This window comes from Manacus candei, unplaced genomic scaffold (assembly GCF_025592945.1).
Source record: "Manacus candei isolate 608988 ecotype Guabito, Panama unplaced genomic scaffold, ASM2559294v1 h1tg000015l, whole genome shotgun sequence".
In the NCBI taxonomy this organism is placed as follows: domain Eukaryota; kingdom Metazoa; phylum Chordata; class Aves; order Passeriformes; family Pipridae; genus Manacus; species Manacus candei.
The window spans coordinates 14,383,736-14,455,824 of NW_026138063.1; the positions used below are offsets into that span (position 1 = coordinate 14,383,736).

The 72,089-nt window shown below is 35.8% G+C and overlaps 1 long non-coding RNA gene across 1 annotated transcript; it reads right to left on the reverse strand.

The window, feature by feature from the left end:
• Positions 1-27,730: 27,730 nt before the first annotated feature.
• On the reverse strand, positions 27,731-59,508 carry LOC127468344 (uncharacterized). Its single transcript, XR_007903530.1, has 4 exons — positions 59,454-59,508; positions 30,136-30,233; positions 29,274-29,427; positions 27,731-27,792 (listed from the first exon to the last, which is right to left on the reverse strand). It is a non-coding gene; the product is annotated as an uncharacterized LOC127468344 (long non-coding RNA).
• Positions 59,509-72,089: the final 12,581 nt, after the last annotated feature.

Genomic DNA, 72,089 nt, shown 5'->3' on the forward strand with positions numbered 1-72,089 from the left:
AATTCTTCGAATAGGTAATTAACTACATAACACATTCAACAATCACAAGTCAAAACTTTCTTAAAGAGTTTTTTTAACTGTTGAGAATTTTGTGTTTGAGCGTGAGCAGAATTGACTAGAAACAGACTGCAGACATCTGTAATGGCACAGTCTTGCTACATGGTGAAAAGCACATCATTTCCTGGCTTCTCTGCTAGCACATGCCCCAGCCAAGGCAACATGTCACCACTGAAAAGCTGCCTGGATCATATGTTTCATTTGGCTGGCAGGCCACATTTCAGAAAATGCAATGTACTGCAGTACTTTACCTATGTATTACTGTTGCCTTTATGCACTCTGTGATCACACATATTACATATGAGAACTGGGAAGAACTGAATGTCATTCATCTACATACTGAATAATGCATTCAGAAGCTGAAATTTCCCCCCTCTTTCTATCAATGCAGAATTCAGTTACCAGCTGCCATCGTACTTCAAAATTAAATTGATGCACTGATCTCCCATTGGTGTTAATATAATTTAGATTACTAGATTTGGGTTTCAGTTTAAAGGGATTTCTAGACAAGAGCTTCATAACGAGTTTAGGAGTGGTTCCTTTGAAACCAACTAGAGGCCTGAGAAAATGCATTTTACCCAGGAAAAAAATTGAAAGGCAGTTTCTTTAAGGAAAGTTTGGATGTTAGACTACAAATACCTAAGTCACTGTATTTCTGTAAGGAAGGATGCTCATACCATGGGAGGCTTTGGTCTGCAGACTCAATAGATAAGGAAATCAATTACTTCTTTGCCATGTTATTCTCCAATGCTCATGATGATGATATCTTTTGGCAATGTGCAAGACATAAATGTCACAAAAGATATTGATTCACATTATTTTAATCTCTACTAAAGAAGACAGTATAAGAAAAAATGCAATATTATGACAAGCATCTTAAAACTTTTAGACTTTTAGCAGAAATATAAATTTTCTGACTGTATACTTTCATAGTTTCCTAACACTCACTTGGCAGCAGCAACAAATCTACCAAAAAGAAAATCACAAGTGCTCACTGGAAGAATAAAAGATTTTTTTACCATGGCATATCTCTCAGAGATAAATATTTTCATCTAGTTTGAAGAAGAACTGCCTTTTATTTATAATAATTTTATTAATCAACTGAGATTGTTACCATGGGTGCGCTGAAACAAAAATTAACCTTTTTATAGTAAAAAACCTTTGTTTTAAATTTATTTATTAAAGTTATTAAAATAATAATTATGGGCTGGGATCAATGAAAACAATGGGAAATTTTAAGCTAAGATCTGGCAATTCTGTGTAGCACTGTGCCATGCTCACTATAAGCATTTGTAAATTGGGCTTGTTTCTTAATTGGTGCAGTGTGCGTGGTGTGGTGAGGAACACACTGAGAGAAAACAATCTGTTTTGAATATACCTGAACAAAACTGTTAGTTTTGTTTGTTATTCAAATGCAATAGTGAAAAACTCCACATTTGAAGTTGACAAAATATCTCGTTCTATCAAACTAAAATATTTTTCCAAATTCTCTGACCCCTTGAACATCAAATTTAGTTAAATGTTATTTTAAAATGTCATAGCAAAATGAAAACTTGAAACATATGGTTTCAAAATGTCAAAACAAAATCTATTTTATTTTCTGTTACTGAACATTATTTTTACTTTGTTTAGTATAAGCCCCAAAAAGCATTCAAATGATTTTGAATACGGAGCCTGAAATGGATTATTGTGAGAAATTTTAGCTTCACTAACTGTTTAAATAAATCTACCAGTTTGTTTTTCTGCATTGCATGTTCTCGCAGTCAGGAAAATCTCCATGATGTTTATTTTCTGTACCACTCTCTCCATGTCACAAAACATATGTTGTAGGAAACTGATTGAATCTCAGACTGACAGCTGAGATGCTCTTCCAGTTCTCCGTCACGGAGGAAGATATCTAGCATCTAAGCAGAGAAATTCTTCAGTAATACATTTGGACACTTGCCTTTAGAACTTAACTCTGGGGTTCAGTTTGCCTGAAATCAGTATTCCGATTTCCTAATAGGCTTCTCTTTTAACTTTTATGGAGGTAGATAATTCTAATCAATATTAATCTCAATTCTTCTGGGAAGCTGTATCTTATGCCACTCAATTTATAAATTAATTCCTTCCACTCATTTTATTTTCAAACCTTCTGGCAAACCTAGAGCTACAGAGAGCATACTCCATTAATATACATATGTAAACGATTAGATTCTTTACTTTACATCATACAGCACCACTCAATGGTGATCCTTTCTGAACCATTTCTTTCTCACAAGAATTACACAAAGGGCTGAGGCAGAGCAGGGTATCTTACAGGTGACCTATTAACAGACTTCTCCACAGGTTCACATTACTTTACATTTCATATGAACACTTAATTTTTGTAATCCAAGAGCTGTTGATTGCTCTGAATTGCAGGTGCTATAGTATCATGATTGCAGTAATTAAAACAATTAGGGTTGAAAGAGGTATCATTAAGTTATTAATATGCACAGTCTTTGTTACATGCAGAACACAGAGCTTTTTGACAAGCTGATAGAAGCAAGGGGATAACACTGCAAAGGATTAAAATGACCAATAAGATCAGAAGTCAGAAAGACACCTTTTAAGAGAACTGTAAAATTGTTACCACTTAAACCAGCAGAGACACTTGGCGATTTTCTCCCCACCTTTTTTTTTTTTTTTTTTTTTTTTGGAGTGTATTACATTAGGATCACTCACTTAGGTGTCTGTATAGGTCACAAAAAATATATTGCAAATGAAACAAAAAATTCTCTTTAATAAGCCCAGATTTTCATCATGACATTTCTTATCCTGGGAAGGTAATTAAAACAATTCAAACACAAGTGGTTATCCGAAAAATCTTAGGTTGAAGCAAAGTGCTTTAATGTGGTTAAGTTATTGCCTGCTATGGGCTGACAAGAGATATGGCTTCCAATAATCAAGGTACAAAAGATAAAGCATTTCCTGTTTCACACAGATTGGTAGGTATTGGTATCAATACCTTCCACATGGTGGAAGATCATTGCAGAACATCTCAACAATGACCAGCATACAGTCTAATTAGTGCTTAGTTTGTTCAGTGATCTTTTCAGTACAATGTAAATTAAATTCTCTCCTCTAGAAGCTGTATTAGCTTTCTAAACTTTAGGTTATAAGATCATAATCCTGCTTTATTTCATTTTTTTTTTATTCCATTTTGTTATCCTGGTTGCATTCTCCTGGAGTGATTCAAGTAATTTTTTTGCCACAGATTGGAAATTACCATCAGTAACCAGTGTGTTGATACCTTCTTGTTTCTCTGCATGCGCTCTACATCTGGAAATGCATTTTCCATGCTTGTTCTGGGAATGAAAAAAATTGGAAGCAGGCCTAAGAATTCTGCCAAGTTTCTTGAAAAGAGTTAAGCAAATATATATGGGTGACAATGAAAGTTGTTCAGAAAACCTTAGTTTGCACAGCTGTCTACCTGGAATACAGATCTAGTATTTAACGTTGGCTTTTATTTTTTTTTTAACCTTGGCCTGTTCTGAACATTCAGTGTATTCAGCCACCTCACTGCATCAACAATGAACTGAAAACTACTGCATTATAGAGTGCTTATAGAAGCAAATATGTCAATTTATCATTATTTTCATTTTGGTACCAAAAAGGAAAAATATAGATTTTGAATATAGACAAAACAAATAAGGTAGGTAGTGATATGACTGTTTTATGTTGCACCCTGTAGGCCACAATTCATGGATGTTTTCTTTCTTCATAGATAGCTCTACAGTACACAGAGTTTTCCTTCCAGGCTTCAGACTGACATATAAAACCTGCTTGTCTCTGGATAAAACTCAGATTTTAGAATGCATTAGATGAAGTAATGTTTTCCAAATATTAAGATAATAATTATGAATTATTTTTAAAGAGATCAATTTGATCTATAATTTTGTGCATGTCGATACAATGGATTTTTATTAAAATAATTAAGACGATAATAGATGAGGATTAGTAGAACTGAGAAAAAAAATAAAAGACAGTAATTTTGAAAACTGGTAAACAGTTTGGTTTGCAAACCAATTGCACTCCTGCTGAAATAAGAGTTTTGTCATTGTCTTCACTGAAAAGAGGATTGTACTGTGAGATTCCTGTGAATTGTAGAGAAAGAAAAACTATTTTGAAGATACAACTAACTTTTGTTCATGAATTAAAGATACTTCATTATGAAACACACATGGATATGTGTGCATATTTATACATATATCTTATATACATATGTATGTACATATCTATTTAATATATATCTATATAATATAGACATGTGTGCATATATTTATCTAATATATTGGTAAGATTGATTTATGCGACAATATGAAGACAAAATCACAAATATTTGAACGGACAGAGGCAGAAAGAAAACAATTAGGATATATGGTGTCTTGAAACTAATTGTATTCTGGACTGGTTTTTGGTAGAGCTACTGACACTGATTATTTCTGACTCAAAAGCTGTGACCTCCACTGTGTCCTTTTTCTGCTGATCATACTGCATTACAACTGCTACAATAGTCGTATGGAATCTTATAATTTATAAATAGCAAAGTTTTCTAAAGGAGTACAATTTTTATGTTTATGTTGCATATTTCTGGGTATCATTTGTTTACTTGCTAATTTTAGGCTATAAGTACTTGCCTTTTTACAGCAATGTCCATGCTAGCTTCAAAAACTGACTGTTCATGCAAATAAAGCAAAGGGGTTTTGGCCTTTGATGTCAAATGGTACAACTTCTCTTATGATTAGCACAGGCTTTTAGCCATCTTGCCTGTCAAAAATGCAAATACCTTTCCTTACACTACCACATAAAAACTCCTCTGTACATTAAAATGCAGTCCAAACCCAAGCCAAACAAAAATTATCATAGTTCAGCGGAAGAATCAACGTGGTCTGGAAAAGAAATTCCATGTTAGAATTTCAACCATTCTTTTTCAGTGAAAATTTTTGTAATTCAGTAGTAGTTAAAAAAGAATTCCTCCTTCCACATACTTAGAAAGACATGAAAATGCTGCAATAAAATGACATATTTCCGTTTGAGAAGCATCTGTTACTTGAATGTGTTTTGGAGTGGACGAATTCTGATGCATCTGTGGGACTAAAGGGACCGTAGACACCTTTCATGTGTATCAAACATCATAAACCTATATAGTAAGAGTAAAGGAAGAATCAATAACTCAAAAACCTCCAATTCCAGTAAACAAAGTCTTGCAGCACCCCCAAAAATCTTCCCTCAGTCAAACACGTGGCTAGGGAACATTTGACATGCCAGCTGATAGAATCAAACTACTCTGAGATGACAGGAAAGTCAGTATTTTACAGCTACTGCCTATGCTATATCACATACTCAGCCAACTGTATTTTGTGAAACCGGAATGTATTCATAAAAAAAAACATGTTTGCAAACTATAGCAATTTCTGAGAACCTCAAGAACATGCTGCCAAGACAGCATGTATTATGAAATATGACCAAGATAATGAAAGATTCAAAGCAGAAAATGACATCCTTTCAACTACTGGAAACCCTTTTCTGCATTAGAAGATGAATCAATTTTCAATTTATGTTGATTTTTTTTTATACAGTTTCTGAGCATGTAATGTTGAATAATGCTAGAATAAAAAAAATGTGTCTGAAAAGAATTTAGTGGTCTACCTTTACCTTGAGGTGTAATTTTCTACTGAATTGAGGTTCTTAGGATAAACTTTAATCTCTCAACTCTTTATGTGTCATTGACAAGGAGAAGCAAGGAAAGAGCAATAAATCCCTGTTTGTAGACGTAGGATAAAATGAAACTACTCAAGCATTTACCTTACACTACCAAATAGGAACTTCAGTTCCTCGGGACCCATTTTCTGGACCTCTCCCCCTTACTTATCATGCATTTGTCTAATAATTCACTTTTAGGCCATCTTAGAAAATCACTTCTTACATGAAAGATATTAAAAACTTTGTCCAGATTGAGCTTTTTTCCCCCTTTATCTGATATAGTATTAAAAAGAATGAATAAGTAAGTTTCAGAGATATTGGATTGGTATTTAAAAAGACAAATCTGCACTGTAACTTCTAAATCCATGTTTGCCTACTGCAGGGGGCAGTCAGAGATATGCATCCCCCTGTTAAGCTGTGAATAGTATATGTATACTTATGGTTTCCATTATCAAAATACCTCACAGTCTTTACAGTTCTTGCCTATCCAGCAGAACAGCACAAGTTACCCTCAGTTTGCAGGCAAGGAAATGGGGCCTGAGATTACATGTAATTTACTCAAGGTCAGAGAGGAAATCTGCATTAAGATTTCAATTCAAGTGTTTTGATCTCTAAAATCCAGCTAATTCAACCATTATACTATCCTTTATCTATGCAGGCTATAAAGTTGAGAACATCCCTGTGGCACTTTCTGAATTAGAGTGAGAACCCTCAATCTCCTCCATGCACATATACTGCTGGAAAATAAATTACTTTAAGGCAAATTATTTGATGAGAATAAAATGTTCAAATGCACTGTAACTTGAATGTTATTCTTTACATACAAGCCAAAAAACCCCCAAACAAACCAAACTAAAAAGAAAAAAAAATATATATACACTCCAAATACTCAACAGACTCTTGGGTACAAAACTATCCAATATCCAGTTCTGCAGATCTGGGACAGGGACTGACTGGATTCTGTAAGAATTACAGCATAGCTGACAACTAAAGTAAACACCACAAGGCAATAAGTTGTGATGTCCTTGTGATCTATCCAATTTTATTAAGCCTGTGAGTTTCCTTCTTATTAATCTGAGACGAATCAGGACCTTGAGCAAGATGTAGTAGTTTTTTTATAGTCTTCAATTCTTTCTTGGTTCCCTCAGGTTTCCTTGCAGTTCTTGCAAAAAGGATAATTTTCCCTTCTCAGTACTTTACTGGCCAGCCAACCCCTGGACAGTCTCCATATGAATCTGCCCAAATTCTACAGAGATGTTTTGCTTTCCTGAATTTTGTGGCCAGATTCTTATTTTTACTGATATTTTCCATCTCTAGGTATCATGGAAAAGAAGTAAGGTTGGAGAAGGGACTCACTTTGCCTTTGTGGAAAACCCTAAATATGCCTATCAAGCCTCTGGCTTGAACCTCAGAACTCTGTTGTCAGAATGGTAATCTTGCTTTTCCCTCCCTTGGGGGAACTTTAGGCAGATCCTTCCAGCCCGGTACTGCTGCCAGAGCCGGGAGCAGGACGTTGTTGCAGACTGTCCTCCAGTGGAGAGGACCAGAACTGACAGCCCTGAGTTCTGCATGGTAACTTTTCTGACCAATTTACAAACCCCAACCTTTCACAGCAGAAAATTGTGCATTGTATTCTGTATCTCGTTCTATCCCTCTGCAGACTGCCAAATTGCAAGGGGCTGCAGCAGAAGGATCACTGACAGAGTTGCAGGGAGCAATTAATTAAATGGTTCCCATTAGGGCAGCTTTCAGGAGGCTGAAACTTTTCAGCTGGATTTTCATTGCACAGAAACATAGAAAATGTCAATGAATTGACATCTATATTATCTATTAGTGTAGAATGAATAAATTTAATGGAGAAAATATACATTTTAAAATGTATATTTTAAGTATTCTTTTGGTAACTGTAAATAAAAAAATTAAAAATCTATACTACATTTCAGTCTAATTCCAAGCTCCTTCTCAGTCTATTTGACTGTCTCAGAAGCAGAAGTAATCATAGAGGTTTTACCACTGTAATTGGTGTTGCCTTATAGAAGCACCTGAGACCTACTCTTTCAATTTAGACATCCTTTTTGCACATTGATAATAATTTCCAATAATCTCATTCCATTATAAAGAGGTTATCTATCACTCAATTTTTACTCTACCACATGACAGAAAAACATGAGGCTTTGCCAAACTAATTAATGCTTTTCTTATCTGGAGTCCCAACAAATTAACAGTGCATGTAAGGGCCTCAGTCTGGCTTCTAACAAACACAGAAGGCACAAAGTCATTGTTACGGGGAACAAGAAGAAGAAAAGGAGACTATGAGACAGGTGCTCTATAAAGTATGTCAAATGTCTGGATAAAGCAGAAAGCATTCTAATATGTTAAGATCAAGAACACTGCCCTCAACTAATCATCCAACTCCAAAAATGAAAAGGTCATCAATTAGAAACACTGCATGTATTTTATCATCTTTCATGATAAAGAAGTGGGAGAGAACTACTTCAGGAATTGTGTTAAAACCATCACTCAACCTATTACAAAAAACTATTGATGCAGTTACGTGTCATTAGTAGCAATTAGTGAGAGGTTAAATGCTGCATGGTACAGTGATATTGTGCATTAATTGGAAACCACTCATGAGAAAAGAAAACTCTTACAAAATTAGGTTTTTAATATCAGTATTTCAGAATAACTAGTCAGTCCTTGAGTGGTTAGACTCCTTGAAAAGAAGAGGTATATTTTTGGTGATTTTTTTTCTTTTTTTAACTAATATTATTTTATATTTTGTATGTACAAACTTGCAGAATAGAGTGGAAGTAGAATTGTAAGAATAAGGCTCCCCAGTGATCTAGAAGAGAGAAAGGCAATTCATTCTGAGACAAGTGGATGGGTGACCAGAGTAAGCCTCTGAAATACTGGCCTGGGTTCTGACTCATGACAGTCTTCACCTACTTGCCCTCAAGCAGACATCTTTCACCTCAATTCTCTACCTATAAAGGAGGATAGGTAGTAAAACCAATTTGAAAAGAATTACTATAAGATGCTGAGGACTGTGCACACACCTAAGTAGATACTGCAAGCAGAAAATGCCTATAAACCTACTTCAGAGGATCATTCATTCTAATCAACTCTGCTGTGAGAGCTGTAGCCCTCAGGAAAGAGGAGAGGTACAGAGCTTAGTTGGCTAATGAAGGAATGCCCTGCAGCCTGGCTGCCAGGGCACTGCAGTGCAGAGCAGGCTGACTGACACGGTTCAGTCGATCGCTGCATAAGGACACAAGAACAGTTCTTCTGGGACAGATAAAGGTACCTCTCATCCAGCATTTTGGTCCAAATGTTGGCCAAAGAGTGGATATTTGCAAAGTAAATAGACAGCAATATTTTTTGCAGAATACCCTTCCACAAATGTGAACTGAAGTTTCCTAAACTGAGCAATGAATCTGAATGATGAACAAATTGCACCTGTTTCACACATAACAAATCTTTGCCTGAGACAGGCTGTTGTCACTGTACTTCACTAAAAAAAAGAGTGCAGGAGTGCTAGTCTAAGATGAACCTGAAGTGGGCCTAACCTCAGCCTAGGATGTTACCCTAACACCTGGAAAACTTAACATGACAGAAACTTTTGTTATGGTCTCACAGAGGTAACTCAGCTCTCATGTAAATGGACTTAGGCATTTATCTCCATCATCACATCCTGGCTGGTAAAATAGGAATAATACTAATACTGTACCCAACTGATATGAGGTGCCCTAATGTGAGAAAGTATAGAAAAATTAGGGAAATTGGCTTTTTATATTTTGGCAGTATAAAAAAGGTAAAAATTTCTTTAAGAAGGTTATAACATTCCAGTGATGAATGGTGTCAAGGACCTGTCTGCTTCACCTACATTCCATCTGTAGATCTGACTCCTCTCATAGCTTGGAAAAGCTCATGTCAGAAGACCTCAAAAAGAGAAACAAACAAAGCAAAAAAAACCCCAACTGTCATCAGCTGAGAGGGTTTTCTACTTTAGAATCCTTCTTTAAAATTTCTCCACTAATGTGCCTGTCTGTGTTCCAAGAACAGCTATGTACATTTTATAGCAATCTTAAAGACCCCAAAGTTAGAGAGGTGCTCCATACACCTCCAAAATGTATTATGTGGCATATAGAGAGCACATGAGGAACACACATTTTATTGGATGGCTAGTAATGCACTAAAGGTTCTGTCATTCATGAGTGATTTGGTCATCAAAACTGAAAGGTCACAAGGTATTTGCTGGTTGCACATATAACCTCTACCAGTTGTATATAAATGTAGATGGGTTTCTAATTTTTCATAGTTTCTGCGCACAAATTCTGAATTTGAAGTTATTCACTTATTTATTACAACTTATTTTTCAAGTTTCAAAATTTGTATTATTTTCTTCAGACTTGACAGTATCAAGCACTCTACACCAACTTCTGAAACCCTCTGCCATCCATTTCATGCAAAACCTAAGAAAGGTAGATAAACATGGAAGATGGAAATGAAATGGGAACAGATGGGCTCATCTGCAATTATACCTCTGAAAAGACTGAGAGCCTCACAGAGATTTATAAACCTTCTGGAGTCCAGGCATTTGGTGATCACATAAAATGACCCAGAAAATGTTTTAAATGAGTAATTGAAAATAACAATTTTATGTGGAATACAGGAAACTTCTCAAATCAACACTGAACCAACAAGGAGAAAACAATTAGGGACCCAAATTGTACATAATTTAAATAAGCAAAAGTGAGATTTCAGAGAAGTTGTTCCTGGTCCAAGACTTCAGCCAAGCTACAAAGCAATTTTTAAATAAATGTGATGAGATGACCTGACTAACAAGAATGATTCAAAAGTGGCTGATTGGGTCTGTCATTAGGATGTGTCAGTTATCTCAGTTTTCCTCTGTAAGAAGGGACATAACTTTTCTTGGTCTGATAACGGTTGCTCCATCAAATCTTCCCTTTTCGGACTAAACAAAACTGAGCAAGTATTCTGCCACCCTCCTCCCCTGCTTCTCCCATTAACAGTCTTGTTTTTGCTTCTGTATGTGTTAAAGGAGCAGTTATGCATGAGGTAGTGAGTTCATCCCTACAAAGACAGAACTGCTTATCTATTATATGTTCAACTGCTCAGTGGAATTAACAATTCAGAGAATATCTTCAGTTTATCTCTGCACTTCCAGCCAAGTTTAAAGCCTGCTCAGTTGTAATGGCTTTCTTTTTAAAATGTCCCTTTTTCTCAGGAGAGCATCAAACAGCCTACACAGCAATGACTACAGCTTAAAGTGTTGGCCATGCAATAAAGACAGAAAAGTATTAAATAATATAATTTGTATAAACTGAATTTCAAATAGCAAGCTCTAGCAATATGAAATTTCGTACAGCAACGGCTGATGTCCCCAAGGCAGTCATGGCTAACAGATTGATTCACAAAAGTCTGAGTCAATTTGCTAGGAATCCAAAAAGAAAATTAAAGCCCGTGCCTTTGAACACCACCAGCCAAAGCAGCTGAACTGAAAAAAATCAGGAAATTTCATCAGCTGGCTTCTAAACTGAATGAGATGCAGGAGATGCTCAAAATGGAATTGTTCCAAGGACAGAGGTCAGAAAACATCCAAGCAAGAAGATTGAAACATTTTCAAGCAGCAGAAAAAATATCTTGAGAAGCAAATTTTCTAGGAAATATGAATAGAAAACATTGCCATGCCAGCTGTCAATAAGTGGTAACAGAAAGACCACTTGTTTACCCAGTAATAATATTTGCCCAACACATTCCCATGCTTTTCCCAGCATTAATCAAAGTTCTGACCTCAAAGTAATTGAAAAACCTTGAGAGACTTTGTAAGGAAAAGGAAAGGACCCAAACCTCATCTAGAGCAAGGACAATGAGAAAGAGAACTACCCTGGTGTGAAACAATGACTTATATCTAATTTCTCCAAAACTGCTTTTTCGTTCAGCCATGGAAAGAACTTTTCAGGCTAAACAAACCTAATTGACTTAGTCTGCAAGGAATAGCATTTAAAATAGAGAAAAGGTTACAGGTTTTCACAAGTCAACTTCTAAAACTTGTTCTGAGAGACAGAATTAATACATGTGCAATGTTCCTGCTCTGTTCTTTTTCATTAAGCTATGGGTAGAGAGGACTGGATTTTCTAAAAACAACTTGAAAGAAATCCAAGATTAGTAGTGTGCAGCGCTTTTGAAAGTCTCTGCTCCATAGCTTTCTGGGATAAGAATTTCACAGAAATTCATAAAACAATACAAAAAGTAGAAGTGGGAGTCAAGGAAAACACCATAAAATAATCATTATTTGTTTCCCCTCAAATGTTTTAATTTCCTAAATATAATTCTAGCCTAACTGCTGCAAGCTTATTGTTCAAGGTACATCCTGGGTTCCATTTCAAAGTGTTCTCAAATGATCACTAATGCTTCCAATTCAACAAAACAAGCACAATGTCAAATGCCATACAGTAGTATTTTCCTGAATACAAACCAGAGCAACATGAATCCATTATGACATGATGAAAACAAACACCTCCATTTCTCTGTGAAGCCAATAAAATCAGCTGATTTCTGTATTTTCACTGGCATTTAAACATGGAGGATACCAGTGAAGACAGAAAAGTCTTTTTCCAGCAAACTGATTTGTTGTGAAAGTTTTCAGATTTCCCCTACAACTGTATGTCTATTTTAGCCTTATTGTCTGTTCAGTCCTTTGGAAGATGGACCAATGAAGTTCATCTAACTTAAGTCTAAATACCTGTTTCATAAAATATTTGATTATCTAGGGAGGGACAGGAGAATGAGGAGGTGAGACAGCATGGAGAAATTAAAAGAAATGCAATTATCATAATCTATTTTCATGGTAATTTGGTTAATTTCTTAGAGAGAGATCGAGATCTGAAATGGTATAAAAAAATGGAGAGAGAAAGTCTGGAAGCTGAAGCTCCATCTAGAAAATGATACCTGCTTTTAACTGGAAGAGATAAAAAATTTTAGAACATTTTATCAAAAGGAATAAAATTTCAGACCTTCAAATTTTTAATTCTTAATTTCTAACATCTAGGTAGATGTTGTAACATTGATACCAGAAGTGTTCAACCTGTGATATACTGAAAGACATTAATTCAATGTCTTTTTTTGAAGACTGTAAACTCTAAAGCTTAAAAGTGATGAATTTGTTAGAAGAAATTATTTTGGGATTAGTTCAGGGAGCAAATTTGTAGTGCAGAATTACAGAAAATGTACTTCATCTGGGATCAGCTGTAGGTGTTAAAAATTATTTTTTCATCTATGCAATATTTTAAGCAAATATTTTGGTAGCTAAATTGGTACTTACAACTATTATTTTTTTTCTCTGTTGTATCAACAGTGGCAAGGTTCCTAGTTTCATTTTATTTCCACTATTTCTGCCATCCTCTCACTCAGTACAGATCTCCTTTCTTGCCCAGTCACTCGTGCTTTCCAAGATCAAAACTGCCAAGTAGTTCACTAAATCCTTGCAAAATACTCTGTGATCTAAACATTTTTATTTCTATAATGTTGAAATCATGCAGGGAACCTTCCACAAAGCATTTATTTGCAGCAAGGAAAATGCTATAAAGTTGCACAGCTATTCAAGTTCTGAGGTCGTTCAAAGCAGAGTGGAATTAAAATGACACTCTGCCACAAAACCCTTCAGTAAGTGAGGTATGGAAAAAGGGAGAGGAAATTGAAAAGATGGAAATGCATGGGGTATTTAGGGCTGAGGTTATCACCTCAATTACACAGAGGAGTAAAACAAAATGAACATAGATAGGTAAGGTCAAAATGTAGCTTGATATTTCTGTGCAGCTTAAAGGACAAAGAAAAAGGATTTATTTCAAAATCTTTCCTTACAATTCTCTATACAGTATTCTCTCCCAAATAACCAGACAATATAGGTTTAGCTACTGGAGGTGTGGGGATATACATACGTGCACTTCAAGGTGCTACAACTTGCCTGCCACCAGCAGTGTCCCTACACAGGCTCCAGGGCAAATTTTTATCACCATTTCTAACTTCCACATTAATTTGCTCTTTAAAATATATATATATTTATATATATCCTGCATATTAAATTTATAAAGCTCATTTTGAATGCATTTTTACATGAGCCTTTTCCCTACCCAAAAGGTAAAACCTCCTAGGAAGCTGAGGAAGATTGGAAAGGGGTGAGAAGAGATTGGAAAGATTCTGATTCTACTCCATGTACTCTGGGGATAAAAGAAGATCTCTGTACCAGGTCACTTGAACAATCAGTGTTCTCTCATGGGTACCACTGACATTATTCTGTATTATACCATGAACTAGAGGTCCAGTAAAGTGGAGTAACAGAAGATTTCCTTCTTTCTCAGCCAGTTTGCCCTCTCTTTCATAAGTAAATACAACCTTGATTCTGTCTCTTCTTTTCCCTTTGCAGAAAAACATGTGTCCTTGTAATCAGAGAAGGAAAGGAGAAGGTTATCTTTTGAGGCTGTCATACAACAGGCCAGCCTGTCTAACTTACAAGGTCAGAAGATTCAATAAAGTGAGGTTTTTCTTCTCTTTTCCAATGAAATGGAGTGATAAGTGCTTACTTGATTAAACCAGTGGATAAGAACATCTATTGTAATTCTTTCCTCTCTTCTGTTCAGTTCCTTCCTTTGGTTCCAAGAGATAAGAATGGAGAACTTTTAGCCTGGCATTGATCCAAGCTTTGAAAGGACTTGCTGATTATGGATAACGTTCTTATTCAAATGAGCAGTCCTCCTGAAGCAAATACTAATGTTGCCTGACTGTAATGAATAGGATTTAATCCTATATTTTAGATGAATTTCCATATCACATGGAAGTATATTTATATATCCCAGTCTCTAATCTGACTGGATTTTACACTGACTTTTGCTAAAGAGGAATCTACAGCACATGAAGACATCAAGTTAGATCACAGCTAATTATCCTGCCCTTCCATAAAGAGAATATAAACAGTCACAACAAAGGACAAGAAAATGAATGAGTTTCAAATGTCACATTAAATATATTTGTATTTATAGACTAATTAAAAATTTATATACTAAATACAAATATATCTATGTTCTCCATCTAAACTGTCTCCTTTCCAATAAAAAGTCCCAGCACACTTAGCAATTTCATATACATAAGCCATTTCATAATCTCTATTTCCTTACTTTAGAGCTTTTAAATTCCAATATATCCCTTCTGAGATGGGAGAGACATCAGAAAAGCATGAGCCACCCACAGTGTTGATTAACAATGTATTTATACAGAGATATAATGATTATTTATTTTTTTTATTTTCTATTCTTTCCCTAACAATTCTTAAAAGGTGATTTCTTCTGGACACTCACCAAACACCAAGCTGATACTTTTCAGCAGCACTATCTACAACTATCCTGAGATCTTGCTTTTGACAATTAATAAGCCTGAAGATTAAAATTTTATATGTGGAGCTCAAGCTGTTTTCTTTCTCTTCATCACTTTACATTTATCGACACTGAATTTCACCATTTTACTGCACAGTCACTGGTCTTAGAAAATCGTTCCATAATTACTCTTGATTTTTCTAGCTTAAATCTCTAACAACAGTAAATAATACCACAGCACTGCTCATTACAAGATTGCTGATGTATTTGTTGAAATTGAGTAATACTTGCTTTTTTTCCTGCTATAGAAATTAGAATCTAGAATCGGCAATGAATGTAGTCTCTTACAGACGAATCTGAAATTAAAAGAGGAGATAGGAAACTTAATATAAATCATCACATTATCTTTAGCTATAGATAAAACCAGGTTGATTTGGTAAAACCAAAATTAAATATTTTAAGACATTTAAAGCTTTTAAATTTTTTTTAAAGGAAAACAATTAAAACAATGAACCAAAAAAAGTCAATTTTAAAGAGTACATCACAAACTTGTTGCTTAAAATGTATTGAAAATCGTTCTGGGATGATTTTAGACTGTTTTCGTATTTTTATTTTCTTCAAAATATGTAATTCAGACAAAGGCAATGCAAATTCACTAAGTATCCTGGAATAGCTGGGTCTTTCTTTTGTTATTGGGTTAAAAAATTTTGGTCAATTCAAAATGATTCCTAGTTCCTTACAACAGTTTTAGTGCTGTGAATGCATCCTGCAGCTGCAATGTTACTGGATGTTCATTTGCCACATTTGATTTAAACTAAGTAAATGATAACTTCCCTGGCTTTTCAACTTTTAAAAGACCTTATCTTCATATCTAATTCTGATATTTATACTTTCTGTGATCCAAATAGACAATTATTTTAAAACTAAAAATTTTCAAGGAAGTGTAAAAACAGTCAAAACCAAAGGCTAAGCAATATGAAAACACCCTGAAGAATGGAAAATTGTAACCCAGGCTTCAGACTTCTTGAAAAGTGCTGAGCTATGTCACTCACCTATGGAGTTCACTACAGGTGCTAAGTCAACCTTGTCAACCTGAAACTGTCCTTCAGATAATAACTGAGGATACCTTATACGTAAAAAAATAAAATTAAATTTAAAAATCTATCATCGAGGTGAATTGATTTTACAAAGATTGACATTACACTAAAATTTTTGCAGTATGTTGTATTTTGAGGTCACAATATTTTAATCTTAAATGATAGATAGACTCTAACTTTGTAGTGAACTATAATTTGCTTAGTGACACTTCAGACAGAATTTAGTTAGGAAACTGCCTCTATGTGTTATAGTTTAAAAAAACCCCAGAATGTAGCAAAAACCTAGTTTGAATTATAAAAATCCAAGTCTTAATATAGTCTTTACACAGTTTTGAAAAACAAGGAAATTATATTTCAAGGGGCAGCTGAGAATTTTTCCCATGAATACACTATTATTCATATGCAAAAACCTCCAGCTTTTGTGAAGCTTTAATATGTGAGATGAGTAAAATGCTAGATTATTCAAAATTTAAGAGTTCATTGGATCAGCTTTCTCAAAATGATGGTGCTTTCGATGAATAAGATTCAACTGCTGAGAATTTATTGACAAAATCATTGCTTATTCCTAACCACCTAAGAAAATAATTTCTTCATCTACCAATACATAATTCAATCACAAACCTCACTGAAATTTTTTATTCAAAGCAGGAGCTGATGAAAATTATTCTCATCATACCTAGATATGATCAGAAATCTTTTATTCAATATATTTGATATGAGTTTGAACCTTTTTCTCGGTTCAACAGTTAAAAAAAATTCCCATAGAAGTGAGATCCCATAATAAGCCGAATTAACTCTTTTGAGTCGTTCTTAAAGCTATCTTTCATAGTTCTTAAAATTCAGCAAAGAATTCAGAGATGTCAGCCTGAAAACCACCTGAGTTCTTGAGTGAATACCTGTGATTGTGTTTAGTCAACTGTTCCCCCAGAGAAGGCACTGATGGGGCCTCTCTCCTCTAATTGATCTGCTGAAATCAACTCAAGTCACTGAGGCAACTTCCCCTCTGTTAAACACACCTGGAATTAGGCATTAGATTCCAGAACTGTAGATACACAGACATACATGAAAAAGCCTCCAGAGGAATGATAACTGAGCACTGCTGAGCACTCTAAATTAGTGCTGTTTCTTTTACTTACACATTATACTGCAGTCTGTATCAGTGGTTGCAAAAAATATTTCTTGCCTCAGAATTCTCAGCACTCTTGAAATAACTTTCTTTGTTACCTAAACAGGTCATCCAAACTCACACGAAGCAAACAGAATTCTCAGGCAGGCTAGAACATGTCTGAGGCATATACATGTGTGGTTACACAAATATGTGTGCAAAAGTGTTTTCATTTAAATACAGAATGATCTACTAAGAAGTTCCATTTTTAAATCCTGTTGGAAGTCAGTGTCTAAACTTTCCATGACTTCTTTCCAGTAACTTCCTAATCTCTCCCATTTACTGGTAAAGGCAGCATTCAATCATACTGATATTGCACAAGTACTGCACTGTGAGTCAGAGAGATGTATTACCAGTGCATGCATATGAAAATATTAATGTGAAGAGTATTATTAAAGTTCACAGAAAATAGTTTATATCTTTTAGTAATAATGCATATTAAACACTCTTATAATGCACCATATATATAAAATCAATTTTCTCTCTTATAAAGGTATAAGGAAAGTAGAATGAATCAATTTGAGCTGTAGAAACAGCAGAAGCCCATCACTTTCCAGGTGGATCAAGAACAGAACCCACTTGTTTGTTGCTGGCAGGAGTGCTGTGACAGCAAAGCAGGATGGAAGGTAAAAGAGACTTGTGAGCTATGGTTACTATACATTTTACTTCCTTCTAAAATATCTCTCAGTGTTTTTCCACGAAACATGAACCACTTGGAATCAGAATTGCACACATCTGTGTTTGATTTCAAGAGGTCCAAAGCCTCCTCAAGGCGGTGGCCACACCTCCAGCCAGAATGCTGGATATCCACATCCTGCTGTGCATGACAGCAGAGGCATACAGTGTGCACAAACAGCCCAATCCATCCTGAGATGCACACATGGGGCTGTGGAAAACCCACCCTGTTTCCTATAAGTTGAAGGAGTGATGCAGCACAGGGATGTTCCCTGGCAGAATAAAGCTGCCCCAGCACGGGCTCCATAGCACTGCCTAACACTTCTGAGTAAAAACCTGGGGTAACAAACCCTGATCAGGACTATGAAAATCCACAGAGAAGACACTATCAGCATGGAACATTACAAAATTGAAGATACTTATTTAAAGGGTGAGAATTTACCTTTTTCTGCATTTTCTAGAGTACATTCAACAAGACAATTGTGCATATCCTAAAAACAGACAAGCAAGGCAGGGAAAGTACAGAACTTTCTATTTCAGACTCCAGCAACAACTAGAACTAGAAATCCCTGTTAAGTAATGTATTACAGGTCCTAGAATACTAAGAATGAAAATTAGTGTAACTCACTAATTATAGTTAGTTCAATAAACAAACTGTGTAATTCCTTGGTGGGAATATTTTTGCTTCTTACACTCTACACAAGCATCAAACCTTTGAAAGAAGTGTCAGCATTTTAAGTTATGCTACACTACAAGAGTATCGTTAATTGGTTTCTGTTTGGTTTTGTTTTTCTAGTATGGGCAAAAAGGTTAAAGTAGATGGAAAAACATTTTTTCCTCCTAATTTTCCTTCTTACTGTCTTCTTTGATTGCAGCAGCAGCAACTGCATTGACGTACAATGATACACTTGACATCATCATGTTAATAACTGGCTACTCTGCTCATTTTCCCCAAGGCTTGCTGGGTAATTCTCCTGAGGTCAAGTTATTTTTATAGAGCCTCTCAGCAGGAGGGAGAATGTGCCATCTTAGAAATTCACAGTCTGCTGGCGCATTGCAGCTGCTTTCCCAGTGACTGGGAGACAATCAGCACTGCAGGATCTTCTGCAAAAAATCAGGGAAAGACATGTTTTAGCTCTCTGGAGAAGCCCAATCAAAAGGTATTCACTGCATGGATCTGAACCAGCACCCATCTTTTCTGCAGCCAAGAGAGTTCAGTAAAATGTCCAAATCTAACCTGAATCTGGCAACTGTTCAGAAAAGACAAGTACTGACCAAGACACTGACATCAGATGTGGTTCTTTAATTTGAAAATAAACCAAGTAAAAAATTCACTGAATACCTCAACAACAGGATGAAGGAAAAAAATCTTCACAGTCATGAGTACCTGAAATGTTTATTTAGCTAAGTCCAAAAGACACTCAGTCATATTGGTTATCTATTCTATTTTAGTACAATAACTATTGGATTTTTTTTTTCTAAACTGCTGTACAACTAGGCTAAGTTCACATCTAAAGTTGAGAAGCACCAAATGCAGAAGCTAATGTATTAGCAGTGTTTCTCTCTTGTGACCTGTGGTCATGGGAGCTTTAATAGACCAGAAGATAACTGTGAAATAATACAGAACCCTCACACACACACACACACACACACACACAAAGAGAACAGAACAGCTGTATGTGTTCCCATATACATCAACAAATGACCAATTAAAATAAAAGATTATCCAAGGTTGATTATCCAAAACTTAGCATAATTTTCGGTTATAAATTAAAAACACTGCAGTAACACTGACTCTGTTGTGTGGTTGGCTTTTTTTCCTGTAAAGATTTACAACTGTTTGATAAACAAAAATTTTGAAAAATACTGATTTACAGAACTCCTAAATTTCAGTAGATGCTGATATTTGCTTTATAAGTCCTGGTAGTTTGTAATTATTCCTAAGTTATCATTTTCAAAGGAAATGACAACTTATTTAGAGAATTTATTATTTTCACTCAAAACTTAATCTCTGGGCACAGACATTTCCTTTTCCTTTTGTCCTACATTGCTTTTTTCCCTTCTCCTTCAGAAGGTCTTTGTATTTTAGAGCACATCTGAAAGCTCATTGGCTATTCTGTTTACAATGTTATTTTGCAGAGCTCTAATTACTAATGTATTTAGCATTCTGAGTCTAGAATTCAAGCCGTTTGACAAATTATTAATCAGGGAGATGAGAAGCTCAAAAGTAAGAAAATGCAAAGCTTATTTGTGGCCATAGGCACGTTAATCTTTGTTATTCAGCAGTTATGGGTTTTGACAGGAATACTAACACAAAAATTTACAGTGGTGAAATTTCTGCATAAGAACTTTTTTTCTGAGTGACATGTAGATTAGTAGGAACCCTCCTGCTACTCTGACCTGTGCATCAGCTTCTCTTCAGCTCATTTTGTTGAAAAAAACAAATCAATGTCAACATACTTTACCCACTGATCTGGCCTCCTCTAGTCTGCTTATTAGAACACTGTAGGAAAAAATAAAATTCTTTACATCATATTTTTAATAGTAGAGTAATAAATTTAATATGCTTTGAAAAAAAACCAACCCAAGCCCACAACCTAAAACTCTCATAAACTTATGTAGGGAAACCCTGGTTTTCTTGTTCTCTCCCTTGATATTGAGCAAAGAGAATATAAACTTTCTGTACATTTTCAGCCACCATGCTGAGCATCTCAAACCTTAGGAAAATTTTTTCTCACAGGCAAAGAAAATAAATGTAAAGAAACCAACTCCTATACCACAAATATTTAATCTTATTTCATTCTCTGGCAAAGGAAAAAGGAAAAGAAAAACAGAAGTGGAGAAAGAAAGGGGGAAATATGTTAAGAGGCAAAGACCTTTCCAGAAACTTGAATGACCTATAAGCAATTGCATTTTCTCATGCCTGTATTTCCAGCAATTGCTCATGAACATGCCAGTGATTCTAAGCTCTGTCCAAATTTCCAGTTCAGCACATTGACTACTTCTCCTTAGAACCTAGGCTTTCCATCAAAGAAGAAAATCAAATCAGTTTGATACTATTAGTTCTTGATAAATCCATTTTTGCTGTTTCTTATAGCCTTATTTGACTCCTAAGTATCTGGTTATCGTTAACCTTTTTGCAAAGAGAGAAGTCTCTTAGGATGCTTCTTCCCTTGAATCTAATGGTTTACTCCCTGATTAATTGATAGCCTGACTAATTTCATTGTTCTCTTTTTCATCTACTGTACTTACAGAAGCTCTTCCTTTCTTTACCCCTAGTAAATATCAATGCCCTCAGCACTTTAGCCATGGCTGATTTTTAACCTAAAGGTTTTTGATAGTCTTTAAGAGACAACTGTTCTTTTTTCCATTTTTGTATGTCTCCTTTTGTACTGAAGATACCACGACACAGCCAAATTAACTTTCACTCCCTTTTTACTTTTCCCTGATTTTAGACAGTTGGGTCTTTTGCCAGTACAACCTGGGGTAGTCATGCTCAGATTCATTTCTCTGAACACTTTTATACCATCAGTGAATCTTGGTTTGTCAATTATTTCTAATAAAGTCCTCCTGCAACACTGTATGCTAACTCAGAGGCAGCAGTTTGAGCTGAGAGAGCTGCTCAGCCCACCCCACATTCTGAACAAACCTTTAGACAGCTGTTGGTCAGATTCTTGTAGTGATGATAATTCTACCTGGGAAGCCAGTGCAATTTGTGACATTTTCAATTCTCACTAAAAGTACAGGCAAATTATGATACTATCTGGAAATGAAAATTTGGATTTAAGAAGTTGGAGTCCTATTAAAATCACATTACAGGCCTAGCTAATTGTTTCAGTCAGGACATTACTAATGCTTTGCATGTTAACTCCAAACTAATTAACTGTCTCTGCCAGCTGCAGTTCTCGAACAAGGTACAACTATTATGTATTTTCTACTAATTTTAGTAATTTGGATCATTATTGTTCAATGACTGCAAAACATCCAAGGCCTCAGAGTCAGACAAGTAGCTGGCTACATACAGCAATGGCCCCTGCTAATTCCTGTATTTTCTTCTTTATTACTGACACAAAACCTATTGGGATGGGTAAGATGACCATTATCACCAGGCACATATAAAGATGGCTAATTTTGTGACAGCTGCTTTTATATTCAGGATTTCAGATGACTAGAGGTAGCCAAACAAATATTATTCAGGAACATATGTTAGTTTTTATTTTAATGCAAATGTTGTGAATATGTGAACTGAAACATATATTTGATGTTCATATACTGATAACAGCAGACTATCAGATATAAAAAAGATACAAAGCAATTTAGTATAGTGGAGATGCTCTATTGCATAGGGCTACTCAGATGGGACTCAGTAGAGGTGATTTCTGTTATGTCAGTGGTTTGTTCTGTAACCTGTTGTTATATTATTTCTTTCCACTCACTGATTTTGATTAAGGAAAAAGAATTACTTCTGCCTATGAATTTCTACAGCACAGTATCTTTCATTTGAAATCAGGACCTGATCCTAGAGAAAACAAAACAGTAAAAAACCCATCAAAAACATCTTCCCAAACATACAAAAATATCCATTTTTTATAGCCATACAGCATTATTGGCTGTTAGCTGATAAACCTATAGTAGCTACTGTGTATCTACAATACACAATAACTAGGAGAAATCCAGTTATGTCAATAGCAATACTTAACCACTGCAGTAAATACATGCCTTATCTCAAGCACCATGCCAGAAAACTGCTTCTATCTGTGATGTGTAGAAAAGCAACAATTACAGTCATTTAATTGACCTGATACAAGTGCAGTTCTGGAGGTAACATATACAGAGATATCATCACCCAATCTATTAGGGCAGCATTGACACTTGCAGGAATTGCTTTCTGAAGATTAAGATGAAACAAAGTTGGGATTGATTTAAGTATTCAAAAGGATTTTATTCACTGGTTTTACACTGTAGCAACTGTCATTTCTGAAAGTCAGATGGATTTAAATTGATTTGAAGTAGAGTTCTTATTTAATTATCTGGCACAATTGCAATATATGAAACTTACTGATTACCATGAGAGGCTCTCTGTGGCAAAAGCTTACAGCAAAGAGAGATGGAAGGCAACAGATGAGAAGAAGACTGTTAACAGGCTGATGAAGAATGAAGACACACAAGGCTAAGTCACCAAGGAGTGTGTTTTGAAGTTCTTGCGCATTTCCAGATTGGGTGAGGATTAAGAGCTTTATGTAAAAAATAGACTGAATAATTTCTGGGAAAATTAAATAATTTAGACTTCAAAGTGGAGCAGTAAACTTAAGCCCATAAAGCTGTGGAAGAAATCATGCTGTTTCAGAGCAACAATATTACAGCACTTGCAGAACAGGCAGAAGTCTAGACTTTTATGCTTTCCTGAGACCAGAGGGATACAAAAATGCCTTCCTCAGCCTGTACCTGTGCAGAGGCACTGATGCTGCATGCTTAGGTCCTAGCATCCTTTCTCTTGACTGTTTTTCACACAGGAGCATCAGTATCACTGGGATCAGGTGAGAAATTCGCCCGTGCCAGCACATTCACAGAAGCTTTCATGTAAGGATTTGTGGGAAGGGAAGAGGGTGGGAAAAAGCACTGAGTGTTTGGGTTGCCCAGGTAAATGGCTGGTCTCATCAACATTCTCAGTGATGATACAGTACCTAATTCAGCAAATCTGCTCTGAAAGACTTCCTAAATTTTGAGCCTCAGTGTTTAAAATGACAGAAAACCTGGATTTTTTTCCTTTTTTTATGGATAATCCAAATCAGGCTCAGTCACAAGACGTTCAGCTTTGACACAACTGAGGTAGCTATGGACATATCAAACAAATTAAATGTTAAGAGTATAAAGAAACTCTTATGCTAAATGAGAATCCTGTGAAACTCTGGGGTAATAGAGCAAGTTGATGGAATTTTCAGAATTACAGTTCTGTATTTGCTGGTTAAATTTCAGCCATTTTCAGGTCATGCAGAAGTACTTACAATCAGTTGCAAATGTACTGACTGAGAGTTGAGTTCTAGAGCATATTGGCACCACAGCTTCTAAAATCACACCCATAATCCATAGAGACTGAATGCCTTGATGAGAAGCATCAAGTTGCTCACAAGCGCATAATAAAAGAGATTGGACATTTACATCAGGTAAATAAAAAGCCTGATATGTGGTAGACCAGCTCCCAGATGGTCAAATCCCACAGGCCAGCTCAGACAAACCGTACTTGAAGTCAGTGGGAATTTTACTGAGCCAGGGCCTGCAGTATTTGGTTCTGAAGAATGAAATATGTTTCTGGCTATGGAATAAAACTCTAAAAACTTCAAAGATATAGTTTTCCTGCTGAAAATGTAAACTCAGAAGTCTGAGAAGTATCAAATTGGCTCTGGCAGTATTTGATTCTACAAAAACAGCTCTACAAACCATGTGGCTGTGGATGTTTTTGCTGGAGGCTGTGTTGCCTCCTTCAAGTTTGAGGAGATAAGGAATAATTGTCATTTTTCAGCCATCACGGGAAGCAGTCCCTAATACAGAAGACCATGGTATAGCTCCTAGTATTCAGCCTGATGCTTATTCCTGGAAAAAATAATGAATCTAACTGTGGCTCCCTTCAGCTATTCCTCATTATAAATGAGGGAACAGGAAGGATGCTGTTGCATGCTGTTTCAAGGGATAGGACATTGGGTTTAACAGCCATATAAAGGACAACCTTTAATATCCTCGTATTTTTTTGTTTATTTCTAAAGTGAGGGGAAGGTATTGGGATAAAAGTGGTTTTCTAGGTCAGTGTGGTCAGCTTACCTGATTCTGTGAGCTTCATAGCAAAAAATTCTACAAACTCAGCTTTCTAAAATCTGAGACGTGTCTTGTGAAGTAGACCACTGGAGGTGTTTATCAGTTAGGCAAACTGAGGAGCTTATCCAAAACAAAACCACTTACTTCTGAGGAAAAACATAAGAAAATTAGGGATGCATTTTTACCACTTTCAAATTACAATGAGCAAGATTTTCTTTTGACATTTTTTGACAAATTCAGGTAATTAGAAAGAGCATTAAGCAAAACAAACTTCAGACCTAAAACAATTCAAATTTTGGCAAGACTAGTTTCCCTTTGAACACACAGTATTGCTTCAAGGACAGTTTAGCAGAAGTGCTAAGATCTGGTTGAATTTTGACTGAAATTCTCCTCTCCCTTCTTTCCATGGCCTGAAGCAAGCTAAATTCTAGAGTAGCCAACTTCAGTGTAATTAAAACTAAGGGTCTAATACAAATTTTTTTATACCCTCTTAAGTTCATCCATCACTGATAGAATAATATGGGCTTTTGCAGATCACTCCCTTGCAACCATTCATAAATAAATGGTACAGCTCAGTAAGTCTGCATCCCTTATATGCCCTCTGCAGTTTTATGCCTAAATTAAAAAGTCAGAATCTATTTCATATTGTCAAATGGATTTTTAGCAACTGGGGTTTGTTTTCATATTGTTGTACCTAGTAAGCACAGTGAATACATGAGTTTTTCTCTAAATTAAATGAAAATATTATTGTTTTTGCCCCAAGCAGACATTACAGTACATGCCCAGGAAGATAAATGTAGAAAGTAAAACATAGCAAAAGATTGAGCACTTGTCAAAATCAAATTGAAGGCAGCAGGCAGCAAATTGGATTTTCTTTTACAATAACATGCAGTTCACATTCTACTACTGTAATGAATATTATAACGTGTGCTTTCTAATATAATATCTAGTGATGCATTTCTAGAGCTATTTCTCAAAGCTTAAGGATATCCTTGCTATATCATGGCTCAGTACATAGTAGTGATAAGTTTGTTCAGTTCACTGCATAGCCTTAGGGATACCTTTTTCTGAAGAAGGGAAAATATTAATCTCTAGATCTCTCAGTTACAGTGATTTCAAACTATGAATCTCAGCAGATTTACAACAAAGTCTTCACACTGTCCAGCTCCCAAATAACTATGGTTGCTTTGAGAGCCAGTACAAGTATAATAAACAAGCCTTAAATGCTCCTTGAAGCTTAGAAACAAAACTGAATCATGTGGCTACAAACCCAGTTTGCAAATTATGAGTCCAAACCAACTGGATTTTCTAATTTTATGAAAAATTCAAAAGGTGGGTAATGACATTCATGATTATGAGTCAGTAGACCCAGTGTTGTCTGCTGCGTGGATCAGCAGTGCTGGGCTGGACAAAGCAGTGTCAGGTGGGCAGATGACTCTCAGTGACTCCCAGAAAGGTCAGTCTTTGACCCCAGAATTGAACCCTATCCTACATGAGAAGATAATTTTTACATTTACAAGAGAATCCATTTTTCTTGTGTTTGTAGGTGAGAGAATGGGGGTTGGTGCGTGCAGAACATATAGTGGAAAGAAATGGAAACAGAGAGATAAAGATCTTTTTATACTGGAGATTAAACTTTACTATATATTTCAAAAGTAAGAAGTATAGGTAAAAAAAGCAATAAGGTGAAATGAGACAGGATCACGTGGGTGAGAAGGGATGCCTGGTTGTCATAACAAAGCAATACCTTCCTGCACAATTTAGACCTTCAGGGAACATTTCTTGCTGAATTTAGCTTAAAAATAAGGCAATCAGAAAACACTGATATGCTGAGTCTGAAAGTGATAAAAAGCATACATGGATACCAGCCTTGGGGATTACTGTATGTGTTCCATATCAGATAATAGCTGAAAACAAGTTGTATATTGTGCTGTATAAATGGTATTTAAAATAAAGAAGCTAAGGAGCTCTGCTATTATCATGCAGTCAGTAAGAGTGATGTTACTGCCTGTTGGTTCAAGGGCACCCATAAAATTCTTCTTTAACAGAAGCAAGCTCATGCAGTGAGACAATTACTTTCAGGAGTTTAATCAGAGTGCATGTAAAACTTGACTGGAAAAGTTATAAATATCCTGTATTTTTTAACTCCTATCAGGGAAGAACTCCTATTTCTTCCACAGAAGTAGGCTGAGGAAGGTATGATGGCTCAAACCCACTTAAAAATTCAAATTTCTCCAAAACTTATAATACATGGGAAATGCTTGTAGAACTGTCAAAATAAGCTTAATTTTTCTGCCTTGAAGGAATTTCTGAAAAAGTTATTAACATTTTGTGTGATATCTAGTGTTTGGTCACATCTTTCTTTACAATAGCATTTATTGTTTCCTGTGGATTATTCAGGTCTCATGTTTAGACTGTCACAAATCTGATGTCTAGGACCTTACAGTTTCTATGAGTTCCACGTTTTAGATCAGTTTCTTTTCTATAATTACAAGTGATTAGTTACTGCAGACATTATTCCTAATACTAATCCTAGTACTAATCCTTCCTTGGAGCTAATCTAATGCTGTGTCATTATTTATTTATTAGATATTGATCGGAGGATTTATGAAGCACAGGAACTCAATAGGAAGAATTGTTTCTTTTAAAACAAAACTGGTTTAGCATAAAGATTCACAACAGATGAAATTCCTGAAAAACATATTTGGGTTTGTTACTTTCCTCCATGTAGATGATTACTGGATTGAACTGTCATTGCCAGTAAAGAACCATGAAATACAATGAAAAGTTGTTACCAAATCCAGGGGGGGTGGCTCTGTTCAGCTGGATGTCTCAGAACAGGGAGGGTAATAACAAAATGCATTTCAGAAAACTGAAGAAAGAACAGAGGGAAAAAAAAAATCTTGAAAATGCCAAATAGATACAAACTTGGAATGTGTAACAGGACAGTCAAATCATCTTCCCTTAAAATTTAGAGCTGATTGGCTAAAAAGAGAAAACATAGCCAGTAGCCAAATGGAGCACAGAGAAGATGAAAGGCAGCACTGGGCCGCTGCTGATGATTTTCAAGACTGCACTGGAACTTTAAAGGAAGATGGCAAGATAAGAAGCACAGCTCATAAAAAATTATGATTGGAAGGTGACAATTTTTTTATTGTCAAACTAAGCCTTCTTTTTCAAGGCATAACTGGAAAAAATTGTAATATTTTCATAGGTAACAGAAGTTTTTAAATAATAAAACCTGGTTTATTTAATGCACTATTTTTACCTATATACTTGCAAGTTGTATTTAGTTTAGGTGTTATTTTACTGTTGCTACTATATTGTAGAGACTTCCAGACAACTTGCAAGTCATTAAGATATTAAGGAATGATTTTAAATATGGAAAGATTTAGCACAGGAAAAAATTATAATTTAAAAACTATAAAAGCTTAAACATATTCAGAGCAACGTCAAAGACTGAAACAGTTCTGTTCTTTTCACAACACTAGTTGCTGATCTCAGGAGAAACTTGAAGTCAAAGAACCAACTCAAGAGTTAAGTTAAAATCTGAGTATTTTAAAAAAAATAATATATATCTGTTGATACAGAGACAGACACAGACACTAGAGAATTCTGTATAACTACCGAGCCAGCAGCATAAATACATTAACTCATTAGGTGTTATAACTATTTTGTGGTGTAGACTTGTCCAGCTGAAATGCTTTTCTATTCCCATTTGTATTGTGGTAATGCCTGTCTTTTGCACTGAGTAAACAAGCAGGATTTTGCTAATGAACTTTTGAATCCTTTTTTAGTAAAATTTCTGTTCAGAGAGACAGTAAATAAGATGTTTCAGCTTGGTCAGCATTAATAAATTACAAACAAAACCAGATCAGGAAACTGGAAGTAAATCCATCCTTTAATTCCAGTTGGAATGTAATACATTTTTGACTTAGCATATTCAAAGATAATATCGGGGTAAAAAAAATAAGCAGATTCTGAACATTATATGTTTGTTCAAAGACACAAATGAATGCCTTATTTTGTAAAAGATGCATCAGTAAGAATAAAAAGAAAAAAGGAAAAAGATACAGAGATATACTAATATACAATAGGAGAAGTCAATACCATAAATTTCTTGTTAGATATAACAGATGCCTAAAACTTATGTTGCTGTGTTTAAGCAGAGCTGATTTGCTTGTTTGCAACTCAATATGAAGCTGTAGATTAGTTTTGTGCTGTGTTGGATATAATCGGCTTCTGAATTAAATCACATCTATTTGGAAGAGAGGGAGAAAATATTCTGCTTTAGAACTTAGAAATTCCAAATTTCTCCAAAGCCTATGGTGATGAATGCCAACGTACTCTTACCTCAAAATAAGAGCCTCAAGCTGCTGAGGAACTTGGAAACTTTCCAAGATATTTGGAGGACACCAACAGAGAATCTGTGCTTGACCTTGTGCAGAAAAACCTCAGGGAAGTATCACAGTGTGCAGTACAAACTTCAGCAGCTGAGAATTCTGTCCTTTACAAAAGACATGGGACCAAAATTACACAAAGGGGCATGAAAAGAGTGGCATGGAAACAGACAATTAAATGGACACAGAAACAGCAAAGTATTTTGGGCTAAGTTTCATAGCATATGGGGAATTGTGATTATAAGTATTTACACTAAGGTGAATGGGGGATGAATAAGTAAGCCTGCAAACAATTACTGTTTTACAGACTAATTTTCACATACCTCCTATCTGATGGTATCACATGAAATCTCTTGAGATTAACATAAGGAAACATTGCACGTGCACAGAGCCCAGCTTCCTCTTCACTCCCAGTCAGTTCAGCCTGGCTCCCTCCCTGCTCAGCCTCAGCACCAATCTCTCCATGAACTGGGGATTACAAGGCTTCTCCTTTCCTCTGTCCCAGACATTCCAGAGCCATCCCCCTTCCCCAAGCTCTGTGGAAACAGGCAGACCTCAGCTCTGTTTCAGGGAGAACAGTAATTTAACCATCCTTTTCTCTAAGTCGCTGGTAGCAATCCCAGCCTGGCATAGCTCAAAGCTTTTATTGGAAACCAGCTCTTTGATGTGGCTAAGCTCTGTGAGATATGACAAGAGATTTTACAAGCTTTTAAATATTTTTAAAACGTGGAGTAAGAGACCTAAGAAGACAAAACAAGGCACTCTCATCTTGCACAGCTCTCCCACCATGACCACTGAGAAGCTACATCACTTACAGAGCCAGAAATGTCAGCAGATCTGCAGAGGCAGACTGAAGATCTGCTTCTTCCCCTGCAGGCTTCATCTGCAGCTGGAGTGGACCTAATCAATAAACCTGCAAGATGGAGAGAGAATTTCATAGGTTCAAAGGACTTTTCTCAAAACTCCTTTTTTTTTTTTTTTATACCAGCATCCTGGCTGAAAGTACAGTACATGCCTATTTTGCTCATCATAGTTTTATAAGCTACAGTAGCCTGAGGCAGTTCTTTCCTCCTCCCTCCTCCTCAAATGGAATGAATTCAGCCACAGGGTTTTGCAGCATCTGATCAATATTTACTTAGCAAGACAATTTTAACAAGAACAAAAATATTTTTTCTCATGCACTGGCTTTCTGTTTTTAAACTTGTCAAAATATCTGTCTGATTCTGAAGAAAGACTTAAAACCTTTAATGAAGAGAGAGAAGTAACAGAGAATTTGGAATTGATTCATTTTGAAATATTCAGTTTTTCAAACCACAGCTCACATAGAATAGGATTCATATTCAACATACCTTAGCAAGCTGTAAAACCACCCACAAAGTGTTGAAAGTTTATCTCCTGGAATAGATATACTCAAATTCAACTGCTTCTTTACAAATTGCTTGTGGTAAAAATGTGATGGCAAAGAGTTGCCATGACTTATCAAAATGTCAAGCATCAAACAAGTATATGTAGCCTGGGAAATGCCACATGGTAAACACTGGAGTTGTTCTAAGTGGTAAGAGCCTAAACTGTAAATGTTAACTTTGTAGGACTCATCTGTTGGAGAAGAAAGTACAATAAAATGAGTTAATGCAATTTTTTTTTAATATTCCAAAAGCTTGAGAAGATAACAACCATAAAAAAAAAAGAAGAATAACCAGGAGTCCACTAAACCTATCCTTAATGAATGATTCCCTTTCTCTTCTGCTTTACATATTTATCCTTCAGTTGCATTACCAGATCAAAACTTAAAGCCCACAAAGACACTCCAGTTACTACACACTGTGAAGTATAAACCCCTTCAGTATGTTGAATTTCTACAGGTGTTACTGTCCCACAAAAAAGACAGACATTAAAAGATCAGCGGGGCATCTAAATTTCTAATAAACTTTTGGGGCGTCTGTAACCACTTCCTGAAAACCAGTTTGTTTTAAATGCAAAAAGAGTGTCTGAAGAATGGCAGTGATACTGCCAAGTTCATGAGGCCACGAAGCACTAAGATGTTATAAGGAAAGTACTGAAAAAACACAAGCCCCAGATACAGAAATCCTGCCTTCCTGTGGACATGAGGGAGAAGCGACTAGTGTTGAAATCTTTTTGAGCCCTTAGGAGCTTCTCCTCTCTTGAAGAAATTAGGTATTTGTTGAATCATGTCTTATGCTCTCAGAGTCCTCATAGGTTTTTGCATCTTATTTCTTAAAAATAAACTGTTCTTCTACACTGCTATAACAAATCTCTTTCAGAAAAAGGAGATTTTTATGAAAGGTTTATTGGAACTGAAATGAAGACTTAAAGTCACAACATAACAAATAATTTTCATTTCTAGCATTATGTAATTAGAAAGAACATTTCTTTTCAGTTAGTTGCCATTCATCTTTTTTCCCCCTTCTTGCCCAGCTAAAGCTGAGGATGTAATATAATTGGAAACATTAGTAAATAACTGCTTGAAAATAGATTTTTTGAAAAGCTTTTACTCCGGGTTTTTCTAAAACAATGACTGTCACTAAGATAAAATGGGAAAGCATTAGAATACAGTACTTTATTATCTGATTTTCAGTCAGTGCCTAAACCAAGGTAGAAGCCTCTACTCTTTTTTTTCCTTCATTTACAGAAAACATATCCAGTGCTACAAATGCTAGGAAATATATACTCACTTAGAAGTATGTATCCAAATACTCATGTACCTGGATACATTTAAATTTTCTTACCTCTGTCATCAGGAAGTGGCATTGAAAGGACCTTTGCACATCAAGTCCTACCAGTACAAGAGTGATAATTCATTAGTAGACAGGTTAAATCTTACTTTATTGCTGAATTTAATTATCAAGAGTCAGAGTAACCCTTAGTCCCTAAGGATGCACTCACTCTCGTGAGATCCCCAGGAAGATGGGGAACAGATAAAGGAAGACTTTGTTTCCAAAAAGGATTTTAACATGAAAACAGAGTGGCTGAAAGAGGCAAATCATCCAAGAATCACTTGCATTTCTGACACCTGAGCAGATCATCCTGGTAGTTCAGTTATCAATCCAAAGAAAACAACTTGAAGCTAAACCAAAGCTGCAGGCAGCTATTACTGTTTCCCTGCATAGCACCTGCTTCCAAGTATAAGAGAATTTATTTGCTTTGTGTTTGATTACAATGAACTTGACTTTACTTCATTATTAAAGTATGGTTGGAGAAAAAGTAATTTCATGTTGGTTTAGCAAACACTAGTCCCCTTAAGGGACGGGTAAACTTTATAGAACACAATTCTCTGTCAAACGCTCTGGGAAAGATGCTAGAAGGTGCTAGACCTACTTGGAGACTGATTATACAAGCTGGCAGACTCAGGAGGAGACAGCCAGTCTTAGATTTGCCAGACATTAAGCAAGGTAACATTTGTAAATAAAAAACACAAAAGAAACACAAAAATCAGAGACCTCAGAAACTCATAACATACATACTTTCCTCTGGAGACTGTTTCCAGTGCATACATGTATCTTTGCTAAATTTTAGTTTTATTATTATTTCTACTACTGAGGCATATTTAAAGAAAGGCACAACATTCAGAGAACTGGGCTAGAAAAAACACACAGTTTTGATGTTAAATGGATGTAAAATTGTGTCAGCACAAGTCACAAGTGCTTCATTTTCTAGAGCATCTCTTGATAGTTATTCTGGGTCAGCAGGATGATTTTTGCCATCCCAGTGAAATGAGCCATAAACCACTGCAAGCTGTGTTTGCATTAATTTCAGAGGGGCTTCTCAAAGCCAGAGCTTGCCAATGTTTTGTGAGCAGAACATGTTCAACATGACAACACAGCAGTGACTAGAATAAATTCTGTAGCTGACCTGTAAAAGATGGGGCCAAGCTCCAGATGTACTGGTATCTTTCAGGTCTGACAGTTGAATCATTTAATCAGGAACTTCAATATAGTGTTATATATACGTCTGATAAATAGGCTGTGGTCTTCATTTTTTTTTTCTTTTTTTTTCCAATATTCTGTTCTTAATTTTAATATTTGATGTATTATTTGAGGGGGGTGAACGTGCTGACTTTATATTATCTTTTAAAATCTGACCTCATATTTATACTTTCTCCTAGCAAGAAAGTATTTGATCTTTCTGATTATTTTCTGATCTTAAAAGGTCTTTGATACTTTCCTGAATGAGGCATCCAAGACTAAGGAATATCTGTACTGACAGGATTCAGTCCAGTTAGAAGTCACACATGGAAAATTATCCCAGATATTAGAAATAATAGCTAATAGATTAGAAGCAAGATGACAACTCAAATTATTATTTTAGCAAACAACTATGAACTCTTGCAGTATTATCTCACTGAAAGATAAGTAAATAATTAGACTCAATGCTGAGAGACTTCTCCCACGCAAAGTTATCTATACTGTTATCTCCCACTATAATAGCTTAGCAAAAGAACTGTTTGCACAAGTGATAATCTTAATGTAGACATTGCCACAGACCAATTTAGCTGGAGATGGAAGTGTTTTTAAAAAAAAAAGACAAGAGCAGTAACCTCATATTCTGGTCTTTCACTGTCCTCTGGCCAATTTCTTCAGTAGTTTCCCCTTCTGGTTTTGTTATTGGTTAGAAAGTTACTGCATTTGTATCTGGAGGAGACATGCAGCTATCAGAGAATCAGTGTTCAATAGTTACCTTATTATGATTTTTACAGTATTTAGAGCAAAATTAAAGTTTTACTCATGGAATCCTGATGGAAAACAGGGTTAAAAGTCCCCTCAAGAGCTGATGTAATTCATCCCTTTGTCCCAGGGCAGGATCAGCAAGAGTATTTATGCTGCTTCAGGTAGATTTCTCTCCAGTCCAGCTGCCTTAGCCTGCCCTTGGTTTCTGCAGGCAGTTACACACTGCTGGTCACCTGCTTCCTAAATGGAGAAATCCAGCCAGCAGCTTAGACCTCCACTTCTCAGGATGTGGTCACACAGCACCAGGGCTACACAGACCATGTATCATGAATTCCTGCTCAGACCTGTTATTAGCGACTTTCAACAGTGAGGATTTAACAAGCTCCAGATGAAGCCCAGGCTCATCTTTCTCCTAATGCCATTTCTTGCTACAACATAGCCTTCCCCTTGGCCTGCCCACCACAGACACAAAAAAGAGCTGTGTCTTAAGTCTAAAGATTGTCATAAAACAATGAAAAAGCTTTCCCTAAAGTTATTATCTCACTTACTGTTTTCAGGGAATACTTTTCATTTTACCCTGAATTATACAAAATTGTAAATCAAAAGGATTAAATATTTATATTTTTGCCTTGGATATAAGAAACCAAGACATATACAGTTAAAATCCTTTATTTCCAAAGCAAAGCCTTCTACTTTCACAGGCAGTCACTTGGGGAAGATGACACTCCAGCAATGACAATAAATATTGCAATATTTTGACAGAATAGGAGCATTTTCCCAGAGTAGCCAAGTGAGTAGCCATACGTGAGTAGCAGGGTGGTCACTTGACACTGAAATGTGAAATGGAGAAAGATTCACATTCCAGTTCCTACTTCAGTCACCAAAAATTCATTTGAATCCAAGACTCTCACTTTTTACATATGTATCTTAACACCAGGATCCTTAGTGTTCTAAATAACACTTTTGCCCACCAAAACAGAGGTACCCCATTCTAGATCTCAGTAATATTGTGAAATTCCATCATGGACAGACAGTTCCTACCATATACCAGCTTATACATGAGATACTTACATTTGTTTTTCCTGGTTGGGTGTCTTAGTCTACTCAAGGGACTTCTAAAGAGTGATAAAGCAGTGGAAAAAAGAGGAGCGAATTATGTGATCCATGAGCAGTTTAGTCTTAGTTTTATTGATCACTCTGAAAATCCAATTCTCTGGTAGCAAACTTTCTTTTCGAGTATAAAAGCGATGCAAAGAGGCTACTTCTGAAAGGTTATGTCATTAGGGAAGAAAAATTGAGAGTAATGAATTAACTCTAAATGCTGCAGCTTTAAACTACGGAACAGTACTTACTGTGCACAGCACTGGTAGTTTAGTACATGTTCAATACTCCATTGCAGAAAAGACAGCTATGTAATTACAGCCCAAATTCTAGCTCTCAGCATTAGGAAATACATAAGGTTTCACAAAAGACCTGATTCTATCTTTATACCTTCTCTGGAGCTCTCAAAAACAGTAGTAGGATTTGGAGCTCAAGGAAATTCAAAATAAGACTCCAAAGGAGAAAATAAGGCCATAAGAAAACTACAAAAAACTCTGGGTCCCTTCCTCTCAAGGCAGCTGTAGCTCCTAAATTGTTAATGAACGTGCCCATGAAGGAAATAACTACTTATAGACATGATTAAATACAGAACATAAGGTCAATCTTGAGTCTACCAAATATAATCTAACCTTAATGTTAAAAACATGGCATATTTCTAATATCTTTGCGGAGGTGTTCAATAAAATACGATAATATTAAAAAAGAATGCTGTTTTGATTAGGTGTGACACAGGGATATTTTAAATCTTTTCTGGCCCTTGCTTTGGTCCTTGTGATTTCCGAAAGGTGTATACGTTCAGGGTCATAGTAAAAGGAATGATTTATAGTCCAAATTCTTAATTTTCCAGTTCATTACCAAGTCCCCATTTAATTTAGTACCTTACTTTCCTCTGGCCAATGCTTTATCCTTAGTGCTTCCAATTTTATATAAGTATACCCACTGAACATTAGAAAGAAACAACCATGTTCAATCTTTCTGAAAAACAAATCATTACAAATAACCCACAGTTCCCTGATATATAAAAAGAAAAAACATGAAAAACACACTTGATATCCATTAATCCACTAGAAAAGCATATATCTTTTTATTCAGATAATTAAAATGACACATTTGAGGCTTTAAAGAATACTATATAATTTCAAAAACAATAGGTGTACATTAACATGAAATTTTAAAAATACTTCAGCATATATTCCATTTTTTCTTTCTTAGATTTATATTTCAAATAGAAAGAATTATTTGTAGACTAACTGCTAGTTTTCTGGAAACATTAGCTCTCTGGTAACATCATTATATCGCATTTAACCACAGGAATATATATTTCAAGTAAAAGGAACTGGTAAAAGAAATTCAAATACCAGCTAGGAAAATGTGACTTCTGGTTAATTTCTTCAGTGCAGAGAGAGCTGTTTAATGATGATACTGGGCCAAGTAATGCTAGAATCAGGATTATTATGAACCTAGTTATTCAACTAGGTCTACTTCAATACCAACTACCAATGGACATCACCACTGCCCTTAACAGCAACATTCTGGACTTTCATGACATAGTGTAATGTGTGCACAGATGAAGAATGAACTCTATACTCCAGAGCCCTATTTACTCACCGATTTGCCTCCAAATCCATCTATAAATTAATATTATGAGTCCTAAAATAATAATGATTTATAAGACCAGCTGCCTAAAAAATACTCAAGAAAAAGCCTTCAAAATGAATACATAAAAAGAAAAATATGTTCCAGATGTTCAAATTGTTGTATCCTCTGATGAGAAAAAGGTAATTACTTTTAATGTTTTAATAGATATTTAAAAAAATAAAAAGAGGACACTAACATAGATTCAGCTGAACAAAAATAAAGTGGAAATATTGCTAGATTAACAGAAAAATAGCAGATAATTGAAAGTACTACACTGTTAATACCAGTGACAAATATTTTGAGGTTAATGTGTAACTAACTAACACCATAATTTAAGGGGAAAAGGACACTAAAAATTAACAGGGGGAAACCCACAGAGCAAGTCTGTTGGAATCCTGTCTGCAAGTTAAAATCACAGCCCAATGTAAATTGTCCATCACAGCACTTACTGTAGTCAACTACCTTAGCAAAATGTAGAGGATGATGCCTTTTCAAAGATGGCCAAGGAATTGCCAAATCCCATTCCTCTTGCTTGTTATTCTTTATAATGACTCATCATAGCCCAGGACTGAAAGAGAAGTTCCAAACCCCAATTCTCCTGCAGAAATACCACTCAGAAACTGGCTCCCTTTTTTTCATTTATCCTTTGGAATTTCCAGCAAACTGCCTTTGCAAACCTCAGCTGTGGCTAATTTGCAGCAGTCAGAAGGGAAATTCATGTGCTGTGCTGGCTCTAAAATGTACCAAATTATATGCCATGACCAATACCTTGGGTTCCATCCAGAACCTGATGAAAACTGTAGGTAAAAAACACCAATCTAATATTTTCTCACCGCAGATATTAATGAACTAATGGAAATCCCCTGCACTACCTACAGAGGCTGAATACCGGAATGATACATTTTCTTTACAAATTGCATCACTGTAATCACATCCTGAGGGCAAACAGACCTGAAAAGTTCTGCAGCAAGGAGAACACTTCACACCCACTTACACATGATACAGGACTTGCAGAAGGGCTCTGTTCAAGCCACTGTGGCACAGCCCAGTGCAGTCTGTGAGCTGGAGCAGAACAGAGCCCAGCAGTGTCTGCACAGGGCACCTGTCCTGTCCCCTCTGTTCCTTCAGCCACGTACACACCAAATGAGCAGAACAGCCTCGGCATACTCACAACTCACACATGGAGCACACTAATTATCTCAGGAAAGCGAGAACTACTTCCCCTGATGTCATTTCAGAGAAAACTAACTCACAAAGGCAGATATTCAGTCAAATTCACCATCAAGCAGGGCAGCTGGCTATCTGAAGCTAACAAAGGAGGAGGGTGGTAGTCAGTATTCATATTCTGTAATTTTTGATAAACAGCAATGTATTTAACTTTTTCTCATCACAGGAATCTGCTTACCATACTGTCATTCCTGGACTTTCATTATTAAAAAAAAAAAAGAGTCTGAAAACTGGAACCAATAAAATCTTCAACAAATTTCCAACTGCTCTTAGTTATTATTATGCTATTCTCCCTATGTCATCTACCCCACATCTTTTGACTAAAGAACTGTATAAAGAAGACATGACTATAACATGAATTAGCACGTGTAGATATAGACTGAGCTCTTTTCTACTGCTACTGTCCCACTAAACTAACAAAGCAAAATGATGACACTGTAGATTCATTGCCTAGGATGTAAAAATTACACATTACCCAGGGAATACCTACCTACCACAGCAAACTGTGTTCTGCAAGAACATGTACAGAAAACTGATTTAGGGCAGCTTCATTTGCTGAAGCATCACTATTTTTTGGTTTTCCCCAGACAGTTTCATACAGTTGAATTGAGGAATATACATATGTTTAAAATTCCTCCTGACTGAACAAAATTGGAAGACAGTCTCTGAAGCAATGTAATGTAACCTGTGCTAGAGTATGACAAATTAAAATATAACCAAGCTTTTATTTCACATCAACTCTGTCTCTAGATACTACTAAATTATCATCATTACTAAACAGAATTCTCAACTAACTATTATGGGACCCCCATCTGGGGCACTCTACATCCTCTCAACCATTACACCTAAAAGTCAAAGCCAGTAAGAAGTTGAATAGTTCATGTCAGCTGCCAACAATTTCTTTTCTGCCTGTCCCCAGTAATGAACAACATTTGTTTTTCCTGATGTGACAGTGAATGGCCCTCTGCTGTTTTCTTGTTTTTCATTAATCTCTGGCCTCTGTTTCTCATCACTAGGTACCAGCTTCTGCTTCCAGCTAACTACTCCATCAGCACATCTGTGTGAATTGATAGTTCAAGCAACATTCAGCATCTTCCCTTTCAAACCCTTTCTGTAGACATTACAGACTTTCTGCAACAGAGTTGTATGAATTCACAGAGAGTGTATTTGACTGATTTTCTTTTTTTTTCGGGGGGGGTTGGTGCGGAGGAGATATTTTTTAAAAATAGAAGCATTTTCCTGAAGTGAAAATGTACATACGAATTACCACCTGATAGACATGTTTAGCTGGAAACTCTTAAACTGAATTCCTATGATGACAGAAGGGATGTTTGTTTTTAAAATAAATGTAGTTGAATCATAGGATAATTTAGGTTTAAATGAGCACAAAATGTTAGTTAGGCCTATCTCTGTTCAAAACATCAGGTTTGTCATGGTTTTGTTCTGCCAAGTTTTAAATACTTCCAAGTTACACACCATGTTCCTTTGATATACATCTCTACAGCCTGCAGAGACTCATTTTCTAAAGAGCTTTTCACAGACACCTCCAATAATTCAGTCGTGCCTGTGGTGTCAATGGAGCATCTCCATATATTATGGCACAACCCTCCTGATGCAGCTGAAAACCAAAATAGATCTTACTATGTGCAGAATAAAAATTTTATAAACATAAGGAGAAAAAGGTTTCAAGAGTCTCCCCTGATGCAATCTACATAAATTACAAAAGTAACCTCAGGCAAACCACCTCATTCACACCTTGCTATGCTTCCACTCTCTCGTAATCTACACCTTGAATAGAAAACAGAAACAAACCTTTAATCAATAAACCACCCTGAACTCTGCTTTCACTGCAGGCAGTCATAGAAAGAATTCAGATCTATCCTTCAAAAAATCAATGTGACTCCACTTGGACAAAATTCTTACATCAGCACAAGTGAGTACACAATGTTGATGATTTAAAAAGACCCATATTCTTCCCATATTCATATTCTCCCCATGTAAGAGAAACACTAAGAACAAATTTGGTCTAATATTTCAGTAGAGAAATATTTTCAGTTCAGCTTTCAGATTTGAAAGTAAAAATTTTTGTGACATGTTACTGAAGTGTATGTCTACAACAGCATCTTGGATACTACAGATATAGTTTCTAAGAAGAGAATCAAAAATTCTCAGCTCGTCATATTTTTATACTTTTGGGGTATATTAATGTGACTGATAGCATTATGAAATAGCTTGCTTTTTTTTTTTTTTTCCTGAGCTGGAATAGACCATTCGTATGTATTTATGATTGGCTCCATTCCAAAGCTGCTAAGGTTTTATGTTTCCTCTGTTACTACCATAGTTATGGTTTACAGGTCTGTTTGGTGAAACTTATGGAATTATTCTTTCCATATAGTGACAGTTGCTGTAATGCCAAGAAACATAGAAATTTCTGTCCTCATTCATCATCATAACACTGATGAGCCCTGAACCACTTGATTCACACAGGATGTGACTGTTGCTTCTTCAGAGCTACCATTGTGCTTAGAATTGCACTCGATACAGCATCGGTAGGTCACTGACCTGAGGTGTTCACACCCCAACCAGGATGAAACTACGCTATTAGAGGATTATATGGGAGGGTAGCAACAGATATATGCTTAGGTAATAAAAATGAAACAACTGGAGCATGAAGGGGAAGAAGAATGAAGATCACTTAAAAACCATTCAAATAAAATGTGCAGATATTCCACTTCTGTGTAGATATAGGAAGAAACAGGGACACATAAGGATAAGTTCAATAAAGCATTGGAAGCAGAGACTACATGATGAAAGAATAATGTAATCACGGAAAATATTCAAAGGAACAAGTGATCAGTCTGAAAGAATAGACACAGAAAGGCATTCTGTTTAGCAATCTGTGAAATGGGATTTGATAAAGCACACATAAGGAGATTGAAGCAGTTCATGAAAATGCAGTAATGAAATGAAAGGTTTCTTTTAGTACTGGAGTTTTTGTTTAGCAGACAGAAAGAATTGTCTTTTTGAGCTGTTTTGTGGTCAAAGCGAATCCACATACTGATGATAGTTTGCAAAAGATCATACAAGTTTCTTCACAGTTCAGTAAATAAAAAATAAAGCAAATCTGTCAGTGGCAAAAATGGAGAAAATCTGTAGACAAATCACACCCCTCACCAGTAATACGAATTGTAAGAGGACTCAGGTTCTATTTAGCAGGGAAAAAAACAAGAAAATATATTCTAGATGATGTAAAGAAAAGGATGGGAATCAAGTAAGTTTGATTCCAAAGCTTTTAAAATATAATAAAGGAATTTCAACTTGTGGTTTCGGTGCTCATAATTGCAATTTTCATTGTCGGAACTCACAGTAAACGTGTCTTCAACATTTTCTAACATTTCTAATTTCTAAAGCATGAAATAACAGATTTGCAATGTACACTGTAGCACATTCCCCATTCTCTAGGTTATCTGGCTTTGCTCACTTTTTGTCAGGCAGTATGAAAAAATTGTGACAAACTCCCAAATAAATAAATAATGTGTATCACAGAGGCTCTTTCTTCCTTTTTTTATCCAGCCATCCATAGGCGTACACACTAGGAGGCTGTGTTCCAGGGCTTTAATTATTACTTTTATTATTTAATTATTACTTTTATTCTCTGTTCCTTTTGTATCGGTGGTGGTGGTCTTTGGGATTCTTGGACCAAGAGCAGACATAACAGAAGTAGCAGTAGAGATCATAACAAATGTTTAACTTGAGGTTAGCTCCTTTTATGCACTAAGAAAATACAACTTCTTCCTGGATTTTAGTCTAGCTTTAATTATCCTGATTAATTTGGCACTAATGGTTTTTTTAAAGTGGATGTTTTTCTCACTCATGCTATAGTTTTCTTCCATTAAAATAGTCCTTTACAGAACATGATGAGTATGATGAGGTCTGTCTTTACGCCTGTATGCCTTGTTTTAGCAGAACATCTGAAGCAATTATTGTCTAAAGGCATAATAATCTAGAAGGACTTTTTCTATTTCAGACATCTTAACTAGTTTTATTTTTTTAGTCATTATATCTTCCATTCCTAAAGAATCACAGCTACTATAAAATTGGCAGCTCCAATAGCAAATTTATACAAAGCTTTATTTTCTCTCTCTCTCCTGCAATAACTGAATGTGGTTTTGATGAGAAAGGTATTTCCACCAATATTGTCTATCAGAAAGCTTGATGTGCTTAATAGAATTCCTTGAATTACTACTGCAGGACTTAAATTTTAAATGGCTGAGGACCATTTTAATTTCAGTCTTTTAACTGTTTGTTATTTTTTTAAGGTACAGCAACAACCTCCCTATCAAGATTGTACTACAGGACAGCATAAGCTCTTTTTCTGTAGAATATGTAAATATACAGCTTGGTAACTTGCCAGCAAATGGAGCTAACTACAGTGCTAAAGCTTACTTGAGTCATTTGATAGACATTTATGACTGCAGTGGGTTTTCAAGCAGGATGTGAATGCTTACTTTAGTCTTCAGTTCATCTAGTGTAGTACCCCCTCCGCCTTGACTCCATTTCCTTCCTGGTCTTGTCCATCTGTTCCGTCTTGACATCTATAATTAAAGTAGTTAGATATACACATTTTTTTTCTATAAGGCTTTTATTGCTATTTCTGAGTGTGATTTGTGGTGTATTTCTTTGCTGAGGAAGTCTATCTCCACATACAAAATTTTTGCAGCTATGAATAACCCAAGATCTCCCCTTGTAAGATTCCCCCAACACAACACACACACACACACACACACACACACACACACACACTCTCTCACCTTACTGTTATGGTGCCTATTTATTTGTAGCTTGATTTTCTTTTATAAGACACACTGGAAACATGTCTCATCAAAACCAACAAAGCATTAGTCTTTTATCCGTATTCCCTCTGTCACTTTTCATTAGGAAATTCCATCATTTAAGGATAAAAGAGAACTGCTTCAAACAGTTGAGGTTGTTTATAGCATTGTTATGTTGCTTTTGTCTGTTGCCTGTCTCATCCTCGGAACTGAAACCATTCATTCTCTCTGAATGTATGGGCAAGTTTGAGGCTTTTCACTTTGAGAACAACACTGGCTCATCACAAATCCACAGAACTTCTCCACTGATATGCCAGTCAATAAAGTGCTCAACAGCAGCTGCAATTCATTGAAAATCTTTTGCCCTGTAGGCAATCCTTTGTGGAAGGGTGGACTTCATGTGATTTCCTGATAAACAACAATCTACATCAATGTCTCTGTGCTACAACTGAAATATTTTCCTTTTGCTATCCATGACACACTGTGGTTGTGATTATTCTGTTGTCTCTCTTGCCATCTGTAAATGGGAGAGCAATGGTAATGTGGAAGGTTCCCATTACTTAAATCCTAATAGTTAACAAAGCTGGAATTGATTATCCCACAGCTGAAAAGATTTTTTCAGATGACATGCAATGTAAAGTACACACAATCTTTATAATTATATAAGTGCAATATAGATGGACATCTCCACATATTTGAGTATACATATAGCTGTAAGTATTACACAGAAGTAAAGAGCCCCAGGGGTTTCCTTTCCCAACTACCATTCTGAATACAAGGGCCTTAAACACACAAAAGGTGACCAGAAATGGAGCTGAGGAAGCAGAGTAAATGAGTGCAGACACACTGTGAGGGAAAGGGTATTTATCTGTTGTTCTTCAGACCAGTAAAACAGACAAATATAATTTAAATGTGATCATTATTAAAATATGGCTTACAGCACCAGTATTAGTTCTTAACACTGTACATATTCCAAACCACACAAATGCAGAATTCATTTGAACAGAGGATTAACAAAAAAGTATTATAGAACCCTTTGCAATGCTTACAATTTGTCTAAATAAAGTAGAAGTCAGATATATTTTCCATTGCTTTATCTAAGCTTAGTTTTATCTGTTATTATCAATGTAAGTCATTAAAAATATCATGACTACATGAATACCGACACAATATTTCATCTTTTTATTGTAACAGGCAGTGAAAGACACATTGGTCCTTTTCACTGAAGTCCTAATGAATAAATAACACTACTCCAATATAGAAAAAGTAATAAAGATGTAGAATGATGTCACATATTAAATCTATATTTTACTCTTTAGTCACACAGCATAAACTAAGCTAGTATACGCCTGTTCTTGTATTGTATTATACATATATTACCAGGGTAGCTAAAAAGGTTTAGAAAAATCACAGCATTGCTACTTTGGACATAACCATTAAACACTATGGCTTTATTACTACAGTTTAAAAGCCAGGTAATAGCCAGAATTCATTGTATTTGTTAGGAAGAAAGAGTCACTTCTCTGCTTTTTTGGTAACACAGTGGCATTTGGTCAAACAGCATTTGCTTCTGAAGTATAATATATCAAATTGCTCTTTATATAGAGGGAGATAATACCTGGTACTTAATAAAAGACAGACAAAAAGAGCACAGGAGAGAGAGCGTAACTCAGCAGAGAGGAAGGACATAGATCAGGCCAAGGAGAAAATAAAAGTAGAAGGGGAAAAAAGAAAAGAAAAAAGAAACAAAAGAGAGAGTAAGAAAGAAAACACCAGCATAAAAGTTATATTTTGAGGCTTACCTGCACAGACCAGGGAAGTAGAAATATGATTTTGTAAGTAAAAGATTAGTCTTGTCATCATTCTAAAAACTACAAAACCATGACTCAAAACCTGACTGGGTTGAGACCTTGTTTGCATGTTACCTCTGCTGTTCATCTGCCACACCCCAAAAAGATTTTTAAAGAAGGCAAGAGGCAGCTCTGTGTGTATGTGACAGATAAAGCCTTTTTGTCTCCTTGCATAGGACAGAAAAGCAGCAGCCAGTTTTACAAACATCATTTGTGAGAGGTTGAGTTGAACTGCATATTAAACATATGAAGATCACTGGAATGCTAATTAAAACCCAAGAACCAAAGAGGCACTCCTTCCACTGCTGCAGAAATCGATCCACCTGTTGACAGGAAACATTCTTCCTGAAATATATATCATGTCTCATGCTGGAATTATGTCAGAAATTGCTTCAGCTCTTCTCCTCCAATATAATCTGACCCTTTACCACTGTGCCCAAACAAATCAGACACCCATCAGGTTAGAGGGCATGTAATTACAGGTGTGGGGGGTAATCTATTCAGTCTGAAGAGGCAGCAGCTGGAAACTCTGTCTTGTTGATATTTTAAAAAGTAAAACAAGGCTTGAAGCTCTATGCAGGCAAATTGAACAAGTGAAATCAATATCTCAGACAGCTGTGGAGGCTTTTCTTTTGTTATGTTTTTATGACATGAGTGGATATTACAAGTCAAAATATTTTTTGTGCACACATTCCTCCAGTCAATATGTCTGCAAAGGGTGCCATATCTCATGGCCATCAATAGAGGTTTTGCCCAAGGGTACTTGGGCATGGCCAAATTTATCCAACAGTTTTGTAAGGACTGTTCTAGGGACATCTCAGGGCTTCATCTTCACAGTATTAAACTTTTAACTGAGGACAGGAAGAATCACAAAGCAAATAGTAGGTAGAATAAACATTTATCCATTTAGATTTTTGCAAAACAGCCTAAATAAACTATTCATAAGAGAGAAAAATAAGGGGAAGAAAAGAGAGAGAGAGGGAAAAAGATGGAGATGATCCAATAACTGAAATTTTTTCAGAACTTTCAGAATGTTTAATAAGAATGTGTTGCAATTTACATCAAGATGTGGAAAATTCAATGCAGTTTACACCGCCCAGAATTCTGGAGCTGCCAGCTCTGAAGGAATGGAGCACATAAATAATGTATTTACTGTTATTCTTGGTCTGCAGCTGATCTCCTACTGAGCACTGAGAAAGAGTTTTAGAGCCCTAGGAGACAGCTGGTGCTGTCTAGCATGTTTGACTGATTTTGTGAGCAGAGAATTAAAGGCATAAAAAGCAAAATAAGCATCTAAAACTAAAGATTTATTTTCTCCTGAAAGAAAACTTGGAAGGTTAAAAAGCTGTGCAAGAAGGCACAATTAAGAATAATCTGTTATGAAGAATTATATTATTTGAAAATTAAAATCCCAAGTAGATTTGATGGAAAGCCAAGCTTACAATTTTTTCTTCAGATAAACAGGGTTATGTTCTTAGTAATACATAATACTTTGCATTCAACATAAATGCCAGAAAGCTAATGACTATAAAAGATTTAGATCACTTGAGATGTGGACCTCAAATGTGGTGCCATCTAGCATTCAGCTGCAGTTTTGTGAGACTGAAGTTCAGCTGTTCTTCAACAAAACCTACAGGGAAGAAATGTTTTCAATACCAGGCAGGTTTTCTGGAGAAGGCACCAAACTCATGGGCTTTTCTACTCATTTCAAAGAGCTAGTCAGACTGGAATTGGTAAACCCCATTCCTGTTCTTCAGTAAGCAGGCCAGCTGGAGGAAAAAACATACCTCTAGCTGCTTTCTCATCCCTCTGCAGACCAATTATTTCCCTTGTAGAATTCCTCTCTTTAAGCAAAATAAACATCTTAAGCCAAAAGTATTCAGTATAAGGGCATACATCTGATTGTTCCTAGTTACAAAGACAGACTACCAACTGACAGTTGTGACAGTGTCCAAACACAAAGAACCAGGCTGAAAATGTGTCTTTTCTCACAGGTTTCTTTAATTTGACTTGTGAGGTGGCTAGAGATTAATACTGAATTATGACTCTATCAATCATTATCAAACCGAAAAGCCAGAATTCACTCAGATGAACTTCCTATAAGGATGTTTATAAATTAAATTCCGCTTTCAAAACAATTCCATTCTGACTCCTCCAAGACAGCAGGGGAGAAACTTTTATAATCCTAGCCACAGATGTGGAGCACAGAACAGCAAATCTCTTGGTTCCGACTCTCCTTCTGCAAGGCAGCAACGGGCTTTGCAAATCACCTGGCCCATTTGGGAAAGGGTTGTTGCGCCAGGAAACTCAACAAAACCTGTGTCAGTATTTCATGTGTCAGAAAAACTTTTCAGGGGTGTGATTGGGTGGAAGTGTCTTGTTACTCTTCCTTTTTTCAGCCTTCTTAAGCAGACTGGCACAGCCTGAGACAGATGACAATGATGGAGTTTCTTGGGTCTGATAAGTAAACCCCTCTGAGATATGAGGCTTCAACAATGTATCTTACAAGGACTCAGTAAGACAATAAAGCAATTAAATCATTGCATCCCATCAACTAACAGGTTTCAAAGATGATACCATTGTAATTATGCCACTAACAACAGAAGTTCCAGCACACTAACAACAAAAGTTCCAGCAAACTCACACAACCTCTATGTAACAGCTGATTTGGCAGAAACCACTCAAAACATGTCCCAGTTTGAAAAGTAATTTCAAGAACTCAAGAAAATGAGACACAAACTGCTGCTTCTATTCAGCCCTGAATAGAGCTAAAATGTATAAATCATGGTTCATGAAAGAAATATGGGGAGGAGAATTTCACTGCACCACAGATGATGAATCCTGGGCAGATAACCTTCAAAAGATGCACATATTGCTATCACAGTGAGAAAATTCCAATGGAAAGCAATTTCACACTCCTTATAGGCCATTGTAATCAGCTAGAAAATGAATTAGCATAGACAAGAGGACAAGGTACTATCAAACAGGGTCTTGATCCAGTGAAGCACTTAATCTTATGCTTAATATTAAGCACCTGAGCTGTTCCATTGAGCCACATATGCACAAATCAAACTTTTTCTGACACTAAAAATAACTGAAATAATTTCTAGCAAGTTATCTATTTATTGAATCCATTATTTTGTTCTAGTCACATGTTGCCCAAGACAATACTCTCCTTTTTCAAACTATTCTAAAGAATTTAGCATTATACCTGCATATTTCTGCCACTAGTGCTTGGACTAAATGCCATTCACAGTTCATGAAGTTCTTATGAAAATGTTGATACACCATATATTATTTACAAATAACAAGGCATATTTTCTTTTCAATGACAAGTAGAGTATAGATTTTAGTAAAGTCTCTGGTTTGAATACATTAACAAGACCAAAATTCTCTAACATCTACATGACAATTTCCTGGAAAAAAATCCATTAGTCATCATACATATTTATGAAAAGTGGGATAAATGTAATCAAAGCATCATACTTTTATCTGGGCAGCTAGTCAGATGTATTTATTTTTTTTCAAATACTACTTGCAATGGTCTAAATAGGCTATAGGTTAATGCACCAAAAATGAAAGAGATTTCAGAGGCAAATTATGAAAAGTAATGCTTTTTATCCAGGAAGACAGTCTCAAAATCAGAAAAATGAAGAAATATTGACAAATGAGCATGAAATAAAACTTAAAAACCTGAGAACAAACTTCAAATTTTCCATATAGCTAGATAAAATACCAGAAGTTTGAAATATGGAAAGAAGCAAAAATAAGATTAGACAGATTCTATTGGCTTTAGAATCACTGAGCTTTAATCAGTAACTTGTATCATCCACAGAAGACAGACAAATAACTTTCAGATAAAACAGTGTTATAGTACAGAGAGGTCATCCTTCCTCTACACAGAGGTAGGTTAGGCCATTTGGATTCAACCTAAGGTGATTCAAGTCTTTGGAACAACTTAATCTGGTTGCTCCAAGGGGCAGAGCCTTGACCAAGGGAAAGGTAAAATGAGAGCGGAAATGACAGAGGGGAAAGGAGGAGAAGCCCAAAAGAGCAGGACTGTGGCAGAGTGGGAAGGGAGGTGTGTTCTTGGCACTGTTGCACCTGGACAAATACCACCTACCACTAATACATATGATTCCACATTACATTGCTACGTAAAATTCTGTCAGCACACCTACCCAAAATGAATTACAACTGCAAAATTATGCTATCAAAATGTCATAATTTGCATTCAAATTCAATGTCTCCATTGGCCTGTTAATCCTCATAACAGAATTTCATATTCAAGATATATGTATTTAGTGTACATACTAAAATGGTGAACAATACCAACATACATTTTTCCTATTTACTTTCTATTACTTCATAATCCCCTTCCAAAACAGGCATTTACTGAGATTGCAGATTGTTGTTTCCTTCTAAATTGACGTTCAAAGCTTACACGTACTATGATTTATCTAAAATGTTGACCTACAATACCTTGTCAGAAAAAAAAAAAAAAACAAACAAAAAAACCAAAAACACAAAAGCAAACACCAGAAAATATATCTTAAATATACAGAGAAAGCCAAATCAGTTACAGTTGTTGTAATCAATTCCCATTTGCAGTGGGATCACAAAGCATTATTTAAGTGACTGCAGCACACATCCATTTCAAGGATGGGAACTAAGGGTCTCTTTCAGCAGAGTACTTGGGGAAGTATTTCTCTTCATGCTTGCCAAGTTTGTTAGATGTGGACCTACATGTAAACTCTAATGGCATTATTTCTTACTTCTCCACAGTCTCACAGTCCCACCGAAGGCAGTAAGAAGTAAAAAAAAAAGCTTTTGGATTAATAAAAATTGTATCAAACTGAATAAAGCCCCTTCTCTTATAGGTTTGCTTTGAATATACTTCATCTAACTGAAAAGACTTTTGGACATAAAAAACTCCTCATCTTTTCATGAATTTTGTGTTAATTCCTTTCTTCAAGTGATTCAACATTAAAGCCTTTTAGAACTATGAATATTAGAAAATATGTATATTTTTTAAAAAAATTGTGAAGTAAAGAGATGAAGTTATCAAAAATACTTTATCTCTTTTTATTTTTTTGGAAGAGACAATAGCACATTGTTGTATCCACACACTTGTGTTACTGCTTTAAAAAATTAATAAAAGACATATTTGCATGCTAAGATAAGGATGGTTTCTCCCTCCTCTAAGTCTGCAGTCAATTTCACTTTTAACAACTAAATATTGAAATAATTTTTCACTGCTAGCAATACTGTCACTGCTGTTTGCAGTGCTGCTGTTTGTAGAGGAAATGACCAACAACATTCACCACCTGTTTTTCCCAAAAACTGTGAGTTCCATTTTATGCTGTTTGTCAGAGTTTTTCCCTTTGCCTAGTTCAGCACTCTCATTACGTACCACAGAGACTCAGAAAAGAGAAAGTATATCTGAATATTCTGAAGATTTTTATATTTTTAAGCATTCATCCATAAATTGAAAGAAAAACCTGAATTTACATCAAACTAAATCAGAATATTCATCGTCTAATAATTTTAAACATATTTTACTGCAAACAAATGTTTATATCTGCCAGTAGCACACGTGCACTGCTACTGAACATGAGAAATGCCCACTTTCAATTTGTGACACAAAAAGTCCCCTCGCCCCACTTCCAGACCATTATCCATTGTAGCTGACAACAGAGTGCACTTGCCAGGGTCTGTCAGAGTACACAGGGTAACTTTTGTTATTGCCTTCAGAAGGATCAGAACTGTGTGCAACAGTCAAAATAAAATTCAGGAAAATAACAGCTAATGCAAACTCTCTTGTCCTTTCTTCACCATTTTGTGCATAGCTATTAAAGGCATGCCAATGGTATCTACAATACTGTTCTTATTCAATGATAATGTGACAATTCCCTTAGGAAAGAGGTAAAAATCCTAAAAGACATCAGAGTCCAGATGCCTGTACCAAGAGCTAGACTCATGTCTTTTTAGCTTTGGTTGATCTCATCCATTTTTGCCTGGCCAGACACAGAAATCTCCTCTAGTTACAAAAGCACTTGACTCTTTCTGAGTGTGTGCTGTGGGCAGTTCTTTTGATGTGATACACAAATGGCCATTAGCTAAATGATAATAAGAATGAATATAGTCACATTGCTAATTACTATCTGCAGATTAGTCTCACTTCTAATCTGACTTCTGGTTTAAATATACATAAACCTCAGATCTATTCCTGGCTGATTTTAATTTGGAGGCTGACCATTGCAGAGACTTCATCTCTTCTCATGAACTATAACCTCCTGTGACAAAACTGAGCACATTTTCCTGACAGAATGGCTTCTGTGAAGGAATCTTGAGATGAACAAACAGATGAGGTTTTACTGATTACAGAGGGGTGCTGAGAAATTTTTTGGCTGGGATTTTAAAACATGAGGAACATTGAATATGCCTAATCTATTGTTTTAGCTCCATGTAATGGAAGCACAGTTGGGCCTGGGATGAGCTATCTTGAAATAATTGCATTCAAAGTGATCAAGTCTTTAAAAAGAAAATGAAAGTCAATAACGAAATTCTCAGTTGACAGATCAGACAAGTGGAGCACTTACAACCATGGCAAGGGGTCTACAGACTGTTAGGCACTAGTGAAAACATGAAAGAGAAATCTAGACATTCAGAGAGGAGCCTGGGAGATCTCCTTTAGCATGGATTCTTGCTGCTAAGACAATGGGATCAGAGCAGCATCTTCTGGGAAACTGTTATACCCAGTAATCATGGATATCCAGGAAAAAGGAAAGGTATAAGCAAGAAATCATTTGCTGAACTCAACTCTGAATTTGCCTCTGAAAATGAAGAGACAAAGAAATCTCCTCCACAGCTCAGAACAGCCAGACAAATAAAGGAGCTTGAAGAACAGGTGAGGAGGGGTTTGAAAGCATTTTAGGGTTTACCTGTCCTTATTTTGTTAACACCTAAGAGGGGTAGTTGCCACAATGTTTTCATGCTGAGTTGCTTGCAGAAACAGAAGAGAAATGAAAATAAACAAGCAGAATTACCATTCATCTAGTTATTGACTGATATCTTTTATTTTCCTTTCTACAGTTTCAGTTTCTACTTAATAGATGAATGAAAACTAGCCACAAATTCTCCAAACCATTCACATGGCACTTTGAGTGAATTGTTATACTGACAATGTGATATGAGAGTATTAGTTGGTAAAATGTGTTGTTTTCGAGGTTTTGTAAACCAGACATGAGAACGCTTGATTAACAGGATCATGTACTAAAAACAAAAAAAAAAAACACCAACAACAAAAAACTCGAACAACAAACAAAAAACCAAACCAAACCCCCACAAAACAAAACAAATAAAACCAAACCAAACAGAACACATTTGTGGAATTTCATACAAAATTAAAATACAATAAAAAGGGATAGTAAATTGTAAGATGATTACTAGCTTCCTCTGATTAATGAAATACCCGAAAAAGGAAGGGAAAACAATCTTCTACAACGATACTGGAAGTTTTTGGAGCATTCTAATAAAAAATAGTGGAGGCATTGGAAAGGACTCAGTACTGCAATGTAGACAAGCAGTTTAGAAAAAAATTCAGTTGGAACATCCTTATTTGTTATAATAAGACATGTTTCATTTGCAACTTTGCTTTCAAGATTTTGGTTTTTTTTGTTTTTAACTAAAACTCAACAAACTTATTAGGCAAATATTCACAACCTGCCTGGGCCACTTTATGACAACCCAGCTGTACAGGGAAATTAGAGCAAGGTAGAAGTGCAGCTGCTTGAAAACAGTGGGGAGAGAAATAAAAAAAAAAAAGATGTGCTTATTTCTTATTCAGCATTCTCAGCATTCAGCTGCCTCATAAAAAATATCTCTGCCTACAAATGCAAAAGGAACACAATAAGATACACTCTGGAAAAAGCACCCTTAGAACAATACTTTGAGTTATGTTCTATAATTTATATCCTTCACTGTATTAGCAGAGAAAAAGGTTATCTGGGCAACCTGAAAATTAATTACAGAAGATTAAACAAAGTTGTTTCTGTAAAAAAAGTGTAAGCAAAATTTTTAACAGATGTACACTCCCATGTCATTGCTTCCCAGGGATTCTCAGACTACTTTGTAAAAGGGGCTGAACTTCTGCATTCTTTTCTCAAAGAAAGAAATAAATAGGGGGGGAAAGTAAAAAAAAAAGTAAATATAATTTGATATTTTCCCTTGCAGTTGAGTTCCGATAAAAGTTAACATAGCTAGTGTATTTAGCAACCAGACAATTAAGTAATCTTAAGACACTAAAAGTTATTATTTTTAGTGGTAAACTAGAAGAGAGACTACTTTTGGTTTTTTATTCTAGTTTTTTTTTCCCTTTACGGTTAAAAAAAAAGCTAATTATAGTAATTTCTTTTCTTTTATTTGAAAAATAAAATTATCAAAAATAATTACCTGATTCTAGAAACTGGTTGATGAAAAGTAAAGATGTTAAGACTAATAATATACTCATGAAATTCAGCAGTAAAATTGCTACTCAAAAATTATCACATGAATATGTCTTTGAAATGATTAAATACAGTTTTTTCAGATGAATAAAATTTTCAAGTTATAGTCATTTTTATCTCTGATTTATCCTTCTTGAAAATGATCATAGTTTCATTGAAAATCATATCCTTTTTCAAAATGCCTCAAAAGCTTATAGCAACATTTGCATGTTCTATTTAATTCTCTGATTTCTTCACAGCAATTTCTGTTGAGGTAAATTACATTTCTACTGAACCACACAGCCTTAATCTTTAAAATCTGTGAGCTTTTTCAATAATGTTATACTTGGAATGACACACTTGAAAAAATATTAGAACAGGGTGACATAAGAAATTTCATTCCATGTGAAGAAACAGTAAGACAATGTGGATTTGTCTGTGCTTTGCTTCTGTACAACATTTCAAGTAAGTATTTAATACTATGTTGCAAAACCAAAGTGAGATTGAAAGCCCTACTGTTATGGAAATTTGCATTAAATTTTGCTTTTTTTTTCACTCGGGAAGTCTTATTAAACAAAAATTCATGGCACGTAAGGTAGATATGTTTATTTTCACTCTTGTTTCAATATGACAGTCCAAAGCTAAAAAGCCACTCCCATTATGCCATGAACACAAATGCCTATCAATAAGCCCAGAATACAAAACATATCTATTGATAGAAAAGAAACTGTCCACAGAATCTCAAACACTACTGGACATTGCTAAAATGGACTGAAATAGAGACTAAGGATCCTGATGAAGAAAACAAACTTTACTTTGCTGGTTCTTGTACAACAAACAATAAAACTTGATAAATATAGACTTTTAAAGTGAATGTTCACATTGTGGTGGTCTCCTAAGCAGCCTATTTACAGTCTCATCATAAGGGAACATCAGAGGTAATATAACAAGATAGTAGAGCAGACCTATATTTTGGGAAACAATCTACCAGGAAATCCAGTTGCTAGGTTTATTTTTATGCTGTTCTAAGCTACAATAAAGAGCATTTTTCCAATGTCAATGTGTAGCACAAGAACTGAGAAGAACATACTTGGCTTTGAATCACCTTCTTTCCTCACTTCTTTGTTGCACCAAGTGCACCTTCTTTCCTCACTTCTTTGTTGCACCAAGTGCAGGCAAGCTGTTTATTTGAACCCAAAGCCCTTTGGACAGTCTCGGCTCAACAAACAGATATGATGTATGGGTACTCACACTCCTCCTCATCTGTTGCTATGGCATTTTGCCTGCTCACAAGGTGATTGGACAATTTTGCAATGAAAGTCAGCACCAAAGATCAAAAGCTCTCCTGTGGAACAGCACTGCCTCTGCCATCTGTTTTGCATGATGCTTGACAGGTTCTGGGAAGAATGGATGAGAAGGCAATACCATATCATGCTTTTACCTATTTTTCCTCACTAGCTGACATTTTGTCCCACCTTTCTTCCACCTGCTACTTGAAAAAATGGGGAGAAAAAACAAAAACTTCAAAAGAGAAGAGAAAAAAAAACAATCAGACTCCCTCAGCCTGTAACTGAAGGAACTCAGTGGTTACTAAGCAGAGGTAACAGATATCATCATATATATAACATCTGCCAGCACCCTGCAGGAAACAATAAAAATAACCTACCAAAAAACTTAAGAGTTCCCAACAATATACAGTGAGTAGTGCACTCATACCCACACACACTAAATAATGTTAAAGAGTCACGCAGAAAAAAATCATTGACCATGAAAACCAGTATAAAATCTTTCTGAAAGAAAAGCATTGTGGGAAAAGTTGAAAAGATTTGGCAGCTTCTTATAATCAGATTTCCTGGGAGACAGCGTTGAAATACTTTTAAATAATTTTTAAAAGAACTAAATGAATGATAACAAATTGAATTAAATGCCAGTTTACTGAGAACATGTCAGTCAACTCTAAATTCAGGTACATAAGGAGTTGTCAAATATTTGTTTCTTATACATTGCTGTAGAAATGTAGGAGGAAGGAAGATACTACCCTTCATTAAAAGATGGGAAGTGGGTTGTATAAATTACAAGTTCTCTAACATCATAGTTTTTGTTAGTGAGTAGGACAAAAATCCACAAATTCCTTTTCCTGTCTCACAGCTCTTATTTTATATCCTGCTATGCTAAAGACAAAATAAGTATGAGCATTTGAATCATATCTCATTTGCTTCTGTATAAGAACATTACAGAGACATCCAATGCAATTTGGAAGGCCTTCAAGAACAACAACCACTTTTTCTGAGTATACTCTAAACCACAATCCTGATGAAAATTTCCTATTTATCATTCCTGACCCTTTCAGATTCCCAAATGTTCCCTCTGTAGGGACTGAAATGATGGTGGAAATATTTTTCTCACCACAGGCAGTCACATCGTTCCACCTCCCTAAGTGAGAGTGTGCTTATGTTCCTGAAGGAGATGCCTGCAAATCAGAGTATTGAGGCATTTCTTGGGTCCAGATGATCTGTTACTGCAATGCAGCAACTCCCAGCAATGTTCAAGGGAACAGCTATTATGAGGAAGCTCATATAGTTAGTCCTCCAAAAAACAGCCTCATTTCTAAATTATTTATACATGTTAATTTTTTCTCCCCATGCTGTTATGCATTTGAATTGTTTTGCTCTCATTTATAGCAGTACACATTATGGCTGAGATTTTCAAAGCCGTGAATCCCTCAGGTGGCTTTCAAGATCCAAATGTAATCTCTTAGTTTATGCTCATTTATAGTGGATTTCCAAAGGAAGATGCTTTTTCATTCCAGAAAGCAGCTTATGCAAATTAGTTTTTGTTATCAGACGCCCATCCTTCAGTACCGTCATTAATTAGCAGACTGGATACTGTGAAAACTGTCTGTAGTTTTTAATTATAATGGGCAAAAATGAAGACAAGCTTTCTTTGCCATAAAAAGTAGCTGAAAACACATAATAAATACATTTACTGCAAAATATTTCTGGTGGCACAACATCTTATTTTACAGTAATATGATAATGAGTATATACAGGAGATTTGATTAGTATTTTCCCATAAAAAATTGTAGTATATTTCACATTAAACAAATGCCCCAAAATGTTTGGCAATATATACTGAGAAATGCAAACATGAGCCACAGTGTGACCCAAGCTGTGAACAGAGTTGTTACATGTTGTTTCTGAGAATAACAACATCAAAATCATAAGACTTGTTTGAAGGAAAGATCCCATTCTTCTTTTTCTTTCAGTAGGTCCTCTAACAATTGAATGAAAAACTAACATGCAGTAAAAAGTAAAGCTCTTCAACACCACATAAAGTCTCCTTAGTTTGGGATTGTCATGGGCAAAAATTTGTTTTCAAAATCAAATCTGGCAATGTCTGCTTGAGCTCTTCTTCAAAATGATATTGATTGGTTAAATAACAAAAATGGCTATTAATTCCATAGCTCACAATTCCCACAATTCAAAGAATAGCACTTCAGAGAACATTTTAAACAGTTAAAAAGTTTAGTCCTATAATTGTAATTCCCATCCAACAGATTTGCTGATTCCAGCAAGGAAAGGTGTATTTCATTGTTTTGTCACTCTGTGTTCATTTATATTAATTGTAGAAGAAGGGAAAATCTTCTTATGGGCTGCAGCTGATGCAAGTTTCAGGTGTCAGATTAGCATCCTTTCTGTGCTTGCACAGTGTTACCCGGTATTCACTGGTTGTCAGCTGCTACCTGGGATTTGAAGGATAACCCATTCCTTGAATTAGGCAAGCTGCAAAACAGCATGCAGAAGTGCACATCCAGCCCCATATCCCCCCCTGCTTTACTTCTGTTAGTAGTACATGGTCTCCCTCAGCTTTAGGGAGACCATGAACCCTTCATCCTTTCTGAACATCTACTTATCTGATCCAATCTACAGTGTCTCAGAGACAATTATCTCTGAAACTTTTCTGGTTTTACTCCTGACATGCATCATTTAAGCTTGTTCCAGTTACTGACCCTTTCTATCCTTTCTCCGAAGCTTCTAATCTTGCTACTTCAGCTCTGAACTGTTCTCCCTTCATTCTTTTCAGCCATCATGATCTTCCCATAGTTGACTTTTATTGACAATCCTGAGTATGCAGGATTCTTCATGATATTTCACAGTATCATAATTGTTAAGTTTCATCTCAGACATCCCAAAGGGAAAGTCCAGAATAAAGGAGTGGTATGAAAGTGAAAAGGAGATTTGGTATATCATGACACTTTCAGTAGTCCAAGAGATAAAAGAAAGACTGGGAAACAATTGACTTCGAAATAAATGTTGACACTAATGTCTTCAGAAAATGTTAACTTAAGAAATCAGATAATGTTAAGCCTTTTGGGTAATTGGACCCTGTGTTTGCTTACTCTAAACCTTAACTTGACTCCAATCCCAAGAAAACACGATTAAAGAAATATGTCAAGCTGATGATACAGGTTTAGTCAGTTATACCCACTGTAAGCATACACAGCCTTAGAAAGGAGGAATCACTACCATTTACACACAAGGTCTCAACATCTATGAAAATGGAGAGGAAAAGCTCCTTTTTTTAGAGGTCATAGCAGGTAAGTATCAAATTCAGTGTCAATATAATAACATAAATGAATATTGTATTGAAACATTTAGTAAAGATAAACCCAAGAAAAACAGGCAGTGGTTAAGAGGAAAAAAAAGCAGAATGAACAGCAATAAAATAATGAGGTCATGTAAATATCTTAACAGTTCCACTCTGGTAAAATATCTCTGCTAAATCAGACAGCATATCCTTGTTGTATTGCATTATTCCTGACATATGGATGTAAAAAGACATTCAGAAACTAAGCCTTACTCTAAATCGCAGTACAAAATTGATAATATAATCAATACAGCTTCAGGGTACATGAAATTATCTGAATATATTAGTTGAATGTGAATTCACATATGGAAGTGTGTTAGGGAGACAAGGAGAAAATGAGTGTGAATAGTTTCATGCTGATATACATGCCTGTATAAAGCAGACAAATTGAGAATTAAACTGAATTCCAAAGAACTGAGAAGACAAAACACCGCAGAGAAACAATTTACTTATGCCAACTTCAGCTAACACATACATGAGCAATTTGAAATACTATGAAAAGACTCCCTATTACCATTTCAGTTTCCTGAGGCAAGTAATGTGATTTAGAAATGCTTAAACTTTTTCCATTAATCTTGCTGCAGAAAAAGAGAAAAAGTAAACACACTATTTTATAGTGGTTTGTAGTTATAGTTAAACTCAGAGAGATTACAACATTTGCTTGCTTACACTTTGTCCCCACTCTTCTGAGTCACCACTCTCATTTTTGTATCAAGACTCAAATTTTCCCTTTTCCCTCCCTACTGACAGTAAAGGTTTTCCACCTCTTCGGCCACATGAGCTGACTCTCAGTCATGTAACACTCCTTTATAGGTTTCACTGATGTGGCAGTGACTGTAAAAAACAAAGCCCATGCATGAATAGGTGTGGATGTACCTCCAGCTGAACCACCTCCACCCCTGAGGAGGTGAGTCTCATCATTCACAGCCATTTGGCCATGGCTGCTCTATTTCAAACAAAAGGCACCAGGCCAGCTGGAAGGCTCTCAGGGTTGGGATCAAGCTTACTGGCTGGCAACAGGGCACACATGTGTAGGTTATATCTTGGATGGAGGCATTCTTCAACCCTCACATTGGAACAGTGATGCATTAACATATTCCAGATTTGCTGAAGCAAAGAGCATGAGCATTGCTCTCTGTATGAGCAATTGACCCTTCAACTGGGAGAGAAAATCCACAGTTCTGGTCACTGAGCCAATCTAATTCTGTGTTTTACATTAAACTGCTACTGTCTCCTCTTATTCTGAAAAATTACAATGAAAGTACGGCATACACACATTAAAAAATGCACTTTTGCTCCCTCATATTGCCTTTGTTTTGGACAGATGACACAGAATAGCTTCAGGAACTAAATATGCAACTTAATTTTCACAAATCAATTACTAACCTGGAGTTGCAATGTAGCAGAAAAGTTGGAAGAAAACTCTCCTTCCCACACAAAAATGTACATACATAATGTTGTTTCATAGTTCAGCAAACATGGAACTTTTTGATTATTTAGAAAATCTTTAAAATCTGCACGGGAATTGGTATTTTCATGAACCAATGAAAAATGAAAAATCCACTAAAGCTCTGACATTTACTGGTTGAGAAACTTACCTTTGTTAAAATGGAAAACCAGTGAGGTGGATGATCTAGCCAGAAAAGAAATACAGAAGTCTTACCTACCTTAGATGTGTATTTGGCATTGATCTTAGAGAAAATAAGTCATTTCAGCTTCCCCCTTCTCTGCTTTCTTCAGCAAAAATTATTTCATTCTAAAGACTTCCCCACGTAGTATAGTATAATGACATTTCTGTGGGAAGATAAATACAATTCAAAAGAATATAAATGTTGTTGCACCTCACTTTTATTGTCACAGGCAGCAAAATAATAATCTGATAGGTTATATTTAAGTATAGGTGATGAATTCTGCTAACTTACGGGAAAAAACAACACATTCAAGCAGAGGAAATTAAAAGTTAATACAAAATAATACTCTAAAAAGAAATACTATCGATACCATCACTATACACAGTTGTGTTGAAACTATCACTACAGAGAAGTCTCAAAGATATATTTATTAAACAGATATTTGACTTACAGTTCTCAAAAAAAAAATTCCCTAAGAGTTGCAAGTCTTATTTCTTAGCAGACCAAAACAAAGTAACCTGTAAGATCTCATAGAAATCTCACAAGGGAGGCCTACAATGTTGTCTAATGCAGAAAATTTCCTGTTTTACTGAGCATTTTGTCAAGTTAAATAATTGACTGAACTTCCAATTGAAAATTCCCTCTTATCAGCAGTTTTGGCCCTGTCTTTTAACTTTTTTTCTGTTTTCCTTTTCTGATCACAGGTGGTGGTTGCACACATATGGAAGCAAAAACTTTCACATTTTCATTCCTGACCTCTCAGACTTTGAGAACATTGTGTACAAATTTGCCACTGGAACCATTTGCAGAGTAGAAGCTTGAATACCCACTTGCTTCATCATTTCTGGGAATATGAATCTATGGCTAGTGAAGCCAGAAATACCTTTCACTCAGCTACAAGGGAATAAAAAAAACCACTGAGTCTGAGACCACTGAATCCACTGCTTTCAAGAGCATCGATCAGGCCTTTTATTACACTGTCTTTCTTCATGCCTTATGGAAAAATGATCTATGGCCACTTGCCCAGTGAACTTAAAATATAACTGGAATACGTCACTCTCTGCTCCTCACACCCAGTACAAACCTTACTTTAGGCACATTGACAAACCTTTGCTTTCTTGCTGCGTGGAGTGATAGAATGGACATAAAATATTAATTTGTGTTTAAGAACATGGAAAAGCAATGTGTCTGTATTTTAAGCTGGTTTTGTAGAGGATCTTATGGGACTTCCATGAAATCTTTCTATTGTCTTCAACAAGCATTAGATTAAGTTATTTGGAGTCTGTGTATGCAGATTGCCATAGCTATTGTATGATGAGGAAGAACATCTGAGTGCTAATGTATAACAACATTAGCATTGAAAGAGTGAAAAGAACACATAAGGAGCTCCATAAATTTGTTATAAAACCTATTACTAAATGTTATTTAGCATTTGCTCCTGAGGCTTAGTGCTACACTAAATTAATAGTCTTATGGTTCCTATTCAACAGATTGCCTTAAAGTATTACATAAAAGATTAAAAACCACACTATAGTAACAATGGCAATCACTTTTAATCACATCAAGAACAAGACTGTCTTTAATGTCTTTATTTCCTACCTTAGCACCCTACATTATAGCCTAAAGCATAGTCTGAACATCTTGTTAGTTCTTAGGTTACCATCAACATATATGAATAGCTGTACAGATGTCTATATATAAGAATTCAAGAATACTAAACATGAATATTAAAAGAGATCTGACAGCATAAAAGTCCGTGAGGTAACATATTTTGATCTATTAAAGACAACTTCATTAAGCATCGGCTTCAGTCATGTGGCACTGTGCTCCTTAGGGTCACAAAGCAAACTTTCAGGAAAAGACTCACCCATGTAAGGGGAAAAGATTTTCTGTAATGATTCTGTGCCCCTTGCTGATGATGTTCAAAGGTGTATGCGTGACTGCAGAATTTGCAAACCTTCTAAAGCATTTGGAGGGATAAGGAAAGGAGAAGACAAAAACATCCAGGAATTAGACTCTGAAAAATTTGGTCAGTATCAGTGAAAAGATGTCATTACTCCTCAAGCCCAATTTAGTGATACATATACTTCTCAAATACACTTGACAGAACTGTTAAGAGGTTCACAGGAAAGCTTCTTCATTTAGTTCACCTCCCACTGTCTTGCAGCATGCCATGGCTATACCAGCAGAGTCTTCTCACTGGAATACATTCCTTCCAAAGTATGTCCCCTGCTGCATTTCCAGCTCCAAAGCTACTTAGCTTAACAAAGAAACACCCTCTGCTCTCCTCAGCATCAATACTGGGGTGCTGGTCTATCAGTCTCTGCTCCCCCCAGACTAAAACGTCAATGGTTTGCCAATCTCACTGGAATTACTGCAAGTGCCTTACAAGTAAAAGAGTAAAGAACTGGAGCTAGAAAGAACTAAACAAACAAACAAAAAAATTCAAAGAAACGAACAAAAAAAGTTTTGCAACAGGAATATACATTGTAACAAAACAACTAATAGTTTTAGAGAAATTCTGTACAGAAATTAAATTTAAATGTTTCATGAGTAATTTAAATAGCAGTCTGGGAGCTAGGACCCCATTGCCAGGCAAGACCATTGTCAGGAACACTGCTCTCACTAAAGGTGATTGCAACCTGGGGACAAATGTATTCTTATATGCTCATTTTCTCCTCTTGGTATATCAACCAAATGCAAAACTTTCCAATTTTGCTGCCCTTTTGCAGATTTCCTGTGATGTTTAGACCATATTCTTATCAAGATTTTAAATCAGGGAGTATGCCACAGAGCTTGGGAAGTGCTGGCATTAGTATGGTACAAATAAGCAAACTCTGATCAAACCTATGGGGATCAAAGAGACACGTCAGGTACTGTTTAAAATGTAATTGAAGTATTTACTCAATTGGAAAAAGAAATCACTGAAGTGCTGCCACAATGTCAAGTATAATTTAGGTACATAAATTTTATTTCAGACTAAAATGTACTCTGACACTGAAATTCACAACTTACTCTCTTGAACATATATTGGTTATGATTCCTTAATTCACTGTCTGCTTCTCATGAGCACGGGCAGAACAGTAATCAAATGACTCCAGGCTTAACACAAGTTTGGAACTTGTTACCTCCAGCTGCAGTTTTGAGGGATCCAATGACAGCTACTCCCCATTCTGCCTGTACCCTTCTCCAACATCTGCTGTCTGTATCCAACACTTGGACAATCTACACTTGATTTTGAAAGTAATTTCAGGTTTTGCCACTTTCAGCTGAGTAATATCTTACTTTTATACTATGCACCATGCTTCACTGCATGAGATTAATTTTGTATTATCATCTAAAAGATATTTCAGTCTTTTTATTTCTGATTAAATTCATACCCTCCAGGTATAAACACATTGGTGATCCTTAACAAACATGGGTCATCTTCCAGTAGTAGAAGTTACATAATTGAGTTAAGATGCCTTTGAGCCAAGCTCTGGGTAATATTGAATGCCTGGTTCCTATTGAGTTCTCTCCTACTGAAATCTCATATGATCTGGACCATTACATAATATAAATTTAAATTTTGTCCAATTTAATTTTAAACTAGTTGTCAAAGTAATGAAGTTTTCTCTGCAAAGTCATTCAATCAATTCAAATTCTGTTCATCCCCAAGTAGACATCCACAATTACATATGAGAAAATGAAATTCCTTCTTCTGATGCTTTCATTTTATCATTGATGAGGTTATTCTGGGTATAATGCCATGCTTTGGCTTACATCCACTCCTCTGGAAAATTTCAATTGTAGTTTTCTTGCCTTATCTAAGAAAGAGCTGTTAAAAATGCATGTTATTGAACTTTAATAACAATAAAAGTGTTGAGAGTACCCAAAGTCATATTTCAGTCTCTAAAACGCTAAAAAGAAGGTAGCATTCTGTATGGTGGAACAGGTTAGCCCATGTCAGGTGATCTGAGAGTAAATAAAAGCCAACAACCCTGAGGTTATCACTAACCTTCAGATCTCCTTCTTACTTAGAAATATATCTGATTTTAGGGGGAGGGGAAAGTAATTTAGGTCTCCAGAGACTTACATTTAATTAGTTTTTAATCCATTTCTACACCCAGTGCCTTAGAGGGTGATTTCATCTTTAAATACAACTAATTGGATGTGTTTTAATTGAGAAAGCCTACAACATGCATTACAGAACTACCAGGAGTTAAAAGTATAGTTTTATATTTTAATGTGTTTATATTTAATTTAAAACTCAGTAAACAGGGTTTCACTCTCTGCTGGAACAAACAGGTGAAACCCAATTAACTACAAAGGGACTGTTCCCATTGTGGAGCATATGTGAAAGTTGTGGATGATTAGAGTCTAAGGACACCTGCAAAGTATCATTATAACGTCAGGGAAAAGAAAATATTTCATATTCTTTATGTGACACCTCTGAAAAGTTCAACTTGATTGGGAGACAGATAATTACTTTGCTGTTCTTTCATTTGACTGAATCACCAATGTTGAAGTAAATTATTAACATTGAATTAAAATAATAAATTTTGATAAAAATGTATACTTATTTGAGCAGCGGAAATAAACTGCATTTGATAAATAGCATCCCTCCATCTTGTTAATTCTATGTGAAAACATTTCAGAACTACTGGCAGCACTAAGTATTGAAAGTGAAACTAAGCTTCTGCAATCTTACACAGCCTTTTTTTTAATATAGAAGGACACTGAAAGCCCTCGCATACAGTTTTTGGAAGTTTGATGTACCTTTTTAATGAACTGTTTAAATGCAGAAAAAAATCAGTTGATAAAATGTGCATTGCAGAAGCTTAGCTTCACTTTCAATATCAAGATTAGTATACTCTGATATAATGGAAGCAGAATAGATGCTTTTCTATCAGGGACATGTAAACCTTTCAATTTCCTAATTATATTTGCTTTTCTGGTTATATGCTTTAATTTTTCATTATTACACATAGTCATAAAACTAAGTGTGGAATAAACTTTAATTCCACACCAATCTTTTCTGCTGCCGATAAGCTTTGTAAAATGAGCTTTTATGTATAACTGGGAAAATCAATTATTGGCAAAACTAAGGTGTTTTATAACTTTCAGACAAACCAAGACAGTGGACTATGCATACAAGACAACACAGAAACACGGCAGAGATTCTTGAGCAAGTCTTTCTGTCTACACAGCACATCCAAAAGGCAACATAGCTACTTCAGCATGGTTTTGCACATTTTCTGTAGTGTTCTCCTGCAGGATGTATAGGAAGGCTCAGGCAACTATCCAAACACTACAGAAAAGGTACTCAGTGTTTCTGATTCCCTTTTATGTACAGGAAAACAACAAAAGCCTAATATTAATATAAGTAAAGCATGAAGATATCACATCACAACCCACTGCCAATGCACAGTAATTGTCCCATGGGGGCATTCTTTCCCCATACTTGCAGTATTAGGATATCCCTGCTATTCTGCCAATTCAAAGCACCTACCCCAGCTCTATGAGTCTGGGGTGACTGTACTGTGAGAAAGCAGTTCAACCACAACAGCTTTGGATATCAGTGCTAACTGGTTTATACTCTGGACAAGAGTCCCAGCTCTGAGAACAGCCACCAAGGAAACTCAAGAGAGTATCCCTGTACATTAGAATAATGAACTACTCAGTTAACAGCAGGAATTATTGTGTCTTGTTCACAAAATAAGAGTCTCCCAGAGAGAAAACCAGATTAAGTGGAGCTAGATAGATGCTTCTAGACACTGGGTTATTAAATTTAAAGTTAACACAGGTATTCTTAAATATAAACCACAATCTGCAGAACAAAATAGCTTCAGATGCCCCAAAGATGCTGTTTCATTAGAAATAGGCAGCTCCAATAACTACAATGTGGAATGCTGGTTAACACAAAGGAACAGCAGAGGTAACCCTCACTCATTTCCTTGAAGGAGAATCATGCATTGTAAAAATATCTGTGTCAGGCAAGAAGTGCAGGTGTTAAGCACTGGCACTGAGTTCATTTTAAACTCCAAAATCATGGTAAAAAGGTTGGTAAACTAACACATAAAGGACAAGAGGACAAGCATCAATTGATGGCAGCAGGTTTGTGAAGAACTTTGTTGAACATAAGATCATAATCTTAACTGAACGAGCCTTAGGGTGAAAATTGCCCCAATGATATCTACAGCTCATGTAAGTACACCAACAAAATTGAAATGAGAAAAATCAGAAGATCTAAAAAAGTTACAAAACCCACAATAGTATTAAAATTCAAACAGTGGCTTCTATTGGAATGGAAGTGTTTTTTCATCTATAAGTATTCACGAAATCTTGCAGGGAAACTGAAGAATTTAAATAACTTGTCAGTTTTGAGAAGTTAAACAGACAACAGCTGATTATCTCCAGTTATCCTTTTGCTTCCAACCACACTTTTATGGCATATTTTATGACATATTTATGACTTTATGACATAATGTAAAAATGGATGTAAGTCTATAGTAAGTAACACATGGGAGTCAAACCTCTTCATTTTCTTAGTGCAATGTACAGATACAAGTTCACTTACAGAGGCAAAAATATTCTAGACTTGTGCCCGATGATGCTACATCTTCCTCTTAGAAATATCTAATAAAAGTTTGAACCATACAGAGTAAATCTGGACAAGTGGTATATCATTGTCATATTTCTAAATAGTGGCTGTTATGAACATTTTTCATGACACTTTTCTTCTGCTGAGTATCCTTGAATTCTCTGATTGGATTTGTTATACTTCTGTGAATGTCACTGAATAAATCAGAACACCAGGCCACAGTCTCTGAATTTTTGCCACAAAATTAACTGCCAATAATGAGTAGCAGATACTGCTTTGTAGTAAAATAGACAGATGGTTAGTTAATCTTAGGTCTTGGCAAAAACCAAAAGGGAATACGACTAAATAATAAAATAAATTAACACATCAAATCCAGTCTTAGTTTGGATATGAAAATTAAACCCTATCTATGTTATTCTTGTCCAAATATCACGAGCATATTACACCAAATAAAATTTCCCCAGGAAGAATTCTCTCAAGACAGAAACAAACTGCTTATATTATTCCAGTAATTGCTAAGTAGTATTGATAAAAATATTGGAAAATATGGAGACACTTTAAAGTGTTCCCATTTTAAATTGCCTTTCAAATTGTGAATGTTCTCTAACAATTTACTGGCGTGCTATTAACGATGAAATTAGACTTAATTTCTAAGAAGGTCTGAGAAAAAAAGGATCTGTGATAATAAATATACAATATTTGTAAAAACTGAAAACAAAGTAGTGTTTTCCTGCTTCCTCAATTCATGGATATGTTGATAAAAAGTACTGAGACAGGCTTTAAGGTGATGAAAATATTTAACTGTGCACACACTTTCTTAAATTCTTACTCTCTTCCTACATACTTAAAATTCAACCAGTGGCTGCTTTAGTAGTGTGTTTGTCATATGATGTTGCCATCCAGTCAGATTTGCATATCAAGCAAAAGAGGTGGAGTAGTTTAATCACTTGTTCTGGCATGCAAGAGATTAATATTAATCACAGTCTTCCAAGTATCATTTAACTTCTCAGCTTTCCTGGTGCTGATTACTTTGTAGCACTTCTGTGCAAGGAGCTTGTTTTACATTTATTTACAATACATGAAACCCTGGAAACATGTCTTTTGTGTTTTGAATCAGAAGCCATATGATATATGGGATGCAAAAAACATAAAGTTGGAATCTATTTACCACTAAAATATGCCCTTTAATATAGTCTTAGTATAGGCATATATTATTTAAAGTCTCTGCACAGAACAACATGCAAGTCTAGAATTAACAAGCAGTTAATTAAAGTGCCAAAGTATATCCATCTTAGAGACAGAAGACTAAATATCCTAAATTAACTCAAGATTTATAAGCACTTCTTTGTCATTACCCTTTCACAGCCTGAAGACACAAGGTATTACCTGGCTCTGCAAATTGGGTAGAGTATACCAATCTCTCTTCCTAAGTGACTAGTCTATCAGGGACTGAGAAAAAATAATCAGACAAAACCAGCACTTTCAGCTTCTCCAAAACCAGTGCACAAATAATGTTTGATCTGTTTAAACAGGCACAGCGACAGAATACTAACTTCAGAGCGATTCCTTTCAGAGCAGTGGCATTTCTACCATTCATTTCCTAGGGAGTCAGAAACCATAACAATTAGCATGAGAAAAAGAAAAATGAAGAGCTATTCTCAGATGTTGATCTAGAGTCTATTATATCATCAGACAGCCAGCAAAAAAAACACCTCCTCACCTGCGTTTGGACTCGTCCAGAAAAACTTATATTCTGATAATCCACATGCCCTGGAAGTGAGTCCCTGCTAGAATATTATAGGAAAATATCTGTATAGAACAAGGTACAACTTTCAGGTTTAATGGTTTTAGGGAAGACATATGTTTTTTCATTCTCTTTGAAGAAATCAACCAAATAAAGATCACATGAATTTAATCCAAATCAACAAAAACCTAGTCGTTTTCTGATAATGGAAAAAATAAATTCTAAAAGAAAATATTTTTGAAAGGAGGAAGAAAATTAAATGCACTAGGGAAATTAGATGCATTAGGGAAAAACTCAAGGGAGGATAAGAAGAGAGAAAGTGAATAAAACTATGAAATCAAGTTCATTTTATTCTGAGAAGAATGTGCTACATAAAACATTCATATTTCATAGCTGAAGGAAGGAACTTCTCTGTATCATTCAGGTTTAGTCAATACAGAACTAAAATACCAAATCCCATATAATGAAGTCTAAGAAATCATTTTAGGAGAACAGGTTCTAGCATTAGATTAAAAAAATCCAGAATACAGAGTAACAAATAAAATCCAATGAGAAAAAGGTTTATGCCATAAATAAAAGATTAAAGAACTTGCCCTTTATACAGCTGAAATGTCAGCAGGGTAAAAAAAAAGAGAAAAAATTAATGTAATAAATGGGGGACTATACACCAAATCTGAAGATATTGATGAGGTCAGCATATCACTTCTTGAGACACTGCAGGGTGCAGAACTGGGACCTGATGTAATAAAGGAAACAGTTCTTTACTGCAGAGTAAGAAGGCAGAGGAAGTATTACCAGTATCATAATTTTAGGTTAGCAAAAGAAGATTGAAATGACACAGCAAAACAGAAAGGGAAAATGAAGTCTCCACCACTGATATCAACAAGGTTTAAGTTGCAGTAAGAAAGGTACAAGAACATCAGGAAAAGCCTCGAAGTACAGAGAGGTAAGGAATAGAATATATACAGTTCGTAGAGTCTCTTACACTGAAGTTTTTTATGGGTAGATTCAGTCATCACTGACAGACATTTTTAGCACATTTGATGATGGACTGGAGTGGAAGTTCATGTCACCTTAAAATCTCAGAACTCTATTTCTGTCTAATTCCACAATCATTAACATCAGAATAAATATTTATATACTGAAAACTAAGCAGATACTTCAAGTCAAGAGTACCAAATTTTAAAAGTCTCACTATTTACATATATATCACAGAATCACAGAATATGCTGTGGCCCTGCCCAGGACCCTCCCCAAGAGTCACACCAGGTGCTGAGGGTATCATCCAAAGGCCTCTTTAACTCCATCAGTCTTGGTGCTGTGACCACTTCCCCAGGGAGACTGTCCCAGCACCCAACCATGCTCTGGGTGAAGAACCTTTTCTAATATTCAACCTAAACTTCCACTGTCAACAGGTATATATGCATTTGTGTGTATATATAAAAAAATATAAAAATACATATATATACATATATATATATATTTGGAAGCTACATGGAAATAAGATGGACCCTAAGCAGGATTCTTATCTTTGTCAAACTCACTGGTTTCCTGTTTTCCCTTTTCTAAACTAAAGGGTTTATGCAGAAGATTAAACATTGTTAAATTTTCTTTTTTTTATTAAATTACAGCATCAACTTGTTACAGGAAGTTCTCTTCTTTGTTGTTCACCAATCACCAGCATTGGCAGAGAAAAACTGATGAAGCAATACATGACAACCAAAAAAAAAAGTCATAAACACTTGTGTAAATTTTCACATGCTCTTTTCTTCAACAATGCACGTAGAAATAAAAATGCTCTTTTACAGTTGTAACACATTAGAACACCCATTTGTTGAGGCAGCATGTTAAAAAGGTAGCTTATGAATTTTTTAGACTGTTTGAAGCCATTAAAAAAAATCCATTTGATTAAATTTCTTAATCAATATAAAAGAAATAATGCAACTGCCAGCAACACCTAGCTCAATAATGTTTAAAATAGTCTGTAAAGGACTTCCATTGAGCACATGAACTGCAGTTGTTCCATCAGTGTGAGTTATAGCTACAAGGAGAGCATTAAATTCTGTAAGGCATATCTTAATTGTCTGATGTAAAAGGAGCCCCAAACATCTATCTTAAGTGTATGGGTGTGTCAGTCTGGTACGTGTCCTCACCCGGAATGTCAGCTTTGCCACCTGTATAATCCCACCCTTACTATGAGTTTCTCACCTCTGCACAGTGTTGCCTTTAGCTTTGGCAAAGCAGAAGGTGGCAGCTCTGTCCATCTGCCATCACAGAGTCCATCCAGCTCACGGTTAACTGAGCAATCACAGCTGTGCTTTGAACAGTAGATGAGAATGGAAGGGGATGTTTCTGAAATGCAGGTCTCTCTTATTCTAATCACTGACACTGAGACTTAACATTTGAAACGAGAGGTCTGGAAAGGTACTCTTACCAAGCTAACTTCTTCCCTTCTAGCCAGTGTAAGAAAAACTCAAAAACATTGAGGCTAGTTTTTGCCATCTTGCTTTAAATTCATTTTCATTCACTGCAGTTAGCTTTCCCAGAGGACAATCTATAGTGATTGTGTATCTACACCTGTCATACAGACTGACCTCACAAAACAAACATCCCCTATTCTACAACAGAATTCAGATTTGAGTTTTCAGAGTGCAATCATTGATGACTGGTGTCTAAAAAATCAAAGTTTAATAAAACAATGTTTCAGACAACTCTTCTTCCTCTAAAACCAACAGTATAAATATTTAGAAAACTTGGTGGGTGTTCTGACTGCAGCAGAACACTGTGGGAAGAGAAAGATTGAGAGAGAAACTGGTAAAGATGATTAATATAAGTTTATGAAATAAATAATGCCTAAGGGTTAGCTGCTGCAAAGATAAATTGCCCCTAGAGGGGACAGACTCTAGTTATGGAGAAATGAGCTATCACTTTTGGATAGCTTAATTTATAAAAGAAACAAACTTCTGAGTCTAGAATTATTTATAGAGAGATATTACAAGAAATATGTCTAAGCTGTTAATAATCATGAAAGAGAACAAGGAGTTGTAACGGTCAGTTATCTATCAAGAGATAAAGTGGGATAAAACTTTTTTTTTTTTAAATCAGCAGACTGTCACACACTAGTTATATAAAAAGAATTTCAAAGGTTGGAATATTTGTTCTCTTGGAATTGGTCAGATTATCATATTCATTGCTGATGGCAGTATGTCATTTCTGAAAGTGCAGTGCAGTATGCAGTAGAACAATGTCAATGAGATCTGTGAAAATTACCTGAAATGCACATTATAAAAGGATGTTGATAATAATAAGATACTCCCCTAGTCAAAGTAAAACCTGAAAGCTATATGCTGTGGAACAGGCACAATGCCTTTAAGTCAATAAAGTATACCTCAGTAAAAGGTGCCCTTTGCTCTTCAACATGAAACAAACCTCCCAGACACAGAGGAGAGGCAGTGCACTTAGCAAGGCCAAGAACCTCTCACAGACCAAAACACAGCTGGCTCTATTTTCTTCCACATGAGAAACAAAGCCCAAGGTAACAAAGACACCTTTGTGTCTTTGTTACCTTAGGTTTTGTGTTCCAGACCACAGCACAGCCACAAAACCCCTTGGCTCTTTTTCCTCAGCACATCCAAAGTGGAATAGCACTTAGACAGTGAGATGATGTTGTCTTTGTATTGCATATTTCATGGTGCATGTTGCACAGATACCCATGGACAGAGTGTTTCTTACAAGAAAACATAATAATCAAGGCCTTGAGATAGGGTAATGCTTTTTGGGGGAATCCGGCCGCTCAAGTAGGATGGCCAAATGCTGTCTGGATGGTGACAGGAGTCACCATTGCAGTGGTCCAGCTGGATCAGGAGAAACTCCCCGAGCCTTCCAGTACATCAGTTATTCTGGCCATTCTGAGTAAAATGTATCTGTCGTGGAGGGTGATCTGGTCCAAGAAGCTCACAAACAACAGTTCCTACTAAACTCCCCAGAGCACGTCATCAGCCACCACAGCTTTCCTTCCCTGCTCCTCAATTCCTTCAGTCTCATGGAGTTCAAATCCCAAGAGAAACGAGGATATATTTCCTCCAGGAAATCAGACATTTCCTCCTTCTCTCCCTCTGACTGGCCAAGGCTGAGATGGGCAGGGTGGGGGAGGCCCTGGGGGGCTGCTCAGGGCTGTGTTGCTGCAGGGCAGCAGGGGAACTCGCTCAGCCACCCTTTCTTCTGAAAGCCATCCTGTGAATAAATGGATGGATTCAGCTCCTTAGTCTGCTGCATTTTGGAGCATTTAATTTCTTAATACATTAAAAATAAAATAATGAGTAGCTGACAAGTTGTTTTAGCATAA